At 41.1% G+C, this 72,089-nt stretch overlaps 2 protein-coding genes across 2 annotated transcripts; both read left to right on the top strand.

Moving 5' to 3' along the window:
• The first annotated feature begins 31,373 nt into the window (after window positions 1-31,373).
• On the top strand, window positions 31,374-34,866 carry LOC139200156 (uncharacterized). The gene is made up of 9 exons (XM_070829391.1): window positions 31,374-31,407; window positions 31,489-31,635; window positions 31,908-32,093; window positions 32,257-32,354; window positions 32,437-32,543; window positions 32,638-32,717; window positions 33,666-33,694; window positions 33,771-33,899; window positions 34,306-34,866. The coding sequence occupies exons 1-9, from the start codon at window positions 31,374-31,376 to the stop codon at window positions 34,864-34,866; spliced, it is 1,371 nt and encodes a 456-aa protein (XP_070685492.1).
• Window positions 34,867-40,027: 5,161 nt separating this feature from the next.
• On the top strand, window positions 40,028-47,403 carry scn3b (sodium channel, voltage-gated, type III, beta). The gene is made up of 6 exons (XM_070829390.1): window positions 40,028-40,076; window positions 40,608-40,786; window positions 40,885-41,113; window positions 44,090-44,228; window positions 46,481-46,564; window positions 47,218-47,403. The coding sequence occupies exons 1-5, from the start codon at window positions 40,028-40,030 to the stop codon at window positions 46,542-46,544; spliced, it is 660 nt and encodes a 219-aa protein (XP_070685491.1). The 3' UTR covers window positions 46,545-46,564; window positions 47,218-47,403.
• The last annotated feature ends 24,686 nt before the right edge of the window (window positions 47,404-72,089 follow it).

The following is a 72,089-nucleotide window of genomic DNA, read 5'->3' as shown; positions in this document are numbered from 1 at the left end:
TCCTGGTCAGACGGTGCCTACAGCTCTGCCATGTCCTCAAGGCCACTTCTGCTCACAGGGTAGTGCAGCTCCAGAGCCCTGCCCATCAGGAACCTACCAGGACAGAGAGAAACAGGCAACCTGCAATGTCTGTGAAGCAGGTAGGAGACCTCTTCACTCATTCTAAGAAGCATATATTTCATTTTTAAACACTGTTATTTAGCCTTGTGCTTTTTCTGTCTGCTGAACAGGCTGTAATAATAAAAGCTCTCAAGCAACCCGGCACGTGTTTTATTTATTGAAGTTGATGGCTTGTTCACAGACATGTGCTGCATGGAAATGCACTGAAATAAGCCTTTTACAAATATAGGCTAAGGGCTAAGTGCTTTCCATCGTCATGTCTCCTGTACTTTCCCATACTGCTAGTCTTAATTCAAAAATATGCAATTCTCTTCTGTCAAGGTTATTACTGTGATTTGAGACTGGCCAACACCTCTTTGCCGAGGCCCTGCCCTAAAGGACACTACTGCCCTGAGGGTACTGCCCTGCCCAACCAACATCCCTGCCCTATAGGCTCCTTCGGCCCGAGACAGCACACAGAAAGCCTCGCTGGCTGCATGCCATGTACTGCTGGACATTACTGTCCTTCTGTTGGACTGGCAGAGCCAGCAGGTGAGAAAGAGAGAGATCTCTTCTCTTCTCTCCCTTTGTCCATGAAGAGAGATGATTTTGGGTCAAACAGATATCTGAGATAATTTGTTTCATCAGCTGTTGGGTTCTATCTATCTATCTATCTATCTATCTATCTATCTATCTATCTATCTATCTATCTATCTATCTATCTATCTATCTATCTATCTATCTATCTATCTATCTATCTATCTATCTATCTATCTATCTATCTATCTATCTATCTATCTATCTATCTATCCTCTCCTCTCCTCTTCATAGGTCCATGCCATGCTGGTTACTGGTGCAGAGAGGGAGCATCCTCTCCCAGCCCACTGGATGGACTGATGGGTTCCCTTTGTCCACCTGGTCAATACTGCCCCTCAGGTTACTGGCTTCCCTTAATAAGCAATCAGCCACCACCAGCTGCTCCATGTGCTTTTATATTATTGATGTCTGAAAACTTGTAGGTTGTCCACATTTTCCAAATAATGGTTTATGTAATCCAACGCTGATGCAGCTTGTTTTATAGGCTAATGTAACCAAATTTATACTCTTTTAGGGTATTAACATTCTACCATATTATGTTCAAGGGCTACAATGTTTTATTCATGCTAATTACCATTTGGTAGCCTACAGGAAGTTCTGACAACATTTATCTTGTAACTTTGGGGAAGGTTTTCTTCAAATTAATTTGTACACTTGCTCTCTCTGACTTGGGGCACTGACCCATGCTTTAGAAATACTGCTGCAAGGCAAACTGCCTTGTCCTGAGTTGCTGAACGCTGCACACAGCAGTGAGCACTTTATAGTGTGTCTCACTTATTTAGTTGCACTTAAATTCTGCTTGCAGTGTGTAAAACATTTTTATGGTATATTGTAAGGTCAATAACTGTGGTTGTCCTTGTCATCTTTTAATGGTCTTTTAATAATTTTCTCTATACTCTCTGTTTACTGCAATAGAAATGAGAGATGGTGTTTGTGTCATCTTTACAGGCACTACAGCTCCCGTAGCCTGCCCTGAAGGAAGCTGCTCAAACAGGTCAGGCCTGCAGATCCAGGACGACTGCAAACCCTGTCTGGGAGGATTTTACTGCAACTCTTCTGGCCTCACTAAACCAAGTGGACCCTGTAGTGGAGGGTGAACTTAAGAAATAAATGATTATTTAATACTAATATAAAAAAGTGCCATCTTATCATCATAAGTTTCAAAGCTAACCATTGCCCTTGTGCACATAATATGCACATAATTTCTGTTTTAGAGCTCTCATGTTTCTTATGCAGATATTACTGTATCGAGGGAGCCGTCACATCCAAGCCTACTGATGGAATTACAGGGGGATCTTGTCCTGAGGGTTACTACTGCCCAGAGGGAGCTGTTCAACCTGTGCCCTGTGATCCAGGGACATATGTTGCTGTAACGCACGCTACTCAGTGTGATCTCTGTTTGCCAGGCTGGTACTGTGTGTCTGGCTCTCTGTACTTGTGTCCTGCAGGTTTGTGGTTTGCTGTTTTCTATGCCCACTTTCGAAATACAGTTGCAGTTGTATTCTCATTATATGAAATTAACAATTAACAAGTAAAATAATTGCTATGAACAGAAACAACATCAACAATAATCAGTGCAAAAGCTGATGCAATTATCCAAATATCTAGTACACATTTCTGTATCCTTCATATTTATGCATTTCCTTGTGTTGTGTGCTCCGTGGCTCAGGGTTTTACTGCCCTGAAGGAACTGGGTTTGACTTGAGAGGCTGTCCAGAGGGAACTTACGGTCCTGACGCCGGCTACTGGTCTGTCTCTCAGTGCAGGCAGTGTGACGGCGGCCATTACTGCTCTTCCAGAAATGGCACAGCTGTCACTGGACCATGTCAAGAAGGATATTACTGCTCACATGGAAACACCTCTCCACAACCTCTCTCACAGACTGCGGGTAAACAAACATCTTTACCAGACGTGTGCTGCATATTCACACATACAGGAAATACTATACAGTATAGTCTAATATTACCACATTCTTTCTTGCTAATATCTGAGAAATTTAAGTTGTCAGCCTTTGTGGAAGTGGTTCTGCATCAGTATTCCTATTTTGAGATGGTTGGCAAATGGCAGCTGTTCTCTGTGTCTCTCACCAGGCGAAGGAGGGCCATGTCCTGCCGGTCATTACTGCCCCCTGGCCACTGTCCATCCTTTTCGCTGTCCACGAGGAACATTCTCTAATCTCACCAAATTAGTCTCCCAGGTCACTTTGACTCCATATCGCACTCACATGTCTCCTTGACAGTGACTGAAAGAGAAGTATTTCCTTTCAAAGTTACAGTTGTATGGAATTTCAATTGGAACTTCCAAATTTTGTTGAGTGATTTCTCTTTTTTTTATTTTGTGCAATGTGAAAATTTGACCCACTTTGACACACATGAACCATTTGACCCATAGACGAAAGGACTACATATTCTTTTTATCCCTACATAATTCAAGATCTTTTGTGATACATAAGACATGAAACAGATAATCATATGAATATAAAATCAGATGAAAGTATAAATTCATTCAGAGCAACAGCCTGTCACATAACAGGATCTGGGCTGTTACTCTTGATTGACAAACAAAGACTTGATGGAAATGATAAAAACTGTTGTCAAAGTAAGAAGAAGCAGAATTAAAATTTTTACATTATTTATCTGTTATTTAATTCATGTCATGTCTTATTTGCTTCATTTCTTATTTGTTTTTTTAATATTAGAATTATTAATGTTGAACACTCTGGGTCTCCAGACAGCATCACATAAACACCTACCATGCTGTCTTTTGAAAACATTTTTATGGTCTGCAGTCCTGCTATGCCAGCCCTATACAGTATATACAGTAACTTGCAATGTTTTCTGCCTTGCATTGTGACAGCCAATCAATATCTAATCCCAAATCAATTCTGCAACAAGGCACTCTCTCTTTTCTTATTTTCTTACAGCCTTTGTCTCTCTCTTTGTCTTTCCCTCCCCCTCTTCCCTCCTCCCTCTTTGTCTTTCTCATTTCCTATCTCAGGAGGATTGCCAGACATGTCTCCCTGGTTACTACTGCGATGCTCTGGGGCTCTCAGTGCCTTCAGGAGAATGCTGGGAAGGTTTCTTCTGTGTGGAGGGTGCAAATCGTCCAGACCCTCCTTTGCGAGAGAGTCGAGGAGGTCCATGCCCAAAAGGTGACCACATCACTCCAAATGTATACATCTGTATTTTAAGACATCTATCTATACTATGCATGCCATTGTAGGAAATGCAAAAGAAAATGAGTATTTTGAAGTGCACAATAAAGCTTAAAATGTACATAAGCCCACAGCCGGCTTAGTGAACAGGTAAACAAAGCACTCTTTCAAGTTAATAGGGCTAAACATAAGCAGCTGCTCTGTTGACACTGGAAATCGAACCCTATCCCCTGTGGACTGCATGCGTCTGTGTGTGTGCACTTGAGTGTACATCTCTTTCATGACTCTTGTCTTCACACAACCAGGTTATTACTGTTCTAAGGGCTCTGTGGCTCCTCAGCAGTGCCCACTGGGAACTATCAGTACAGAAGACGGCCTAGCCAGCTGCAGCACCTGTCCCCAGGGGTATACTCGTTTATCAGCCACACACAGTCACTTTGCACTGTAAACACATACACATTGCCATATATAAGTGTGATGGATTGGGAAAGAACTGCAACTTTACATACAGTACACATTTTTGGTGTTAACAAACAAACAAATTTTTCCTCCTGCTTCGCATACCTATAGTATATACACACACACAGACACAAGTACACTCATGCCCCAATGCCGCCAACAGCAGCCAAGAACTAAATTATTCCATTCTTGTTTTGTCTGGATAGTTTTTATTGTCCTGGCAGACAAAACGGCTCTCTGTTGAGAAGTTATGAGTGTCCAGTGGGTCATTACTGCCCTTCCGGGAGCTGGTCCAAATACCAGTACCCGTGTCCAGCTGGAACCATCAACCCCCACACTCGGATGTCCAAACCCCAGGACTGCTTGCCTTGCCCTCCAGGTCACAAAGCATTTACTGCTAATGATTATGATTTTCCTTAAGGTTAAGTTGTTGAGTTAGGGTTTAGGGCGACCTTGACGGTAGAACAGCAAAATAACCGGATAGATAATGTATCTAAACTGGGATTAATACAGTAGATAGTGCTTGTTTTACTTTTTCTATTTTTAAAGATAGTTCAGGGTGCCTCTCCATTCCGCACAATTTCATTATTTTTTCCCATCTAACCAGGCTCGTTCTGTGCATCCCCTGGGAAGGGTGTCGCATCAGGCCAGTGTGGTGCAGGGTACTACTGCCTCTCTGGGGCCTGGTCGGCCACACCAGAGGATGGAGGAATGACAGGTGGCAGATGTCTGGAAGGTCATTACTGTCCCCAGGGCTCCTCAGCACCACTGCCCTGTCCCATAGGGCATTACAGCAACAAAACCAGAAACGGTCATCTCTCAGACTGCCTGCCTTGTCCTCCAGGTTGGAAATAATTTAGCACATGTTACTTTATATTAATGTTTAATTATGTGTCCTTTATCTGCCAGAAAATAAAGCTTCCATTACATAACTTGATTTATGAGGGAATAGTCCCTTCACCCACTGTCTGTAGTACTCTGCAGCTGCTTAACAGTGTTCATTTTCTTTTGTAGGTTTCCTGTGTGTCACCAGAGGGCTCTCTTTCCCTTCTCATATCTGTCCAGCTGGCTCATACTGTCCAGGGAGAGAAAACCACAGTCAGCAGGCCTCTCTACCCTGCTCACCTGGAAACATGTGCCCACCTGGATCTGATAGACAGGTACCCTGCCTGCCGGGAACCTACCAGGATTTACCAGGACAGGTGAGGAAGATGAGGATGCCTAATCTGCTCATTATCTGATTTGTCCCACAGTTCCAAACACAGAATGTATTTACAAAATAAAGCTATTGAAATAACCTACAGTAACTGTTTGTATGTTTTGTCTTACACAGGATATGGCTTCATAAGCTGGACTACAAAATATGTTTTTTTTCTAAAACTGAATATAAAATAATAGGGCTACTTACTGCATGTAATCTATGAAATATGTTTTAACGTATTGTTAGGCACTGTTATTTGCACATTCTAGCAAAAGTTATGGCGCTCTTGAAAGCAAAGAGATAATGTTCCAGTAGGCCCATCTTTTTCACCATCTGTGTGTGCTTTGCACAGTTTCTAGTGTAGCTTTTATCATCTCCAATGCAAGCATCTAAAGTGTTCGTGTCTGTTGATGTTAGTTAACATCTGTAGTCATAATTTTGTATACGTGCTGTGTAGAAAAAATGGTGTGCATTATTTAATCCTCCACAGGCAGAGTGTATTAAATGTCCGACAGGATTTTACTGTCCTGGCTCAGTGGATGATGACACTGGGACTCACACTCCCATGCTGTGTCCTAAAGGACACTACTGCCCACCTGGTAAGATACAACAGTGCAGCTATTCTAACACAATAATGCCAAACAGTGTAATCAGATATACATATATGTGGGACACAAGTGGTGCTGCGGGCTCAGATTGATTTATTAACTATTAATGTGTTGTACTGCATGCAAAATTAATATTGCTTTTGTGTTGTCGTACTTCTGAACCTGTAACAGTAAACGGGTTTTTTAATTATGCAAATGGGATTATAGAGCATAATCAAAATAAGCATGGTCTTCACGAACTGTTCTGTGATGTTTAGTCCTGGACCATCTGTAGGTATTATTCGCTATTTATCTACAGGAACGCAGTCTGGTGTTGCATTCCCATGCCCAGCTGGTGCCTTTAGCAGGCAGATGGGGTTGTCCAATAAGTCGGGCTGTGAGCTCTGCCCTCCAGGGAGATATTGCAGTTCCTCTGGACTGGCTGCTCCCACTGGGGTCTGCTCTCCTGGGTAAACACAGGCAAACTGAACACATACTTCATCATGTTCACTGACTATGAAAGATATGACATCCTGTTTCTGTTTAATTCTGTCTTCTTTGTCTATAATTAAACCTCCCTTATGCTCTGCCTCTCCCTCTGTCTTTCTCATCTGTCACTTCCTACACCCCCCTCCCCATCATCTCTGTCCTCATCATATCTCTGCTCCTAGTTACCTCTGTATCCATGGTTCTGTTTCTGCCCAGCCAGAGGAGGGCCCAACAGGAGGCCGCTGCTCTGCAGGGTCCTACTGCCCCCAGGGTACCGGCTACATGGTCCCCTGCCCTGCAGGCACCTTCAGCTCCATAGATGGTGACATATAACACTGATTAATTACACAAATACACTGTTGGTGACATTTGAACATAATGGGCTTAACTGAAGTTATTGACAGTGTTAAGTGTGAATTTTTGGAATCAATGAAAGAATTTTCCCACCCTCCTTCTTCAGAAAAAACAGAGGTGGAATTATTTCACTTGATCCTGATTCATGACATATTTTACCATTTAGATTGAACATATGAACTGTGTCTTTGGTGTTGCAGGGGCAGTCTCGATAGGTGCATGTCAGTCCTGTTTACCTGGCCATTATTGCGCTGAGGTTGGCCTCTCCTCTCCATCTGGTCGCTGCAGCCCAGGTTTCTACTGCACAGAGGGATCCAGAGTAGCCACACCTTTTGTCAATATCACAGGTAACAAGCTGATTCTCCTTGCCCTTTACACAGTGTCAATAAATGCATGTGAACATGCACAACTGGTTATTTTAGAAATTATATTTGTAATTTTAAAAAAACAGTAATCTGCCACAACCTTGAAGAATACTGTGCTGCACGCCAGTGCTCTTCTGTCTTTGTCTAACATGTTCATGGCCTTTGACTCCAAACTGCTGGAAAGGTCTCCACAGAACATTTACCAGTCCCCATTGCTTTCTCTTGGTAGTATTTCTCTCCATGGGATTTTCAGAAATGGCGCTGGCCTTTCAGTTCATTCACTAACCTAATGAGTAATGACATCCAATAAAGGTCTATTGTCTCACTTACAGGAGATACCACATCTCCATCCCCATTTCCTGGCAATTCAACCCAGGGTCAGTTCCATGGTGATGTGTGTCCTGCAGGCCACTATTGTCCTAAAGGGAGTGCAATGCCCAGCCCCTGTCCCCCAGGTAGAAAACAAACATATCCATGAAGTGGAAAAGATTTCTGTTACCAACATGTTGCTAAACAAAGTATATAAGTCTCCTTTCATTTTAATGGAATTTCAATGAATGAACTATGTGTCTGACCTCTTGTCTTTTATTACACTGCCTCCAAATGTAGTGTACAGTGCCATAAAGCCCCTGAGGTTCAATTTTATGTATCGAGAACTTTAAAGGAGGTTGTAAAATCTAATGGTGGTCCAATAAAACTGCCGTAATGGTCAGCTAGCTATTTAACCAAGTGAATAAATGGAGCCATCTTTGGTGCTCATACATAGCACTATTATACCATGCTACTTTACTCTGTCTCTCTTGTTTCTCACTCTCTCGAAGCAGAGTGTAAGTTATTTTTTAGGATTTATTTTTTTAAGATAATTTGACTGCTCCTTATACCATATAGGCACTTTTTTGGGGAGGTCTGCGGCTGAATCTGAGGCGGACTGTGATGCTTGTTACCCGGGTTCTTATTGCCCCTTGTGGGCTCAGACATCGGTTGACCTTTTCTGTCCCCCGGGGTGGTTCTGTCCACCAGGATCAGTGTCTGGACATCAGCCAGGTACACCACACATCATTAGGGGTCAACTCAGATTTAACCACGCTAAGAGTTTGCTCATCATCTTCTTTTTTTCAAACACAATGTCTGATCACATACAGTAAGTCTGTTTTCCAAATAGTTCTGCTTACATGATGAAGTTGGTTTAGAAGACTAAGCTTTCCTTACTTTGCTGTAAAGTTCCACTATGCTGTACTATAGTGGAGCTTAATGAATGACATTGTGTTACGAACAGAAGCACACCCAAGAAGACTCAAATGCTCAACGCAAGCCAAACAGATGGTAAAAAGGTGCAGTTTATTGTTGTACAAGAACAACAAGGCTCCAAAAAACAAACACGATCATGACTTGACTGTAAAACTCAACAAGATACAAACACTGACAAGGATGCTGGAACACTTGACACTAGGACACAAGACAACCTGGCACTGGACATGGGAAAACGCAGACAATATATACACCAGGGAAGGGAGCACAGGTGGAAACAATCAGGGCGGGGCAGACACACAAAGACAGGTCATGTGAAGTCAAGGGGTCTGAAACGAGAGGGAAAACTTGAACCCACAATAAAACAGAAAATACTTAAAACATGAACTAACTTAAACAAACTTCACAAGACCTAAGACATTGCACATTTTTATTCAAGTAAGGGAAGCAACAAACATGGACATGCATGGCTCTGTATGTGCCATGAAAACTCCCCAAATCTCCAAAATATCAACTTTTTAGGACTAAAGAAAAACTTTTTTCAGGTTTGTTATATTCAAGAAAGTTTTCTTTGGTGTATTTAATAATTTTTGCAGTTTAAGCACTGACGTGAGAGTATAAGACCCACATTCGTAGCAATGACTTGTAATATATAAATGTAATATGTGACTGTATTGTAAATATATGACTGATATGAATAATTGTTTCTGTGGATGCGTAGCCGAGCTTATCGGTTACTTTACAAACCATACTCTTCATGTAGGTGATTTTATTCCCCAAATGAGCTTTCATCCTCCTCTCATGTTGCACGCGCACCTAGAGATTCTTTACAAGCCATCCTCGTCCTCTTTTCGCCTTCCATTGAGAAGACTCCCTGCTAATTTGGGCATGAAATGGCCCAGAACCTATAAAAAGTCTCCAGCTCGTTGCTGTCAGAGTCTGGGCACCTGCTGCTGAGCCTGATTTCCCTTCCCCTTGCCTCCCACTGGATTTTCATACAGGACAAATACTACACAGTGTCCCCCTCTTCTTCATTGCTTTGTTTCCATGGCACCACATTGGGCTTGGAGAAATACAGCAGTCGTGCTTTCTTCCATGGAAAATTGCCACATAGATGCATTTAAAAGGATATATCTCATTAGTACTATATTTTAAATGCACGTACTCTTGTTTTCATTCTAAATAAAGAGTCACCAGATAACAGTTTGAACTTTATCTGACTGTGTGACAGGCTGTCAGTGCCCGCTTGGCCATGCGTGCCCACATGGCAGTGCTGAGCCGGCCATCTGTAGCTCTGGCACTTTTCAGTCTTCATCTGGACAGTCCGCTTGTGATACCTGCCCACCAGGTAATTAAAAACACACCTGTGCTTTGACATGTATATTAAAAACTGTTACTATAAAGATTATTATAAAATGAGACACATCACCTCGCCCAGGTTTCTACTGCTTGGAGGGTTCATCAGTGCCATCTCCGTGTCCGATGGGCAGTGTCAGTTCATCTGCTGGCAGGACGTCCCTGACTGACTGCTCCCCTTGCCCCTCTGGGTCCTTCTGTAACAGCAGTGCTCTGACAGAGCCGTCTGGACCCTGCAGCCCAGGTCTGACAGTCCAGCACCACCATGGGAATGATATCAGAGAATTGAGCTATAAGAGTGTCTTTTCCTCTGCTGTATTTTTGCACTGTTGTAAGCCACAGTTAAATGTTACAGCATTTTCAGTTAGAAGACTAACCACATTATGCTTCACAGGGCATTTTTGTTCCTTGGGGTCCACTGAGCCATCTCCTGTTTCCCAGCCTTATGGAGATGTTTGTCCCATGGGATACTTCTGTCCTCAAGGTAGTGGGGCACCCAGACCCTGTCCTGTTGGCAGCTTCCTTCCTGAGCCTGGTGCTTCCTCCCCTTCTCACTGCCGTTCTTGCCCCCCAGGGAATTACTGCCTCAGTTCTGGAGCCTCACAGCCCACAGGTGGGGGATTTCACCGGTTTCCCATTAGTCAAAGACAGTCAGGCTTATCATTGCTCAATGAGTAAAGAGGGCCAATTGGGTAAAATCCACAACATTTCATATTGCGGCAGTACAGATTCAGGAGTTTTACACATCATGTTAGTATAGTCTCCTGAAACACTGCCCACATCAACATTTTGTGTGGATTCAATTAATAAGCAACCAGGTGAAACTATTCAGGTCTGATTATCAGGCCAAGATCACATATAATGAGATGGATAACCATTCCATGCTTGCTCTTCTCTAATACCACCATGTGTTAGGTCTATGTTTTGCAGGTTTCTTTTGTTCTGGAGGTGCCGGTAGCCCCACGCCTCGAGCCAGCTCCTCTTTATTCAGCTGTCTCTGTGAAATACTGGAAGTTTATACCACAAAGACAGACGCTGCCTTCTGGATGCACAATCTTTCCTGCTTCAATAACTCCAGCAATTCTGGTAAAATATGGGTTTATTCAGTTTGTAATAACACAATAAATGCTCCCTCTGAATGAACAGTACATCAATTTCTTCAAACTATTCAACCAGAGTGCGAAGCCTTACGTGTTGTAATAAATGTCCTGCAAAGCAGCGGCTTTTCAGGTTGACCTTTGCCTAAAGTATTCTACAGTTAATCATTGCATTACAGTGTTACATTGTAAAAATATGTTGTTCCCTAGGCAGTCAAAACTGTTAAATCAGCATCAGCATCAGTGTCTTTGCTTTCCTGTCTGTGAGACAAAGATATTAACTTAGACATTTCTCATGCTTTATTTGCCATGTTCTATTATAGGAGGAGACACTAGCTGGATCGAAGAAGTAACGGTGCCACAGGCAGATTCAGACCATATTGCGACTCAGTCACCCCAATGTCTCAAGAGTCCACAGTATGCATGTTCCACCTACAGAGGAGATATATGCCCTAAGGGTGGGTAACTCCTGACAGTGAACTTGTGCACTTGATGTGATACTTCCTTCCTATTCCTCCAGGCACACATGCTATCTTTGTTGCTCAATACATGGTAGTCCCACTTACTGTAATTGCTTTGACATATTTCCAGTGTGTGCGCTATATTCCACCTTTCATGCTGCTTCATCTTGGTTTTATTTGGATACTCTTTTAGAAAAATTATGGCTGATACAAGAAAAGGTAGTCTGAAGAGTGATAGAAGATGAATACTGTAGATGTATACTGTAGTAGAATTCCTCCTGCAGATGAATGTCTTTTTTGAAGGTTCAAATTCCCCTATTTGAAGATCCAAAAGCCTAAATGCTGGAGTTGGACTTCTCTCTTGAGAAGCTGGAGATAGGTGGGTGGTGAGGTGGATAACACAGCAGCAAGGAACAGGTTTGAATTTTCACAGCAAAGTTATAACTGCCTCCTGAAACATGAAAAAAGAAAAGAATCTGGTGGGTTAACTGTAAATAGAACAAGGGGGAAATAAAAGTGTGGGAATAAAAAGTTCAGAGTTTGAGAAAAATCCTTTGTATATGGACAGTAATCCTCTGAACTTCTGGTCTGGCTGAAGTTGATTTATTTCCTTGATACATGTTTCAGGCTTCTACTGTCCCTTGGGCTCTGCGTACCCCCAACCCTGTGAGGTCGGATCTTACTGTAACCAGACTGGCCTAGATGTCCCGACAGGGCCCTGTTCTGCAGGGTATTACTGCCCCAAAGGCTCTTTATACCCCCATACCACCCCTTGCCCTACCGGACACTACTGCCCCTTTGGAACTCCTCTTCCTCAGCCATGCCCTCTTGGAACCATAAAACGTGAGATAATGCTCTTTTTTAATATAACTGCAAAAAATGATTGTTAAATTTTAGTGAATAATTGAATTATCAAAAGAAAACTGTATGCTACATGTTTTCTCTTCCTTTGTATAGAAAGATGATTCAGGATGAGTCCAACCATTTCTTTAGATCCAACCGTTTTTTTAGTCATGAATTGATGATTAATGAGTAATCAGACACAATGCTAAACTGAGAAAAACACCTAATCCTCTTTGTTGCACACATTGTCAATTTTTCCTGCTGATGTCCTTACATGAACTGGTATATATCTTTGCAGTTCAGTGATGCAGAGAAATATAAAAACTTCCATAGAAGCCTTTTTCTCTCCCTTGAGCACCTATGAATAATTTCAGTCACAAAGTGGTTTAATCGTGTAATTGTATTCTTGTCTCGCGGCAGACAACCAGAATCCTATTAGAATGTGCTGTAGCTCCTTTGTATGATTATGAATTAGAAAGTGATGAGGGAATAGGTATGGGCTTTGCATTGCATTAACATTATCTATTTTGATAATATCAACTCACAAAGTGACTCGGTGCTTTTTTATTTTTTGCAAATCAATGAACACTGTGTATAATGGATATATAGATGGGACACCAAACAAACTTTTTAATCTATATCAATTTATGGAAGTTAATTTCCATTAGATATGTATTATGTGCTGTCCATCAGGTTCCCTGGGTGGATCAACAGTCGATGCTTGTGAGCTGTGTCCCCCCGGTCACTACTGCCACCAGAGAGCAATAGCCGAGCCAAGTGGCCAGTGTGTGGAAGGTTACTACTGTCCTGAAGGACAGAGCTCTGAGAGACCACAACAATATGTCTGCCCAGTGGGACATTATTGTGATGAGGTCAGCCATCTATTATTGGTTTCCAAGCTATTGTCAGTCATCTTTTCTATGCAATGTCTTTGCATGAGTCTTCCACCTCAGCTGTCATTTTCACGTGTATTACTGCATACTATAAGTCACTGTATGTTTTTTTCCTGTTGTTCTTGATCGTTTCAGTTTTCTTCCTGTGTTGGGTCTGTCTCAATCTCTACTGTTATTGTTGCACGATGTTTATGCCATGATGATGCACGTTACTTCCCAGATATTAAGTCTAATAAAAGCTCTTTAATGGTTGCTCCAGGGCAGTGTCCAGCAGACAGCCTGTCTTCCAGGCAGCTACCAGTTCAGACAAGGCCAGGGCCAGTGTGAGACCTGCCCTGCTGGTTTCTATTGTCAAGATCAAGGTAGAGCTGATGGGCTGACAAATTGTTAGATGACAATGCATTTAGCAGCTGGGAGCCTAAACGTATTCTCTACCTGTATCTGTACACAGGAATGACCGTTCCACTTCCATGTGAGAGAGGATTTTACTGCCCCAACGGATCAGCAAATCAACACCCCTGTCCAACAGGGACCTATGGAAACATGTCAAGACTGGATGAGGAATGGCAGTGCTCACTCTGTGACCCTGGGATGTACTGTAAAGGAACAGGTGCAATGCATCATTCCTCTTACCCTACCAGTCACTTGTTAGATATTTCTCACAGCTATCTGTCTCAGTCACAATGTAAATTTACTGTTGTATTCCAAGTCCAATTAGGGGTAATTGGCTGCTCTGTTATTAGAGTGATAAAAACCTTTCTTGAATGATATTTGTTTAAAGGGAGGACTTTCCCCAGTGGGCCATGTTCTGCAGGATTTGTTTGCACTGGAGGAGCCTCTGAACCTTCGCCATTAGACAGTGTAAATGGATTCCCATGCCCCCCTGGCTTTTTCTGCTCTGTGGGGACCTCTATACCACAACCATGCCCAAAAGGAACATTTAGGTGAACGACCTGCGATATCTCTGTGCACTTAATTATCTTATCAATTACATCTGCCTCTAATTAACACAAACCTTAAGATTTATTAGACATAATAGGATTTGAACTATGCTAATACTACAATATTACAGTGGGAGGTGATCATTCCTTATTCTCTATGTAGCAAGTAGTAATATTTGAATTTTTAAGATGTAACCAAATCCACATTTTCCACATTCAAGCAGGTAATAATTCATGTTTAACTTGATGCTTTGGTAGTATAAAATATACTGTGATGAAATGGTAGATGTAATTTGAAATGTCATCCTCTTAAAGTATAAGTATAAGTCATTGACACGGGGTGCACTCTGATGTAAAATCACTTGACTGCTGTGGTTTATAGTTATTGAAATGTTCACATCTTTTGACAGTGAGCAGAGCGGGCTTGGGGATGAGTCTCAGTGTCGTAGCTGCAGTCCTGGCTCCTACTGTTCAGAAATCGGCCTCTCTTCAGTCTCCGGACCCTGCCTGCCAGGTCACAAATAAGAGAATATATTTATATTTGTGTGATACATCATCCTACTTGATAAAAATAAGTCTAGCTTTTCACATAATTTATTGAAGTGTTTCTCCCCAGGTTTCTACTGTCTAGAGGGATCCCAAACTGCCACTCCAATATCAAGTGTATCTGGAGGTGTTTGTCCAGCAGGCCAATACTGTGTAGAGGGCAGCAGTGTACCCTCACCCTGCCCAGCTGGCTCTTACCAGAATGAGACTGGAGGAAAAGGCAAAGAGGACTGCAAACCATGCCCATTTGGTAAACAAGAAGTTATACTGTATGAACTTAAGTCTGCAAAGCTGACTTTTATTTGTACTGTACAAATTCCCTCATTCTCACTGCTTGAATGTCTTGGTCAGGCTGGTTCCAGGATTTATCAGGCCAAACAGAGTGTAATCCCTGTCCTCCTGGGTACCACTGCCAGTCTGTGAGTTCCAGCCCCATCAGGGGGAGCTCCACTGGAGTGTCCAGCCCTCTGCCCTGCCCAGCTGGCTATATCTGTCCCAGAGAGAGTTCAGACAGTCAGCCTCTGCCCTGCCCCAAAGGCACCTACAGTCCCAACCAGGGTCTCACCACCACAGGTAATCAAGGACATTTGCGAAAAAAGACAATAAGTGGAATTATCTTGTACTATTGTCTGGCTTTTCTCTTGTTTCAAAATAATTTGAAGACTGATATATAATGTATATATAATGAATATAAAAGAAAGAAACAAAATCCAAGCAAGGTAATATAACTTGTCTACATGAAAATAAAACTGCTTCAAGATTTTTTTATTGAAATGATTTCCCTCAATTTAGTTTTAGTCAATGCTTAAACACTTCTAGCTGTGTGCATTATTCCAATCCCAGAGGCATGATTGATCTCACCTGGCAGGTAGCTTGTTTTGCTGTTTGGGCTGAGGTCGAAGCTGTCAATCTGTGTTTGCAGGCGAGTGCCTGGTTTGTCCAGCAGGCCAGTTTTGTGGGTCTGAAGGTTTGGTTGAGCCTTCAGGATCCTGTGCTGCTGGGTTTCTTTGTCTGATGGGAGCCACAGTGCCAAACCCGACTGACAACAGAACTGGATCTCTCTGCCCACCTGGGATTTTCTGCCAGCGGGGGCTACGAGCAGGTAGATGGGACAAAATACTCCTTATTTCTGTGCTCTTGAATTTTAAAGATGATATCCTCCGTTTGAATGCGATGTCTTTCCTTCTCTGCTTCCTGCTCTAGGTGATTGCTGGGCAGGTTCTTATTGTGGCTGGGGCTCTACCAGAGCAGATGAAATGTTGTGCCCATCTGGTTTCTTCTGCCCCAGCGGAACACAAGTCCCCATACCTTGTCTTGCAGGAACATTTAGCTCTGCAACAGGCAACACACATCAAGACAACTGCACCACATGCACCCTTGGATACTACTGTCAAGGTGGGAAACATGGATTACATGAAGAGCAAAAGTGCTTTTCTATATTCAGTATTCAATAATCCATGCACTAGAGACTTATTTATTTTCCTGTCACAATAGATTAGCAGTGCAGACACAGGACATGTTTTAATGAGTATCTTTCAATAAGGAACACAGCTATAATTACAAGCATGTTGAAATGACACAAATCTTTGGCTAGCTAGTTGCCAAATATTTACAAACCCATATGTTCACTTTTTAATGAAAGCAACACTCGTCGAGTCTATGGGGATTATCCAAAGTCATTCCAGGAAGCACATTGCTTTGCTAATTGAAGCAGAGCTGACATTTCTTGTGGTGAAATGGGGACAGCTAATGGAAATTACACCTCTCTTTATCTCAGTTAATCTAACTGACACCTGCATTTACAGTGTCAGAGAGTCCATCTTTAATCATGCAGCTGCATCTTTTCAAAGTCAAAGACGAGACATTTTAAAGTTCTGAAATTGCTCTTCGGTTTATTGGTCTGATCAAACCATCATCTGTGTTTTATTATTCTTCTTGGTGTGGTTCAGCTGAAGGTACTGTACAGCCTGCACTATGTCCCGCTGGATACTACTGTCCTCCAGGACTGACTCTAGGATTGGAGTTCCCTTGTCCTCCTGGCACTGTGCAGAACCAGCTTGGAGCCTCCAGTCCTGAGGCCTGCCTGCCCTGCCCTGCCGGTATGGACAGGATTAGTGTTTTGTTGTAAATCATCATAACCTAACCCCGAGCTAAATCAAAAACAAACTATTCCGTTGGTGTTTCCTGCAGGAATGTTCTGCTCTCAACCTGGTGTGTCCCAGCCAACAGGACTCTGTGAGGCAGGATATTATTGTCCTGCTGGATCAACCAGCCCTAACTCTACTGAATATCAGGTGTTGTTCTTGTTCTTTGTTGGGCTGTGACCTGGTGATGTTGGTCAGTCAATAGTTGGTCACTAGGCCCTTGTTCTCTGAGAATGAAACCTCATGTCAAAATTTCTGTGTCCACAAGACATTAAATCAAAATGTGATTAGTAGATGACCAGAGCACATTCATGCTTGTGGCTTTCCTTGTCTTACATCCCATTTTCTTTTTTCTAACAGCACTATTAGGTGAAATGTCAAATTCATACAGAAGATCTAAAAAAATGGCTGCAAATTTGCTTTGGTTGTTGATTAATGAAGAATAATGTGAATATTGCCATATTGCAGAGGACATTCATACTCTGAAGGGAATAAACTGTAATGACCACATGACCCTTCCACATCACATTTTCAGTCCCTCTCTGATTAAGGCTGTTAGATTATTATGTTTTACTTTAATTCAAGCACTTTTGTATTATGGGGTATATTAAACATATCAGCCTCTCTGGAGACCTCAGGACATCATTAAGACCGGTTGCTACATGCAAGCAATGCATGCTTTACAGTAATATGCATTCCTAGGAAATAATTCCACCAAAAGTGCAAATGTCATTCGTTTTATCATGTTTTTATTTTTTCTCTGTTTTCATAGGGGAATTCTACCAGAAGCTATCTTTGTCCTTCTGGCCACTATTGCCCATCTGGTACTGGCTATCCACTTCCCTGCCCCTCAGGTTCTCTTTCCATCTCCCAAGGGCTGAAGGGAGATGACGAATGCCCACCCTGTCCCCCTGGACTGTTTTGTGACAGGCCTGCAATAGCAGAGTTCTCAGATGCTCTCCCATGTCATGCTGGGTAAACACTTCTGTAGTTTCAAATCTCCCAACTCTGAGCATGGACGCACAAACAATTTCATGGGCTTTTATTGCACACAGTTGGTATTATTTATAATGTTCACTTAACCACTGTTCATCTGACCTGAAGAAAAAAAAAGACAAGAAAATGCTTTTGCTTTACAAAAAAGATTAAACTGTCTTTCCTAGTCTTTCTCTCCCTCTGTCAGACTGTCCCTAATATCCAATGCAAAGTGCCGGCAAGATATCTGGTGTTGAAAAATCAATCATGAGCCAGTATACACATAAGCTAATTGAAGGCAGCAGATGCCTTTTTACATGGAAATCTGTTGACTCTCAGCAGGAGAGGAAGCAGGTGTCTTCAGCTGTACAGATCCACGATAATACTTTGCTAAATGTTGTATGTTGTTGCAATATGCTCTTCCATAAAAAGAAATAGAATCCGTTTTGGTGCACCTGTAGCACTTCAGTGTCTCTGCTAAGGGTACAGACTTATTTCTATTCAGTTTATAAACTTAAATAAGAAAATGCGGAAAGAATTTGATCACATGAATATTCAATTATAAGTGTAATTTGAAGACACTGTCCTCACTGACAGAGCATTCAACATCTCTAATGACAGTTTGTGGCAGTATTTGTGACAGGTAGTTTGTTTGCACTGTGTATGCCTACAGGTATGTGTGTTTGGGTGGCAGTTTCAGTGCCACCCCATCTGATGGTTCCCATGGTTACCTCTGCCCCGCCGGCCATAGCTGTCCTGTTGGCTCAGCAAGTGAAGTTCCCTGCGAGCCTGGCACTTACAGTCCTACCCCTGGGGCAGCCCACTGTATAATATGCCCCAAAGGGACCATGTGTTCCTCCTCAGCCACTCAAGAGCCCTCTATCTGCCCAGCTGGTGAGGATGGTGAAAATAAACTTTGAACCTACATCAGAAATATACAAATGTAACATATCGGATACATACAAATTAATTTCTGAACAAATACTAAACAAGTGCTCTCTTCTTAGGTTATTTTTGTCCTGCTGGGACAGCAATGCCTCAGCCCTGCCCTCCAGGGACTTTCAGCACCCAGACAGGAGCCCACTCTGTACTTGTCTGCACACCCTGTCCCTCTGGAGTGTACTGTAGCTCATTTGGAGCTTCAACACCACAAGGTGACCAGAGGCTAAGATATAGGGTGACATTATTTTAGTCTTTCAGAAAACACATCATTGTACTAGTTAATCCATTTAGTAACTACAAACTAATTTGATATAGTCTTTGTATCTTGTCTAGGCTCTTGTTTGCAGGGTTATTTCTGCCAAGGTGGAGCAAAAGAGCCAACACCACAGAACTCTGACGACTTCCCCAGGAATGGCCCTTGTCCCGTGGGCCACTACTGTCCTGCAGGATGCCTCTCCCCAATTCCATGCCCTCTTGGCAGTATCCGCAACACCACCGGTACACCTACTGTTTACACTCATCATGAAATGGCATTCTTGATTTGATTTCCATATGGCATCTTTAGTAGGAGCTTTCATTTGCATTTGAAAGAGGTCCTAATGGGATCGCTCTGCTTCTCTGATCCTCATCACTGTATACCCTCACTGTTATCTGTTGTCCTCTTGTCATAGGAGGTGTGTCCATGGAGAGCTGCTCTACCTGTCCTGCAGGTCACTACTGCTCCACTGAGGGTCTGGCCTACCCCACTGGCCCCTGTGCTGCTGGATTCTACTGCCCTTTTGACTTCTCTTCAGCCACTCCATATGCCTTCCTCTGTCCCAAAGTAAGGTTATATATTGGTCATATATTCTTTCTTTCTTTTTCTCTCTGTTTTCCCTCTCCCCCAGTGGATTCCTCTCCCTCTCCTTCCAATTTCCATTGTTGTATTGTTTTCCTAAAGGCATATCTCCTAGAGATGCTTGTGCCATATTGCTCATCATTAATGTCCTTCTAAATTGAATGCCACACCTCAGATGCACCATGTGTGTCATTTCCATTCGCTCCCAGGGCCACTACTGTCCAGAGGGCTCTGCCCTGGCCCTGCCTTGTCCCACAGGAGAGTACCAGCCGAACCCGGGCTCAGGTATCTGCATCCCATGCCGACCTGGATTCTACTGTGAGGAGGCCATAGTGGGAGAGCCATGGCCCTGCCCACCACACTCATTCTGCCCTGCAGGTACTCTAAAAGGACAATTTTGACTTCAGAGGATAATAACTTAAATTCAGTGTATGAATAACCTTATAAACAATCACAAAGAACACACATTTATTAATAAAATGACTCTCAGTTTTGTGTTTTAGTTGCAGTTTTAGTCCTTCATAGTAATTACCATGGAATAAATCACAATACTGTCAGTCTCTTTTCTACTGCATCTTTTTTCAGGCACTATGGTGCCTCAACCCTGCCCTGATGGGACATACACTGATTCAAACCAGGGAGGGCTACAAGAAGAGAGAGAGTGTTTACCCTGCCCTCCAGGGAAGTTCTGCAGGTACACTGGATGCATCACAGCCACAGTGTATACTTGCAAATGTGCACTTTCCTCACACTCACATACATCGAGATATTCACAGACAGACATTTAATTAGGCACATGTGCTTCCGGTACTCATGCATACACATACAGACACATGCTCAAAGGCAAACACTCATTTCTGCTTTAATTATACTTGCAACTAGCAGAGTGCAGGAGTATATCATGTACAGGAGTCACGGTTCACTGAACAGCCAAATTAACACCTTAATATGCACGAACACAATGAATGTAGATATGAGTATGGGGGGGTGGAAATGTTAGAAATTATGTAATTATCATTCTATTTATCTAGTGAAGCATACATTTTAGTTTCTTCTAAATGTTCTTTTGTGCAGATGTGTGTGTTACTGTGTAAATGCCGTGAGGCTTGGGGGTTTTGTAGATAAACTGTGCATATTTCCTTCAGGGCTGGCAGGATTCAGGGTGCGTGCACTGTTGGGTATCTCTGTGTTTCTGGGAGTGCAGATTTCACCCCTCAGGGGCCAATGCCTAACTTAACCCAGTGTCAGTGGGGCATGCAGTGTGCTGGACCATGCCCACCAGGTACAACACATCAATTCTTAAAAGAAATCTAAGTGTCACTAATAATTGTTATTGACAGGTAAAGCCTGAAAGTATTATTCATTCCAGGTTTCTACTGTCCTGAGGGCACAGAAGAGGCTGAGCTGTGTCCTGCAAACACTATAAGAAGCTCCCCAGGAGGAGGTAGCCCACAGGACTGCTTACCCTGCCCACCTCAGCATTGGTGTAAACCTGGTATGAGCTGATCATGGTCTATGTTTGAATGGTTAAAAGTGTTACTTTAACTACTATAATCAGATTTTCAGGGTAAACATGCAGGATAAAGGTTAAATTATGAAGTGGTCTTTTTTGCAATGTTTTGAAAAGGAATGCTTGGGTTTGAGACACTGATTCAGACAATCAAAACAGGGAGAACTGGGTCTGGAACTGAATTTGTTAACTACAGGCTGATAATTATAAACAGCCAGATGTGCCATGAGAATATTGACCAAGGTCATGCAGGGTCAACAGGTCGGACATGTTGCTAGAGGTCAGAGCTTGATGAGCCTTAAAAGTACAGAAATAGATATGTAAGCAAGACTTTAACAAATGTGTAATCTGAAACACTTTAGTTCTCCCTAAAGCTTTAGTATTTGTTTGGTTGCAGGAGACCCAGTTATTCATCTGTGTCCTGCTGGTCATTACTGTGATGGTCTGCCTGGCAGTGACTTCAAAGACGGGACCGGACCCAGGCCATGTCCTATGTACTCCTATAGAGCTTCCCCTGGAGCAGGCAGCAAGGGTGACTGCCTGCCCTGTCCTCCTGGTTCACACTGTAACAGCACAGGTCTGACACATTGCATCTTACACAACAGACCACTACTAAAAAAGAGGAAGTTAAAATAACAGATACCTTAACTGTCCATTAAAGGTGATTAGTTTTCCTCTTCATTCCTATATCATGTGCCTACTGTGCAATTAGGTGTAAAATACACCACAATTCTCCTCTATCTAGTGAGTTTGAATATACATTTGCAAGAACAGTTCAAAGGAAAGTACATTTCTAGGTTGTCTGCACACTATTATACCAGTGCCTGAGCCTGTGCCAGAGATAAGAGAGAGGGAGGTATAATGTGATTGAAGACACTGCATTTAAAAATGACACCAGTGGCTACAGTAATGATTGAGTGGTGGATTTACAAAGACAAAATGTTCTTTCTAACCTGCCTCAAATTGCTTAAAACGTTTAAAACATGACTCCTCCCTCTAGTTGTTGGTATGCATAAATATAAGTAAAAATAAAGGCCTCTCAAAGGATGCGTAGTAAAGAACTTTAATTATGTTGGGGTCATTTTGGTAAGCATAATACTTCAGCTGTTTTTCATTTAAAGTCTTGGCCAACGTGTAGTTGATGATGCAGCAAAATTATTTATATTTGGGTTACAGTGTGCGAAGTGATGATTAGTTTGTCTTTGGACAACTGTTATTTTTTTCAGGACTTACAGACTACTCCAGCAGTCCGTGTCCACCGGGTTTCTGGTGCAGTGGGTCTGGACCTCCCATCCTTTGCCCTGCAGGCACCAGGAGGCCTCTTCCTGGAGCTGCTGCACCCGGCCAGTGTGAACCCTGTGCAGGGGGAACCTTCTGCCCAGATCCTCGCACTACAGGAAAACCCAATGTGGAGGGGATCCCCTGCAGGACCTCTTATCAATGCCCCATGGGTAAGTTCATCAGCACAGTTTATAATGATGTGTATGTGATGACTTAGAATATTTTACTTTAATAAATGCCTTTTTCCCAAAAGGCAGTAATGAGGTTCTGCTGTAATGAGTTTTCGCTCATAATCCAGGTGCAGTCTCAGAGAGGCTGTGCAGAGCTGGCTCATACTGTGGACCTCAGACTGCTGAGCCTCAGGTCTGTCCTGAAGGTTATTTTTGTCCTGAGGGCTCCCATACCTACCACACTCCTAAACAACTGTGAGTGCATGGAAGGTCCATTATCCTAAAACCAGTAAACACATGTAAACACATGTTTATAAGACTGACATGGAAATGAGTTTTAATTGTTGAAATGATAAAAGCCTAAAGGGTTTGGACACTATTCTATACGGTGTGGGTGAAAGCTGTATAAATAACCCTGTTACTATGCCCCACAGGTGTCCATTTCCCTACTACTGCCCAGCCAACAGCTCTGCCATGAAGTCCTGCGAAGGGGGCACCATGCCTGTCAACACCAGCGGGCTCAGAGGATCCAAAGGCAGCTGCTGTAGTGTGTGTGAGGGGGGCACCTATCGCCTGTACCTCTCCCCCATCACACAATGCCTTCCATGCCCACCAGGATACTTTTGCCCCCCAGGTACTTTCCTCACCAGAAATCATTCCAAATCTCTATGTATGTGTACAATGTTTGTTATTTAATGCCCAACTCCAAGTAAAGTGTGATTTTATTTTCATTCAATAGGCACAGACAACTACAAGAGTAACACATGCCCTCTTGGGTATGTCTGTCCCATTGGATCCACACAAGCAATACCCTGCCCCCCTGGCTCCTTCAGCAAGCACACTTATGCCAAGACAGTGGATGACTGTAACCCGTGTCCAGCTGGCACCTTCAACCATCTGCCTGCTCAGAAGGCCTGCTTTCCCTGTGGCAGTTCTTCCACCTCTTCAGCAGGTTAGATCCCAAAATATGGAAAATATCTCTGTTGATCATATTGGCATGCTGTGTCACACCTGTTTTTTTTTCAGGCTCTTCTTCTTGTACCTGTATTGGTAAAAACCGTGCATTCCAGCACTCAGATGGTTCATGCTTGTGCAGAACTGGTTTTATCTTCTACAATGAACTGGATTTCAAAAGCTCTACCTCAGACAGTGAATTGGACTGCCAGCCTGAGGTCAGTAGCAGCTGTTTTTGTTATCAATAAACATATCAAACTTAAAGTGTTTCAGATCTTTGGACAGTCCACTGTAGAGATGCTTTTCTGTGGTTGTTTGTAATGAAGAGAGGACACCAAGATGCATTCAAGAAGTTTATGTAGTCTTACGAGCTCGGAGTCTAACATCACAGGCATAGGTGAGAGACTGAAGGCTACATAGTACAGCTTCCACATATACACTACTCACAAAAAGTTAGGGATATTCGACTTTCATATTATATCATGAAAGTAGGGCATTTAAGTAGAAGCATGCAATGGTAATTTTATTCATCTTAAACAATTTATTGAAAGAAAATCTAACAACAGTGGTAGGTATACCACAACAAAAAATTTTCAGTGTCTCAATAAATTGGGATGTGGCCAAAGGACGTCCACTCCTCTCCTTTCTGTGACTCTTCCAGTCTCTCTGTATCACTGTTACAACCTGCTGATGACACTCTGTGACCCTCTAAGCTCAGTGAACACCTCCGTCTGAGGACTTCCTGTTTGAAGCCTCCAGTGTTGAGGTGCTGCTGATCAATTGTTAGGTGTCGTCTTGGTCTCGTAATGTCAGAATGTGAACAGCATGATGAGGAGGACTGTTTAAATTCTAACTGAAGCAGGAAATGTATTGGTCGATTCATGGATCAAACCTGTTGTGAATTTTGCTGTTAAGCTTCTTGTTAGAGAACAGCAACTTGTGCAAAAAGTACTGAAACACTGAACAGTTGGACATGTGCATTCAAAGGTTTAGAGAAGGTCACATTAAGTTCACCTGGAAAGGTTAGAATGCATTTTAGGTTCATCCTGAAATTTCACCTGAAAGCCGAATATCCCTAACGTTTTGTGAGTAGTGTATGTGATTCTGCAAGTAACAGCTGGTCTCAGTTATGTGAGGGGTACCCCAAAGATTGACATGTCTTCTCCACGGACCTAACAGTTGTCCAGACAGAGTGGCGACATGAAGACAGATCGTTGACTTAAAGATAACATACACAACAGCTGGAATACATATTCCTGCTTAAGAAAAACATTCCAACAGTCCACCCAAACCTGCTGAGTTTCAATTTGTAATTTCTTCCCTTCAAGTGTTTTCATGAAAATGCCTGAAGGTCTGTCAGACAGCTGTGTTCCAGCATCGTATAGAATGGAAAAATTCCTTACCTTCAAAATTAAATTGTGAACGGAGAAATGTTTAGCAGCCAGCTCTCAAGTGTTTGAAGTTTCACAGAACCACTACAACCCTCAGTATTGATCACCACAAATTATTAATCAACCTGTAAAGAACACAGCCTCCATGTTACCCGTCTGCAATGGTTTTTACGTTATGATTGCTTTTTTCAGAACATTTGGAAATCAATACAACACTGTGAAATGGGGGAAATATTCTCCTACTGGTTCAGTCATGAATGATGTAATGACCAGCAAGGACTGTGTGTTTGAAGTCCTTTTAGACATCTATGCCTGTGTGTGTGTGTGTGTGTGTGTGTGTGTGTGTGTGTGTGTGTGTGTGTGTGTGTGTCAGGCGAACAGACGGTGTGCCACTGGACAGGTACGTCTGGCAGCATCCAGAGAGTGTGTGTCACCTTCCCTCCAGTCCTGTAATATCACCTGTGGACCACATGGAGGAACTCTGGATGTGGAGATGGGCATGTGAATCTCACTTATATTTTTCAATTCAACTTAATCCTCCGAAATACTGTGTAAACTCAAATACTATTTTTAAATTATCCTGTAAAAGAACACTTTATTATCTCCAGGTGGTAAATAGCCTGATATGCTGTCTGTATTTCTGTCTTTCCTGAACCTGATGGCCCAGCTGCCAGTGTGAGCGATATGTGTCTGCTGAAGAGCTTTGCAACACTTCCTGCCTTTCCAGACTGCCTCAGCTCTCTGCCCAGCTTTTGCCAGATGGACACCTGCTGCTCAGCCTCAAAGAAAGAGACAGCATGGTCTGGGCCAGGGTGAGGGAGAGGTGACAAGGCCATTCAGAAACTGATGATTGGTTGTACCTTACAACATAATGGATTTTGTATTTACCTTACACTTACTAATCATGCCAGTATGAGTGAGAGGAGGGATTTTCGGTAGCTGCATCCGTCAGATAAAAATAAGTACAAATCTAACATTTGTATTGTACTGATGCAGGCAAGAGACTTTTCAGACTGTAGGGTCTAGCTAGATCGATTTGTTGGTGGAAAGCTTCATGTAGCATTTATCAGGGTCTTGGCCAGTCTGAGTCTCAGCAGGACACTTAGAAAAATGTTAAGGCTACAGATTTTCTGATATCAACGCATATGGTAAAGGTTATAAATAATGATCTCCTCTCTCCGTGCAAGTAAATGTACAGTTCCACAAAACTACTATTACTTTCATCATCTCAGAATGTGCATATTTATTGTGTACTTGAGTGGGCTTGTCATGTTTAGAGAAATTTAGTAACCATAACTTTTATAATTTTTACACAACTGTTATATCACATGAAATACCATTTTAACAACAACAGTCAAGTAGTTCACAACTACAGCACATTTACCATAGCACTATACTATACCATAGAATACCATGTCATAGCATAGCATAGCATAGCATAGCATAGCATAGCATACCACACAGAACAATATCTTGGCTTTTTCCCCTCCTTGTCCCCCATCAGCCTTCACAGCTTCTCTTGCCACCAAAATGCCCCCCACCCCACCCCTTCTGTTTGATAATCCCCCCGACCCTGTCAACCACTACATCACCTCACTCTCCTCCTATCTAGATTGGCTGGCTCACATCAAAACTAAAACTGTCTCATTCACGCACTCAGCCCCTGGTGCACTCCTGGACTCCACCAGATGAAGTCCTGTAAGCACTAGCTCGAATGACTCTACAAGAAAAGCAGATTAATAGTACACCTCCAATCTTGCACAAGCTACCTTCAACAATACAGAGATGCTTTCACCACAGCCTGGTCCTCCAGTTATCTCATACACTCTAGCTCCAGCAACCCCAAGGCTCTCTTCTCCACCATAAACAAACTTCTCAAACCTAGTGACAACATATCCTTACATTTTTTTCAAAATAAAATCAACACCATTTATAGTTACCTGACCACCTCCCCCATCCTCTCTGCCTCCCCACCTGTGCTCCCACCCTTTACCTCTCAGGCCCTGTCTCAGTTCTCCCCCATGTCCCCATTGTACAATACTATGCAATAGATAGATTACCTGCATAGATTACCGTACAGTACCATAGAATATCCTACATTACTGTACATGGCCATAGTATACCGTACAATACCATTCATTACCATAGAATACGATACGATTCCATACATTACCATCCCATAGCATACATTACCATAGAATACTGTACATTACCATAGGGTGCCATACATTACCATAGAATATCGCTCAATACGATATATTACCGTAAAATACCATACCATACCATACCATATCATACCATACCATACCAATGTTGTCGCTACTAAATATCAATAGCATTAATAGAACAATTATTGAATGTATTTAGTGTGCTGTATACCAGTTCTTATTGAGCTTATTTCTGTTTACATCCAGACAGTAATGAATGTTTTAGGACCAGATATCCACGCAAAAAATATTGGTAAAATCCATTTGGTGCAGTTTGACCCTGAGGGAGTATTTGGTTGGATTCCCACACAGAGAGAGCTTATCCATCGATTTCTGTCAGGTGACTATACTTGTCTATGACTAACATGTCATATTGATTAATTTTATTTTTATTTGTATATCTCTATTCAACCGAATAGATTTATGTATCCAGTAGTCATTTTAAAAGAAAATATTGGAAAATTTTACGTGATGAACGTCTGAAACCAGAGCATGCTGATTTAACACTGGTTTACCCCCATTCAGAACCAATAGAACTTCTAAATACAAGACCCAGACAGAGGAGAGACATAGAGGAGGATGATGATGATGATGCTGCTGCCAAATTAGCTGTCCTTCCTCGTATCCCCAACCCCATCGCCTGTTTGTCCTCTGGTGACATGCTAATTTTCTATCTCACCATCAACCACACTGGTAACACTGACTTTGTTTACTTTCATGTTGGTTTTATCATGATTTCTTTTTGTTTTGAACACTATGATCATCTCTAAATGTATTTCATCCCTAAGACCGGCGTCTCAGTCACTTTCCAGTGTATCAGAAAGACCACCTGTTTAACAGCAACCCTGGCTGGGACTATGGTGCCTTCAGACGTCTGCAGATACTTATGAAGCAGACAAACTTCAACTCTACAAGGTAGTAATGAGTCCATACTGTAGGTAGTGCATGAAGTGTTGATCATCTGAAATACCATTTTGTGATCATGGCCCCTTTCTCCGTTCCTCTCCTTCTGTCAGGTTTGCCCATGTGTTTTCAGAAACAGGGAAGTATGTGTTTGTTGACAGTGCTGTCCCAGAGCGGAGCATGGTGATAGTGGTCAGTAAAGAGGCAACAGAGTGTGACCCTCGGGCCTCTGTCTTCCAGCCCATGACCCCGGCACAGCTGGTCAAGTATGGTATTGTCAAGCAGCACAGACTCAACCTTCTACCTGACTGGGGAGTGATAGCAGGTGTGCATCCTTACTGTTCACCATCAGTGTTTGCTCAACATTTTATCTTACAGGTCCATGTTTGCAATGAGTTAACTTTTGCTGTTTTATCATGACACAATATTAACTGTGTGTAGGGATCCTGAGTCTGCTGCTGGTTTTAGTTGTGGTTTTGACCACGACAGTGCTGGTTCTGCGACCCGGCAAAGCAAAACTTGTCTCCCAGTCAAGGACTAAGCCAAAGTGGCGCAGTCTTGGGGAACCCTTCTGTCCAGTGGATTGTGTTTGCAGTGGAGACAGGTTTGTTGGCTTGACATCAGAACTGATGGTGTGTTTTATCCATGTAGGACACAAATGTTGGGTGTCTTAGTGGCACATACTTTGTTTGTACCCATTATAATATATATGCTAGAAATTGTCCTCCTCTCTGTGTCATTGTTCTTGTCAATCTCTATATGTGAAATGGTGTAACATATATACTTGTGTGTCTTTTGCATTTGTCTTTCAGCATAGCTGGCCCAAGCCTAGGTGGCTTCCTAGGCAGTAGGGGTGTAGGAGAGGGAGCAGAAGCTGAGGAGCCCGCTGTTTCAAGAGGAGGCAAGCTCACTATTTATTACCCTCTGCTGAAGCCTCCTCCAGAAAGATGATCAAATCCCTGTAACAGTTTAGTAACAGTGGTAATGTGAGGGAATCATGGTGTTGCCAGCGGGCGTGGTAGAGTGCACAGTGAGTCTGGCAGTTGAATCCTATTTTTAGAATTTTATTCTGTGCTGAAGCGATCACCATTAGATCTGCTCGTCTATAATCGCCTATCACAAGACTTGTGAGTCTATAGCCACACACACAGGCTGCAGTAAATCACAGCTGAGTGTTGAGCTAAATTCTGGTGTAAGCATGCTAACGTTCACAGTGATTATAAGATAATGTTGAGCAGTTACAATCTTTACCATGTTCACTGTCTTAGTTTAGTGTGTTAGCATGCTAACATTAGCCAGTAATCACAAAGTATAGCCATTAGTTTTGCAGGTATTTAGTCACAAACCAAGTGTTTGACAACCGTGAATTTCCGAATCACATTTAATGGCAATCCATCAAATGGATGGTGAGGTATTTCAGTCTAGCCCAAAGCAGAAAGATTGACAGTCTGACATTGAAATCCATTGAGCCACACTGCTAACATGGCTAAAACAGTATACTACAGTATAGTTAGGGCCTACATAAGACAGCCTTCAGTGTAATTATCCTTCATAGAATAACGTCCATGGTTTGGTTAAATTCAATAAAGAAAACCACCCATTTTTATATATTCTGCACTGCTTCATTAACCTTAAATAAACCATAAATCAATCATTGAAAATGTTTCCAGAAAAGTTTCACTAAACTAGCAACTAATTGGCAACTCTTTTCCATCTGACTGGTTTTCAATATAGATGCTATTGTTTCTTTCTTGTCTGTGATAATGTTTGAAATACCATGAGGCAGAGTTGGCTTAAATGTTTCTCACTTGGTGCTTATTGCATTATTCATGCAGGTTGATAGAGCGTTTAAATGTCCATTGGCCTAGTCATTATGAAACCATCACGCATGACCAGGTAGCATTTAACTGCCTATTCCTCATTTGATTGATGATAAAGAAAATAATGGCTAATATCACACTCTAATGCCTTGTGCTGTTATCTCTAGCTCTCTAGTTAGCCTCTGCAATTTTAATTCAAGTACTTATCATCCATTGCATGCTCCATCCTGGAGCATCTAAAAAGATGGAGAGGCTCTGCTTTATTATTATGGAGCCCAGTGAAGGAAGCTTTTGATCTTGAGGTGCAGCCAGTCATTGAGAATTGAGAGATCTTCTCAATTCTTTAGCATGGCGTGCTTAGACTTCTTCATCCCATTCTAACTTATATTATTGACATATTCTGCTCCTACATAGGTGTGTCAAGGTGCTGTGATTTAGAGGAGTTCAATGTGAAGACTCTATATGACAAACTAGAGGATCAGAACCTCCATATAGCCTCACAACTGTCCCGACACCGCAAAGACACACAGGAGTTTTATAGAAATATTTGTCAACAGACTGACACACTTAAGGTGAGTTTTGTTACAGTGAGGAAATAATTGCCCATTAGATATGTAATATTTAAAACTTGTGGTCTTATCTAGTGCCAAAAGAAAATAACATGAATTTTCTTTCAGAACGTCTTTGAGAATATGGATTGTAAAAAATTGAGTCTCCTTAAGGAACTGCTGGTCCATAATGCAATGAGGGATAAACCATCTGATAGCAGTGCAGGACAGAGAGATACACAAGGTAAAACTGAAGGTAAAACTTTCCAAAGCAGTGGGTAGAGAAAATAGTTTCTCATGATGAAGAAAAATGATGGCCATGTCTAATCATAAAACCAAGATGATTAAAGGAATAGTTTGTCATTTTGGGAAGTATGCTTATTTGTGTTGTTGTCAATAGTTGGATGAGAAGATTGATACCTCTTTTACATCTGAGAGTGTATCTGATTGTCTCGTTTAACTTTCAGCAAATAAGTGAATAAGTATTTCTCAATATGTCTGACTATTCCTAAACAGTATTGGTGCCAGAGTACTTCCTTTTATTTAATGCCCCAAAGACTCATATTTACTTGATTGTTTTGCTGTGTGGCTGTTTGCTGTTGTGCTGTGAGAGGCTAAAAAATATGCCTTTATTATGTCCTTTATTAAATGTTTTTCTCTAAACTGTTTCTTGCACTGGGTTAAACATCCCCTTTACTCTAGCTGAGGCCTCTATAGCATTACTGGGAGCTGTTCTCAGGTCAGTGGAAGCTCTCCTATATAGGCTGACAGGAGAAGCTTGGCCGAGCCAGGATTTGCCTGGTCCCCCATATTGTCATACTAGTTCTCATGATGCCAGGGAATGTGAGCCGCAAGCTGGATACACACAACCTGGTGACACCAACATGTGTTATACACAGGTACTGTACGGGCATTTCTTCTGTTTGTAGCATATCTTGGAATGATTAAGTAGAGAATGATTTCCTCTTTCAAATGATGTCCTCAGTTTTCATCAATGAATATGGCCAAAGCAGAGGCTCTTCTACATGAGCCAGGTAAGGAACAAATCTATACAAAGGTGTGTTGCATGTCCAAGAACATTGGGATGTCATGTCACATGAGTCTGTCTTTCCTAGTCCATCTCCAGAGCACAGCTCCTTGTGTAAGTGACCACGACCTGTCCAAGCTGGTCGGCATATCTCCTCTATTCAGGACCCTGCAGGAGATCCAACAGTCTTTACAGGACCTTACCTCAGTCGACTCTAATCAGCGTCTCCACAATGGTACAGAAACATGATATCCTCAATCCCAAAGACCTCAGGAAAAAAAAAAAAACTAATAATGAATGTGACAACTATTCTAGTAAATATGAAGTCTTAAATGCAGCATTTTCCATCTGTTTCAGCAGCTACAGAACATCCTGTCCAGGACAGCAATGATGGGCAACTTATCCCAACTGCTTTGGACAACCTCTCACCTCAACACTCTGCCGTTTTCTTGTTTGGTTGCCAGGTGATGCAGTTGATTGCAAACTGCCCCCTGTTCCCCTCTGTAGTTCTGCTACTGGCCAAGTCAATCCCTGTTTCTTCATCCTCCTCTAATGAGGCTCTGCTGGCACATTGCTCAAGGGATTTTTATTTTGATGCAACCAATCAAATCCTTTATCTGTCAGAGGCAAAGCTTCAGCATGTGGGACATTTCATCGCTACTCTTCTGCAGTCCATGGCCCACATAGCATCAGGTAATCTGACCGATAATAATAGAGGAGAGTTCTGAGACCTAATCTTGTGTTATGGTTTTGCAACAGTTGTGTAGTGCAGGGTAATAGCTCAGTCAATCCCGTTTAAAGGCATAAAGTATGTAATTTTCTTTGGAAACAATATGATATTCTTTTTTTAATCCAGGATCTAAACCCCAGAGCTTCATGCAAGCTCTCCATGAGGCCATTTCGGCTTTAAGCCTTTGTCTGTTCAACTTTTCTTTCAAATGGAGCACAGCAGAGGTGTGTAAGTGCTACTGAAGTCTCACCCATTATTCTCATAGTGCGCAAGGGGCAAATAACCTTTTATGCTTTCTTTTTACAGTCAAAATTTGATGCTTCAGAGAGACTGAATAGTGCATTAGTTGAGGAGTTTTTCAACACCAGAGTTCCCAATGAAATGCAGTTCACTGAGCACCTATTAGCAAGCAGGTTGGTGAAAATGATAAAAACCTACAGCAGAATATAATACTCCCTCAACAAAATCATGCAAGTAAGTGACTTTTGTGCCTGTCTTCAAATTTAGACTTGAGAAATACAAATATTTCAAGTTAGAGCAGCTCATCATGACCCTCAAACTGAGTTCAGCTGAGGACACAGACACAGGTAAGACATTTCTATTATCTGTTATACAAGCTCAACCAAAACACCACATATGAAAATAAAAGTTCTTCACCAAACTTTAGCAGTTGTGCAGAAATGTTTATACTGAAACTGTTCATCTGCTATAGCAAAGTAATTACGTGAATATGGTAGTGATAACATACAAAACAAAAGTGATCCAAAATCAAAATGTATCATGTATCATCAAATGTATTAGAAGCTAGATACTTTCTAAATAAGTTAATAATAAAAAAAAAAAAGCATGATATTTATGGTAGTTACAGGCAATATGCCAAGACAGAAAAGCTGGTATAAGGAGCACAAACCCTTGACCCTTGATCAATGGAAAACCTATCAAGGCATTACTAGCAGTCTTGTACACTTTCTCTTTATGTGGGAATTGGTTTAATGCTTTGTAACCACAATTTTTCAGCCCTGGAGCTGTAGATCCATGATGGCGCTGGCAAGCTATTTCATGAAGCCCATGATGTTCCTATATTTCTCAACATTAATGCGCCATTATAAACTAATGAACACATTCAATTGTGATTTCAGATTGAAGATTGTGATTTCAGGTTGACATTTTTCCATTTGTCCCCAGTCACAAGATGTAAACATCATTAAACCATTATAGGGAGTCCTGGAGAGAAAAACAGTGAGGTCGATTTTCACCTTCTTTATCACCTAAAGAGCTTTTGTTCCAGAAGAATAGCCCAATATCCAAGTACACACAGTTCATGACTTTAATGACTGTATGCCAATGAGCACTGAAGCTGTTGTGAAGGCAATAGGTGATAATGCTTCTACTGGATACATAATAATCATATATTATTAGGTGTTTCAATTGTTGTGTCTTTTCCATCAATTCAGATTCCATTAGGCCATTTACTCAAAATCAATTAATTCAGAATTTAATTCTGAAGAATAAGAAGTCTTGTTTAATCTCTGCAGGTTTACCACCAAAAGGGACACCGATGCAGGTATCTATCTTGATTTAAAAGAGTACTCAGTGTCCTCCAAGCACCACACATTACTTCCCCTTTTCCTCTTTTACAGATGTCCTGTGTAGAGGAAGAAATTGACCGCATGAATGAGTCTTTCTTGCAGTTGAGCATGCAGCTACAGCAGAGAGCTCAAATCAGCACTTTGCTTAAGGAGAGAGAGAATAGTGGCAACCAAACTGCGGTAATTAGCTGGAGCATTACACATTTTACACATTACATAATGCATGCATGGTAATTTAATTGTGTTGCGAAGGTTTTAGGAATCCTCTCTTTATCTCTAGTCCTTTACAAAATGCTCAGACATTTAGCCTGACTTTCTCACTGCTCATTATCGTAGCATGCCATACATATAAATAACATATTATACTGAAACATTTAGTTGACTGGTGACAAAATAATTGAAATGTCTTTTCCTAATGCTGATGTTCATTTGCGCCTATTCAGCCTTGGCTTAAGAGAAAAATGTGTGATTCGGTATGCGTTAATATGATGTGCATTTGCATCATTGATTGAGACTGTGTATGAGTTCATAAATATCTTTTATCACACAGCATCTACAGTACAGTCTGTGATCTATGCTTTTACAGAGGGCAACACCAGCAAGCATGCCAAGCCTGAGTCGTAATGGAACAATCCTGCTGGAACTGAAGAGACGCTATGTATCACAGCGCCTCAATGAGCTCCAAATCACATTAGGCCAGATCAGACGGTGCCAGCAGCACGACAGCAAGTCAAAAGACGGGACAAGAGGCTGCACACAAACAGACAGCAGCACCACTCAGCAGGCGCAGACGGAGCATTATCCCGCCGTAGATGGCCGCAGTCCCACTGATGGCCAGCGGCAGGACAGTATTCCAGCTAGCCAGAGTCACAGCCAACAAAGTGTAGAGAGTAGAGGTCCTGGTAACTATAAAATGGAGAGTCATATTTCCGACCAGCAGAAGAGTGACACTGTCCAGAGCAACGACCCTGACACATTACTGAACTGTCAGGTGCTAGAGAGCCAAGATCGGCCGCATCTTAATGTTCCAGGAAGCCAGAAATTAAACACTCAGATCACAATAGAGAATACAACTGGACAAACAGATATCAATGACATGTGGGGGCCTAATGATCAGAAAATGAATCTGAATGTAGATAAATGCTGAGAAATGTGTTGTTTTTATGTAGTTCTCTCATTATTATTTCTCACTTTCCTGCCTTTTGGTGCCTTTTCACCTTCAGCCCAAAATAGCTCAGTTATCTTTACAGTGTAATATTGTTTCTTGTTTTACAAGGAATGATCCAAATGACCTCTGTCTTAATTTGCACCAGTTTATAAAACAATTCAGCTGTGTTCTTTTTAATTATCTGGGATCTCGGACAGGAATAATGTCTGGCAACAAGCAGATGCGTGACACAATCTGTCATCTTGTCCAAACAGTTTCTCAGTCAGGAGTTAATACTGGCCTGGTAGACAGGCTCTGTTCATTACCATATTCTAATTAAGACAATAAACTTCAGCTGAGTGAACACAAGGTGACACTTGTGCTTCTGTGTTGGTTCCCGCGAACAACAACCTCTCTCTTGTGTAGAGGTGATGACCCACATGTCTTCATGAATATTTAATTTCAAGAACAATTATTGCCTACCCTTTTCTCTAACTCGGACACATGCAGGTCCTCTAACCTTATTTCTCTACGCCCTTTTCATTGTAGTAAGCTTTCTCTATAGCCAACAGGTTAACCAAGTGAAACCTAAAGGAGCTGCCTTCCTCTGGTTCGATGGTTTATCTGACGCGCAGGGTTCTGGGTCTTTTAATAGAGAGTGAGTATTCCTACAGGGGGCTGTGAGCCAAATCAGAAGGTCAGATGGAACAAGTCTTCACTTAGTATCAGTGTTAGCTTAGAGCTCTGTGCCAAGTCCCCTGTGTTGAATCTGCCATTGCCCTGTGTGTGTGTGTGTGTGTGTGTGGTTGTTTGAGTTTGAGCATACGAGGGGTGTGGCACAGCAGCTCCCTGAGATTATATGACTTATCAATTAGATTAGCTGCTATGTGCCACTGATATGGCCTATGTGTCTGTCTCACTCTGGGGCAAGGCATCGTATAATTCCATGCTGTGCTGCTGTTGAGTGCTGTTGTGTGTGTGTGTGTGTGTGTGTGTGTGATTTGCAGTGGTACAACATTATGCTTGCTCTAGTTGTTTAGATCAACACAAGGGTTATTTTTAGGAAGACTGTCTTTGCAAGATGTTTGTGTGAGTATATGCATACATAGATGTTTAGATACATCTCCCAGCAACTCACTCTTTTAAGACTTAATGCTTTTTGGTTTTTATTGAATATATCTGAACAGTGGCAGACTTCTTGTGATTTGCTTAGCATACAATTCAAATATTTTACAACTGCAAAGCCCAAAGTAATTTCACATTGTATCAGAACAGAAGAGCGCAGGATGTACAGATACGGGTGGATCAAAAATGAATATAGATTATAGATGTTTAGAGGGATGAGAGTAAAGTCCTTTCTACACTCTCCAAATTCCAGCATTAAGAGGTTCTTCCATCAAGCTGCACATGAGATTTACATCTCAATTTCCAACATGTTTGATCCATGGCTGCCTGCTGTAATCATGTTATAATCTTGAAATCCTTCCAAATCCCTCGAAATCTGCTCTCTACTTTACATCCTTGAGGGGCCCTGCACACACACGTGTACATATATAAACTTGAAACATGCACCCCCTCTAATCCACTTATTCATACACTTCCTTAATTAAACTGCTGGTTATAGCTTTGGAGGTGTTGCTGTCTTCAAGATAAATTCTGTGCCGTATTCATCACATGCATGCGCCCCGTTGTGAGAGCCTTTAGGCCTGAACATAGAGCATTTATTTATTCTATTTTAGAAAATTCAAAGTCAAACATTGAATGCCTCTTAAAAGAGAGTGCTTGGTTTTAGGCTTCTTGTCACTAAGCAGGCCTCGTGTAGTCACCATGGCACTGCATTACTGTTGCTATGGTTTCCTTATCTGCAGGATGTGGTTCAACCAGACCTGCCATATTTGGTCTGTTCCTCAGTGTCAGCCTACTGCTGATGCCGACAGCAACACAAGAGAGCACTCAGCTGCCTCTTTGCTGTTCTTTTCACATGAAAGATCTGCACCAACAACTAGGCATTTACAAAAACCTGTTGATTCAGTCTTTCAATAGTTTTCAGTGTTTTACAGCTCTAAAGCTGTGTGACCACAAAGCATACACACTTTGACGTGCAAAGCCCTTGACCCCTATCCTCCTCGGGAGTAATCCCCACATTACTCCAGATACAATGGCTGCAAGATTAAATTCGATATGATGTCAAAGTGAGATTAACGGATGCTGTTTCACGGGTTCATTTAAAGCTGTGTTTTCACAGTGTTGGCAGATAACATCAAACATCACAGTAATCCTGATTTCTTGGTTGATGTCTCTGAAACATTTAGGATGAATAAAAAGAAAGAAAATATTTTTTTCTTGTCTATAGACCAGAGAAAGCAAAAAGTGGTTTCAGCTTGTTAGCCATTTTGTTGCACCCTCAACACATCTTTCAGTCCTTACAAGAGGGTGAAATCACTGCAAAAAAAAAAGTGTTATAATTACACTGTTCAGCAGTCACTCCAGTCCTCTCTGCTGCGCGTTGTGTTGGTGTGATGGACAGAGATATGGTTTGGACCTTTTTCTCCGGGAATCAGTGAATCATTGCAACTGGATGAGTTGAAAAATGTCTCCTTTACCCTTCTCATTTATCATTCTATACTCAACTTAAATAATTACAGGAAAGGATATGAAGGAAAAGAAGTAAAGAGAGGGAACTGTTGCTGGAGCGTAGTCGTATAGCATGGAAGAGTTTGTACCCACATATAGACAGAATATCGTAGAAAAGGTCAGGCCCTTTAAAGGCTAAACTCCAGCGGATAGAAGATCATTAGATTAGTGAGATGCATCCTGCACAGTATTCTATGAGCTTTATTGCTGCAGTGAGCCAAAGATATAGATCAGAGTGTGTGCTTAGCATCCACATGATTAGAATTAAAGATCCAGGATATGAATTCTTGCATGTGTGACGCTGCTTTCATGCTTTTATCTCTGCATACATATAGATATGCATGCATATTGCGAACACTATTGTGAACCTGCACTCTATTCTCGCAGCCAGACTCCTGTCAGGCCTTGTCGCTGCAATATTTTATACTACAAGACTTCAATTGAACCACTGGATCCTCTGATCCTGTTGTCTCTGCATTAAGACTCCTTAAGGAGCAAAGAATGATGCACGGTGCTGATGTGTGACCAACGTCCTGAATGAAACTCTGCAAGCAGCTGCTTCAGAAGATTACATGACGCAGGACAAAGACAGTTTTGTCTCATTGTTCTCATTGTTCCTCTTAAGCTTTAATAATCCAGTTTTGGATCGGTTTTCTATATGTGCATGTGATGTAATGAGAAGCAACTGCAAACAGACTGACACAACGGAGTTGCTCAGGCCCTCTCAAGTGACAATAATATGGTCATGCTTGTAGTGTAGGAGGGAGTGACTCACGCATGCGTATCAAAGCCTCTGCTCTGCCAGTGCTAAGTGACTGTTCGAAAAACAAAGGCAGCGAGCCGCGGCTGGGAGATGTCATCAGTCATCCTTAATGGATGGAGGAAATAGATTTGGAACAATCAATAGTGTTATTCTTTGACGGGTGGGAGGAGTAGCGCTGTTGTTTGTGTTTTTTGCTGTCCGTGTGTGAACAAGACTCCAGATCTCGCAAGCAGTAAGTGACTGAATCGGCTTTTGAGAATCCACAGGTTCCTCCTCTTCGCCTGTTTTCTTTTTTTTTTTTTTTTTTCCTCCCATCTGTGATTCTGGACGGATCTGGACTGAAGGACAGCAGTTGTGGCGAAGGACTGTTGTATCACTCGAGTCCCTTATTTCACCGAGTGGAGGGAATAATGAAGTTTGTTCTCTGTAGGTAGATGATGAATGGCCAGCCAGGGGAGTTAACAGAAGGCTTAAATTCATACATGAGAGTCTCACAGCATCGTCTCTACAACTTCTTTACGTCGCATGTAGGTTAAAATCCTGCCTTTTAGCAGACAGTTTGGATTTTCTGTCGCCAAGAGGGAAGTTACCTGAGGAGAGGCGCTGTCCGTGGTGCTGAAGTCATCTCAACAACTCCACTTATTTTACTTCTGGCCTCGACTTAAGGGTTTCTCCACAAAGAAAAAAAAAAAAAAAAAGCAGCAGTTAGAAGGATACTGTCCACCAACAGCTCCACACAGAGCTTAATATGGTAACTCACACCAGAGTTCACCTGCAAACTTTATTAGTTTTGATTGTTGCCGGTAAGTATAACTGTGCAAGATGTTCTACTGTCTTGTGTGCTTGTAAAATGCTGCATGTCTTTTCCCATCTGGTCTTCGGCTACACAGAGACATTGATGAGTAATCACAGGGCTTGTTATTGGTTTGTGAGCCTTCCAGCTGGCTGTGAACTCAAAACCCACTTTCATCGGCAGTCCCATTGACGTCTGCACAGTGCAACGCCTCTCGCAGTATTTACGTGAAATAAATCGATCCATTCAGCAGAGGACACTGGGGTTAAGCTCCCCCCCCCCCCTTTTTTTTTCTTCCCCTTCTCCAGTTTCCTCCCAGACTCTCCCCGTCTGTCTCCCAGTTTCTCTGCCCTCTTTTCATGCGTTTGTATGAGCTCTCAGTAAAAAAAAAAAAAAGATGAGATGGAATAGATGTTGTCACTGTCTGCCTGGGGGGGGGTTGGTTATATAAGAGCACTGGGCCCAACACACAGCAACAGTCACACAAAGACCTCCATGTGGCAAGATCACTGAGATTACTGCCTCACTTCACTTGACAAGAAATCTCGCCTTTGTGTTTATAATCCCTTCAATTATTTCCCTCCATGTTCGCACCCGCTTCCTGTGTTCCTCTAATCATTCTATCTCTTGTGATGCATTTATTTATCATGTAATCCCTTCTCCTCTTCCTGCTTGCCCACATACTGTAATGTCCTCCTCCTACACTAGCCACAACTCTGCCAGCCTATACTAATGGGCATAGGCCATCATTAGTGCTCACTGGCCTAGATGATCTTGGATTTGCTATCAGTATTGTGACTCAAGTCTTTCCAGTGCTCACGCAGCTGTATAATTGAATTTATGTCTTTTTAACGCTTACTGAGTTTTGCGCCGGGCGCAACGATTCAGTGTAAGTGCATAGCATAAGAGCAGATGAGTGAGCCGTGGGTTTATCACTACAGATAGAAACTGTGCCTGTCACAGCAGTGTGCATGGATGTGTTCTCAGAGTCAGTGACTGAAAATGTCACAGACGATGAAAGTTTGTTTTGTTTGTACATGATGAACTATAGCTTCCTCTGTAAGGACTCAGTAAGCATAGTGGGCCCACTCCGAGGAAACTTAAATGATAAATAATAATACTAAAACACACTAAAAGATTCCTGCCTTTAAAAACTAATAATCTATGCACAATATAGTTTACCCATAAATTCAATTGGCTTTTTAAAAATTCTAAGAAAGTGTTTTCCCTCATTGAGAAATCCATGTATGAAAACAGTGTTTTTATTGCAAAAGTTTCACTCCTGCTCTCCTGCTTCAATGAAAAGTCCATTGGCAGTGTTTGTGCACTGGAGGTCATCTCCATCTTGTTCTTCCATATCTTAAACTCAGATTCTGCAGATGAATGTGAAAGCAGTCCTCTAGTGTTAAACTGCACAAACATCATTCTGCACAGTGAAGACACTAAGCAACATTTTGAGTGGAGGGGGACTTTAAATTTTAACTTTTCGACTGAACGCTCATCAGGCTAGCTGCTGAGTTAAATGCGTGTTACATTTCCATGCTCATCCAGTCCACCTGAGCCAGCCAGTATGTGTCGATGTGCCGTCGGCGACAGAGGCTGTCCTGGGGAGCCCCATGAAGTTGACCTGCATAGCCTGTATGACGAGGGAGGAGATCAAAGCCAAGACACGTGTGGATTGGTACTACACGCCAAACCAGGAAAAAGACATCCCAACCTACAAAATTCATGTAAATCACTCATTTTTGTGATTATTATGATATGACACACTATTGTACACTGTGTAGACATATTTTATGCATGTCTGCTTCCCATTCCTCTCTCCTAGATATACAAGTATGAAGATGAAAATCCAGCAGAAGTGGACGGACCATTTAAGGGCCGTCTGGTCTGGAATGGGAGCCAGGACTTGCAAGATGTCTCAATTCAAATCATCAACGTCACCTATAATGACACCGGTGTCTATGAGTGCAATGTGTTCCGCAAGTTTGAGTTTGACTCCTTCACTCCCTCAGTCTTCCTCACCAAGGACATCAAGCTGAAGGTGAAAGAGAAAGGTGCGGCAAATAGTTTTCCACTGTTTTCCTCGTTGTGTCCACCCCGTTTTCTGCTCGGGTTTAGATGAATTCTTGGTTGCCATATTGGCACAGCTCAGTGTTAAGTCCAGCTGTGATTCTGTGTTGAGATAATCAGTTTTTATGTTATTCCAGAGATACACACAAGGCTGTTTGCTTTAAAGGGAAACTTTGACACATTTTTTGTGGACGTCCAATCAGTGTTGTTGGTAAATGCAGTCAATTGCAGAAATAAATCTCCCAGTGTGTGCTATATTGACTGATAAAACTGAATTGCTGTTGCAAAATCTGTTGTACTTCCTGGTCATGTGCACTGTCATTTGAGTCACTGGTGACCAGAAAGAACTACAGGCTCCATCAGCTTAGCTAATCAGCCTGTTCTGCTGCAATAAATTTCAGCATGGGCAGTTTTTGTTGAGTCTTGTCATTGTCATTTTTGAGCTGTCACTGTCCGATGCTAACCCGGAGACAGCGGAGCACAGAGGATTTGGGGGTTGGGAATTGGAAGCTCTCATGCAATACATTATGGTAAATGCAGGCACTGCCGACACGGTTCCACAAGCAGCGTAACTCAGCTTTCTCATTCAATGTACTGCACAGTTAGGTATTTATGAATTCAATGAACTGCATTTACTGATTCACTGATTGGAGATCCACATAAAAAGCGGCACATTTTCCTTTAAAGTGATTTCAGGCTGTGAAAATCCTCAGATTTAACACTCAAATCGGACTCTTGAGCTGTTTTGTGAAAGCTTTCTTCCCCAATCTATCTAGTTTATTGCACCATAAATTATTTTTTATTTTTCAACACTTCCAAAAGAAAATTATAACAGGGGTGATAGTGCTCTCACAAATCCACCCTGCATTAGTCTCTGTCCAACACCTCTTTACTACGTGCAGAGCTGATTATGTTTCTCAGAACTGCGATAGATATAATCAAAAGAGTTTGCTTTGCAGATGCAGAGCAGCATGAATCCTATTTTCACCACAATATTGCACATTTTAGCCTCGAGTGGCCCAGCTATTATGTTAAATATGATGATGATGACGGTGATGATGATGACAATGGTGCTGATGATAATAGAGCTGCACACAGTATATGCTGAAGAGGTTCAACTCCACTGTGTTAATTTACAGTCCCTCCTGTCTGTGCTGTGTTGACCTCTGTGTCCTGAGTGTTCTCTTTGTGCTGTACCATGCCCCTCCTTCGCTGTTGCATAAAGTGTTTATCAGACCGCTTTAAGTGGCTTTTACATTTTATTATATATTTCCAACTTGTTTTCACTGAGTGATGCATCAGTGTGAGGGCATGCTGCCATTAACAACACCACTTTCCTTCTCTCCCCTTTGTTGTGACTGTACTGAAGAGGAATAATTGTGTGTTTTGTTTTGTCTGCCTTTATTGTTCATCAAAGCTTTCTTCTGTTGTCAGTGAAGGGGTTAATTCAAACCAACTACTTTGCTATCTAATATATGGGGTAATGTATTCTGCTTCCCGAATGCTTGGCTTGTTGAATGTATCACTCTCCACCTTGATCGAATATACAATACATCATGTATATTTGGAACTACTTAATTCTCCCCATTTCTTTAACTTTGCATTGTTTATATCTGCTTGCACGTCGTATATAGTTCACTATCAGAGGCATATAAAGACAGGCTACTTGTATCCCGGTGTTTGGTTTGTACCTTGGAAAAGAAAATTGGATGTGATTATCCTCCGAAGTGCAACTTTCCAAAATATACCACAGTTTGATCTCGTATACATATTTAAAAGCCTCTCCTTCACACATCACACGACAGTGGTATCAAATTTCACAAAGCCAGTGTACTGTCAGTGTACTGTACATTATAGCTTTGGTATCATATTACGGTAATGATGCCCATCGTAGTAGAATGGATTAGCCCCCATATTTGTGCTTTCCCATCTAAGGGATTATATTACACTAATAGCCTCTATTTGCAGAGACTGCAGAATGAAATCAGTGAAAGCTGTCAACTGTCGGCTCAGCGGCTTTTTGGAATATGGTACACAACCGTTGGCACAGTGGTTCACAGTGGCTCTTAATGATAAATAAAAATGTAAGATATCAAAGGACAGACTCATATTTTTCAAGACTGTCTCAAAACAGTAAGGTCAGGTGCCCATGTGCAGCCTGAAACACTTTTTACTTGCTGTAATCCTTCCTCCTCTTCATGCTGACCCTTTCTGGTTCGTGTCCGATGTACGTCATACACAAAATATGAAACAATCACATCTCTAAACTCAAACTCTGTGTCATACCCTGAGAACCACTGTGACTTTGCATATCCATCTTATTTCATATCTAAATGTACCCTGTGGAGTTTTCGATTACTTGTGGCAACACGGAGCAATATTTTTGTGAGTGGGTCCCCATTTTGTTTGTATCGTGCACACGCATGAGGACGGACAGATGGCGTGATTCATAACCTGCAATTGGCTTCACACTACACAACATGTTTGTTAGACCTCAATGATACACACAGTGTGTCCTGGTAAGAAACACCGAATGTGAACAAAACTTTTGTGTGTTTACAAGAAAACTCCGCAGGGCACCTTGAATCCTCTTGGTTCTAATATAATTGTACTGCAAGTATGGCCAAAATGTTCTGTTCTGAGTAGAACGTATCTTTGAACAAGATGCACACCAGAAAACATGACTTTGCTTTGTTTAGAGTTCACCTGCATACTGAGTTGGATTTGTCATTCAGTGGAATGAAAGTCAGCTGTACACCATAGAAATATTTCCTTCTCTATCTTGACCGACAGACTGATTGTGGGTCAGCAGTGTTGCACATACACGAACAAGCTTAGCATGCTTTCTTAAACCTGTGAATAAATAAGTCTCCCCTGCTCTATTCAACACAAAAACATTCAAAGGTAGTGTACTGCTTACTGAATAATACATGTTTTTTGCTGTTGTTTGTGCTCCACAGCCAGTCGAGACACCACAGCGCTCTACTCTGAGATCATGATGTATGTGCTGCTGGTGTTCTTGACCTTCTGGCTGCTGGTAGAAATGGTCTACTGCTACAGGAAGATCTCCAAGTCTGATGAGCAGGTTCAGGACTCAGGGTGAGTCCCACAAAGAGACAAATGTACAGATTCACAATCGGACACAAACACAGATAGGTATGAGTCAGAGTACAGATAATAACACATGTGTGCTAACTCTCTCTTTTCTGTGAATCACAACACGGCAAGGCAAGTGCGTTTATTTTCTGAGACACCAAGACTGTGTGAGCCAAACAAGTGAAAGTGTTACCTGTATATGCCTGAGTTTCCGGCTATTTCGTGATAGTAATTCAAAACCTCAGAAACATGTCAGTCAGAGAGATTTAGAAGCCAATCAAGAAGCAGAGAGAGCAGGACAGAGAAGAAGGAAGGGGCAGACAGGCAATCAGACAGACAGACAGACAGACAGGGAGGTAATTGAGTCTAAACTGCATCAGATAGTAACCCTCCTGCAACAGTAATCTGTCTTTTCACTTAGACTGCCCGACAGACCTGAATAATTCGAAGCACTGCTGACTGCTCTTTTTTTGTAAACAACCTTTTTACATCCACAGTGGATTTGCAGCTCCATCAAAAACTGACTTTTAGCGTCACTTTGTCAGCACCCGTGTAGTCAGCTCCCACTGGACTGTCGTGGTGTCGACGAGGCCAGTCGATCGAGGGTGACAACTTTTGAACAGGCAATTTATGTCCTGGACAGAACAATCACAAATAATGGTCAGCACATATGCTGTTCCAGTTATTGTGCTTTTGATTCCTGCAGTGACGCATAAAGACCAAGTACTGCGCAGTGTATGACTAAAATTAGTAAAAAGTAAATATACATCAAAAATTAGAAAAATGAAAACATTTGGGGAAAAAAAAGTATAGTAAGTAAATACAATAGTAAGGTGTTTCTGTTCACTATATTTGTTTATTTATTTATCAATCAGGTAATTTCTTTTTTGAGCATTATCAGAAAATATGTGAAAGTTGTTGATTTTCAAAAGCATTTAAAAGCATTACTAAACCAAGTTACAAATATGAAATGTACAATATGAATACAAATCAATACAACTGTAGCACCGACTAAAACCATTAAATGCTGTAATTGATTGAATTGATTAAATGATTAATTGATCAACAGAAAATTAATGGTGATAATTGAATAATCATTTCAGCCATTTTTCAGCTAAAAATGCCAAACATTTGCAGGGTCCAGGTGCTCAAATGTTCAGATTTGCTCCTTTTCTTTGTCAAATATTAGAGTTAACTCAGGATTTTTAAGCTTTTGATTGTTGATCAGCCAAAATAAGCAATATGAGGATGCCACCTCTGGCTCTAATTTGTAGTTTTTTTAATTTTATTTCACAGACTAAACAATTAATCAAAAAATAATCACTAATTTAATCAATAATAATCATTAGTTGCAGCCCTGCGTACCACTTGAGGTAATCTACTGTTAGATGCAACATTTAGTGACATATTTAAGCCATCAGAGGTCTGTTGTCTAACCTTTTTTTGAATAGAAATTATAACCCACTTTGCCCTCAGCATTTAGGTAAAGTTTATTGATCTGTGGAGAGAACAGGAGTGCGCATTAAGTTAAGCATTGAGTGATCGCATGTGTATAGCTCTGTAAACTTCACCAGTTCCTGCAGCTGAAAGAGTTAATGGGTTGTGGCCACCTCACAGCCATTATTGACCTGCACGACAGCACATCCCACAGTGAGACGCTACACCCACTGATGGAGGCTGTTATGGTGTTGGCTTAATGGATATGTACCACGGCTGGAGCATTTTCAGGTTACATTTTGTGTTGCATTAGTGAATCAGACCCTATTAGTCATGACTGGGGGAAAAGATGGACCAGCAGCAAAAGAGATAATCTGTCAAAAGGATACAGAATGAGTCTATGTTTGAAATTTGCTGAGTCACGAAACTCTTTCCACTATTATGATTTTTGCTTCATCTTCACAGTTTTTATGCAGCTCTTTTGAACTAAGTGCATATTTAGTAAAGGTGTTGTGTTTTTTCATGAAATGAAATTTTGCTGTTAAATACTGTATGAGGGTGTCATGTCTTCCTGAAGTGCAGCCTGCACAGCATCTCTCCACTGCTCAAACTGATGGTTTTCATCTGGGGGTGTACATTATGCAACATATTAATGCACAAAATGGTCACAGTCCTAAAATGTAGACATCCAGTCATATTCCACTGTAGTGAGTGCTGTTCAAACCTGAACCACTACTAGTCTGCGGTATATGGTGGTAGAGAGGGTCCTACCACCAATTCTGAGACACTCCTCTGTTTTTCTACCAATCTGCCTGCAGGACAAACTACCTAGCCATTCCCTCTGAGCAGAAAGTCAATCCAGACGCTCCTGTTACCGAATAAAAGTGGTTTTCAGTGACACGGTATTTTACATAACTGTCTCAACTTGATCCAGATCAATGAAATCACCCCTTCTTTCAGTTCATTGTTTGTACCTTTGTTGCTCACAACTGTGTAGTTCTTTAGTGGAGCCCTGTTGCTTCAACACCCTTTTGTGTCTCCTCTTGCTCGTTCCCTTCAAAAGGACTTTCATTCCTGCCATTTTCTGGAAATCCTCCATTCATTCTCACCCTCCATTCAATGTACAGCTTCTTTTGCTATCAAGAAGTTGCCATGAGGAATGTTAGAGTATATTTAATGTAGGGTAATTAGTGTAATTAAATTTATTGTATTGTAAGAAAGACCTATCTGTGAAAACTGATATCATTCTAAAGCATTTCATTCAACAGTTCAGTCCTTGCACAACCATTTCAAATATATGCAATTCAAACATAGTCCCCTGGCATTGAACTGCATAGTGAAGACAGTAAATTATACCAATCTCAAATGTATGACATTTGCATGTATATGACTCATGTCTCCTGAGTTATAATAATCCTAAAGGACACAGTTGTTTATGTGGATTAGCTGATATTGAATTCATATATCGTTCGATATTGCTGATATGACGCTGGTTGTTTAGCATATAAATACTTCCATGTTGAATAAGAGAGAACATGATCTCTGCTCTTTTCAGGTACTAACCAATCATGATGGGACGTCATTGTCATGTGACAGAAGCAGGCATAGATTTCACCACCTTATCTATGTCACTATGAAGGTATCATCACTCCCAGACAGCCATGGGAATCCTGCCAACCGACCTCCCCTGTGTATCGACTGTATCTTGTGAAGAGCCAGTCAAAAATGTTCAAGAGCTCAATTTTTCTCCTCCTTTCCCTTTCATTTTTTACCTTTAGTGCCAGGTACCTGAAATCAAGTGCTTTCACCAGCACAGCAGGATAAAGAGAAAAACATCAGTGTTCTGCACTTATAAGATAAAAACCAGCCATGCTTCATTTGGACTTGCCACTTAATATTGAACAACATCTTAGTAGTTAGTAGTGCCTCTGTGATTTATAACCTATAAACAAGACACCGTCTTACTGCAGTACACGCTGTTATATACAACTTCTATACTGAGTCTGTTGTGCTTGTTTAGTTCATTCTGTTTTATTACACTTTTATAGACCACACTGAGATTTTGAGTCGCGGTTTATTTGTATCGGCCAATATCTTTTTAATGTCTTTTTATCTAAAAATGGATTGCATAGCTTTTATACTGTATGGATGTGCATTTCTCCCCGTTTTGCTGTACGCATCAGTTAGTGAAACCACAGTGTAATGGAAACATGCAAAAACAGCTAGTGTTGTATCACGTCACTCTGTTTCAGTTGATCTGAATTAATCTATACGTCTTTCCTACACTCTCCTTTGTAAAAATCTTTAATCCATGTTCAGCACTGATGTCCATGTACATTCAGTGGGTTAAGTCTTACTGGAAACAGTTACTCTAAAATCTACTCTTACGCTTTGACTGTTGCTGGTGTTCTACAGTAGCATTGCTATTGAGACTAAATGTGTGCCTATTTCTATAGTAAGACACTGTAGAAATGTATATATTATATGATTCAATCATACAGTACCACACTGTTCTTTGTCTATTACAGATATATCTCCTATATATCTCCTGTGTGAGTGAGCTGCTTTTACACCATTAAATACAATGCATTCCACGTACTGTCTTAAAGCTCCTGTACTTACTGAAAAGTTCTGACTTTGGTGTAGTTTTACACATGCCATCGAATTTGCACAGTGAGTCCACTTTTAGACTTTTACCAGGATATTTAGTGGAAAATCAGCACTGAGTCTCAGCAGCTTCTCTATTATGTCCTCCTTATCTGTAACTGTGGTGGTGTTGCAAGGAAAAATGTGGGCTCCAAATGAACCACAACGAGCATCTCTGTTGTCTCCAGCTCTCATTAACGCAGCTGAAAAGCAGCTAACAAAAAGGACTTTTAATTTGTTTTTGCTTGAAGCAAACTGTGTATTTTGATTGTCAGTCTTATGGAGCCGAGATGCAGTGGTGTATAGCACAGAGATTTATTCACTGGGAGCAGAGCTGGTTCAGATAAGCATGACCAGAAAGGTTGTGGAAGACAAAGAAAGATGACAAAAGGTGAAGGCACTGGAAGAGAAGAGGGGAAAAAAAGACTGGCAGTTAGAGAGAGATGTGATGTACATTGCTCTTTTAGCTGGCGTGACCCACAGCAGTGACAGATATAGCAGCAGCAGTTGTTATAGCAACCCAGGCATGCCTGTAGCAAAGCAGATTGCCTAGCGAAGATATTACCCTGCGATAGTTGAGACACATTCATTTAGTACTCAGCCATAAAAGATATAGAAGTTTATTACTTACTATGCACAAAATGTGAAGAGGCCACCAGTCCCTCAGCAAGCTGTGCTACAAGAGGAATGGAAGGAGGCTTGATAGACTATAAGAAGAAATGCCTCCTTAAAACCCACCAAGGTCAGGTATATAGTCTGAATGGCAAATAGGTAATCTAACAAGTGGACCCTTTATCCTTCCATCAACTTCACATAAATTGGTTATTGATTGTGCAACACATCCCATAAACTCTCCAACAATATGGCATTATGGCTTCGAGATCTATTGTGAAAGTGCAATTCTGTAACCCTCCCCCTCTTCTCGCTCTCGCTCTCTCTCTCTCCCTACCTCTCTCCTCCTTCCCTCTGCATTGTTACAATGTGCCTCCCTGAGGATACAACCCAGTAATATGGCCCACATTCTGCAAATATACGTTTCAATTAAACCACCAAGCCCCAACTGCCTCGGTGCTCTGGTAAGCATTTTAACTCGCATCAGATCGAGAACGTAGACTAGCCGTGACTATAAACACTCTCCTTTGTGCCACTTCCTAATTTCCTTTGATCCTAAATGTAAATAGCGAATCACATAAAGTGTTGATAATGACTGAAAAGGATTTAGTAACTCAATATCCCACTGACAAAGTAGTCTGCACATAAACACAAAAAAACCAACCAACCATCCAAAAAAGAAGAACGTGGGCCTGTAGTCGCTGTACGTAACATGTAGCCAACACTTTCCCACTTTTTGCCTAAGAGTGACCCAAAGAGTTGCAGTTATTCCTCATTCTTACATCATAAAATATGACCCCCAGTCATTAATCATGTAATCTGCAGTACACTGCTTGTCCATCTATGAAGGGTCTTTGTCTCCCCCTAGTGTGAAGCATATTATGTCATCAGATGTCGACATCAAATCAAAGACAACTTAAGAATGTGAAGCTCTCTGCCAGGCAAGTCTCTCGCACCAAAACAATTGGTTGACGAGAGCGATTTCTGATTTCTGAAGTTGCTGATGGTAACAAAATTTTACAATTACTCCAGATATTTATGTTGATTTATCGATCCCGTCTTTTTAGATGGCAAGCTGATCAGAAATGCTTGGCTGCGGCCCAAGCGTTGATGATGCAGCATGCTGTATGCTGCCAGACATTGCAGTCACCCAGAAACACAGGTTATTGATTGTTGTTGATCAATAGTCACTTTGCTAGAGCTGAGTTCTATCTGCTTTAACATTTAAGTTATGATAGATGAGAACATATTGATAAAAGACAAAGTGAGTAATTATTATGCTTTGGTTTTCCACTTTCTAACTTGGATAGCATGTAACCTGTTAACCATTAAACCTGTTTTTTCCTAATTATCCTCTCTTCTCCTCTGATCTCCTCCTGAGGGGGTTTAGCCTCTATGTGCTACAGTTTCTAAAGGGATTTTCAAAGTATTGTACCAGACCAGGCTGGAGCTAAGAGGGTGTTTCCACTGTAATTCTCTTGCCTGCTGATTTCCATTTCTTGAAGCGGCTGAAGACTAAGGTACACATTTCAAATGGAGGCCCTGAAATGTAACCAATTCTTCCAAGCAAACTTTTCTGATATAACCATGGACAACCCATTCATATTTCATACCTTATATATATATAGACAGGGCATGGATGTTGACTTGCCACACAAATAATCCATCACATGATTAATTTCTGGAATGCGCAAGTTCCATCTTGAATGTAGACTTCTAGCCAAGGGGAGATGAAAGATATTTTTGGATCGCAAACAATCTTTCTTTTAGTAAACATTAATTAAACTGGAATTCAGAGTCTCAGACCAAAGATAGAGTTAAAGCCTGACTATATTTCTTCTGATCAGGCTGGGTGGATAATAAATCAGCAGTAATTAGACTCACCTTTTGAAAGCGAATGATGTGATAGAGAAAACAATATGGCTTATTTGAAAGGTAAGCCAATTTAGAAACGTTACACATCATCGCACAGGGATGTCATATGTTGATTAAAGATAAATATCTCTGCAGATACACCACATTAAACATCAATAATTGATTTGGCACTAATTTACAGGCTAATTAGGATTTTTTTCTTTTCATCCAACAAAATGTGTTCTGCATCACATTCAAAGGAATACGCCTACATCCTTTCTTGACTCCAATAAGATGGATACCGCACACATTGGTTTCACATCAGTTTGGTAAATATAAGGCTAAAGCCAGCAGCTGTTTAGCTTATCATCGCAAAAAGACTGGAAACAGGGGGAAACCACTAAACTAAACTAAATATACCTATCAGACCGAAAAACAAACAAATAAAAGATAGAATGAGATGTAATGTGTTAATCAGTGAATTTTAGGCAGATTTATAATTTCTTCTTATTATTTCATTTGGACTGATTCCAGTTTTTATGTTATGCCAGGCTAATTGGCTGCTGGCTCTAGTCTTATATGCAGTCTTAGTCTTACAAACAGACATGACAGTGGAACTGGTCTTCTAATATAACTCAAGAAAGCAAATAAGCAGATTTCCAACTATTAAGATACCAAACTATTCTTTCAATTTATATAGAACCCTACAAACCAGCCAAAAGGGAACAAAAGGACAAAATGCTCATTCACATCTGTGTTTTAGTGCAAAAAAAATGTGATCTATTCCTATGAGGTCACACTGAGACAAGATTTAAGTGCGAATTCTCTGTGGCTGACATGTATCACATTTCTTCACAAACCAGCTCTAGACAGCTCTGTAAGAATGAAAAAAGAACATCATGTAATCACAATTTTTGCTTTTCAACAAGATGCGGTGTCAGCACAGTTCAAGTAAGTAGCCTGGCTGTGCTTCTAATTGGCAATAGTATTTGATTAGAGATTTACCTTTCCCCTCTGACTCACATATTCTTCAAAGTTAATGCTTATTATAGAAACAGAAACCTGCTGGCACAACACATCATTCAAGTGTGTATAGCGTATTTGTCACCTGTACAACTTTGAAGCACCTTTGGAGAACCTTTTCACTTATGTTTAGCATAACATGGCTGTAGACAATGTCCACAACGTATACAAATTATTCCTGAGTGTCTGTATAATTATATCAACCTTGCTGTTAGAGAGTTGTTATCATTCCCCTGTGGTGTCATTTGCATCAAAAAGAGCAAAGAGGCAGAACAGAGAGATTCTCCTGACTCCTGAATGAGAAGCCTATCTTCTCAGGAATATTCATTTACTGTCATGTAATCCATCAAAGCTTCTTTTTAACAGAAGTGGTCTGTTGGGTATTTCAGTTTCCTCACCTCCTGTCTCCAGCAGGATCTAAATATTTCACTTTAGTCTTCTTGCCACAGATGTGGTGTGATATTTGCAGAGCAATATTCCTCAAACCTGTCATGCCTTTTTAATCTGGTGTGTCGTTTTCTTTTTCTTCTCACACGCCACAAAGCTCTTGTGGTTTATTTGATTCTTCTGGTTCAAACTCAGATGCAGCAACAGATGCAGTAGATATGTAAGTAGATATAGAATCAACAATAAACCATACGGAAGACTGTTGCTGTGAGCCACAGTGTCATCATTATCATTTCATTCACGTGCCATACCTTTGCTCACCTACTGTGTGCTTTAGAGAAAATGCAGCGACGTGATCATTTTCTCAATAGCTTTAGTCAAATGTTGTAGTCAACATTGGATGTTGCCTTTATCTACATAAACGTTTCCAAATAAATCACTGAACTCAAGCCTTTTCATTGTCCTTGTTGTCTTGGTTATCAGGTTTGCCACCGACGGCTGATACTGAAAAAAAAAAGATAACATATCCAAAACCTCAGCTGTTTAAGCCCCCTAATCAAAACTGAATCCATGAATTAAACAGCAACCCTTTCACTGTATTCCTTAACCTTTCCTCTCTCCCATCCATCTCTCCTATCCATCATCCCATCCTCCGTTCCATTCACCTGCATTTCAAACAAGAGGCATCTTTGATTAGCGAGACAAAGAGGATGCCTTAAATAAAAAGACCATTTACAAGTCAGACTCGGAAGCGAGGCAGTGACTGGGCCCTGCTTTCTAATTTGTGATGAGAGGATGGAGCTGGCCCACAGCACAATGACGTCGCTGCTCTATTGTTAGTGAAATGAACACCTGGCTGCCAGAGAAGTGCTAAATCACTGCTGTGTGTTTAGCCACACCTGAGGCTCTCCACACAAAGTGACACAAAGCAGAACATTACATCGCAGGCTGGCTGGATTCAAAGGTAACTGTGCCTGAGATGCAGGGTTTTCATCTAATCAATCAACAACTGGCCTGTTGATTGGATGAAAATCTATTACGCGTTGCTATATTAACTCCAACATTGTTTCCAGGGAGAGGAGACAGAAAATGAAACATCTCCAAACCTGAATGAACAAAAGTGGTGGAGAGGGAAATTAGCCCTGTAGATTTTCCAAAGATTTTTAATTATGCCATGTAGCCAGAAGTTGAGAAGGGGAGAACGAAATGTTTTAAAACACTGTCAGACCTTTGACAAGCTTGGTGCTTTATAACTTTACTTTTGCTCAGCAGCAGCGGAAGCAGTTGGCTGATATCCTTCTTCACTCTAATAGTCGTAGAGAGCCCCGGCAAATGTTAACTACATCTTATTTATATATACTCCACTCAGTTAATAATACACACACACTCATACACTTCACCCAAGCATGCTCACATGCATGCATGCCTCAATCAAAGGCAATCATTAGAAACGATAACTCGTGCCTCACAACCAGAGACTTATATCTCTACTGCTGTGGATCAAAGCCCCAATTAATTAAACCCTTCCATTTTCTCTCACACCAGGAGGTTAAATCTGTGGAGGATAAAGTTATAGATGGGAAGTGAGAAATAACAGCTGCTCTTCTCTGCTGCTATCTCATGCAGTGTGGGAGACCCTTATTTCAACAATAAAGCTCAAATCTGTAAAGACACTCAAGTCAAAACTCCTTTCAACAAATCCCCTGGGATAAATTAACACTGAGTGCATAGGACACAGAAAGTTATATCCACAATGTTACTCTCTTAAAAGGCCAGATTATTTCTTTTGTGCATTTTATTAACATAATTCGCAGCTTGGCCTCTGTGCTTTAATTAAGCCTTCAAGCTTATCTGGCAGAGATGAATGTGAGCATCCTCTGTGACTTAACTAATAATTTGGAGCAGCAACTAATGAACACACTGGATCGATAGCAAAACCACACACTATAGCCAGTTACTGGAGTACTCCTTTCACCATTCTGCAGCGGTTGACTACCAGCGGGAACAGCTGACCTTACCTGCCTCGACTCCGTCAAAGGGCTGGAAACGGGAGGAACTGTCTGTGAGATGCCAGGCGCTGCATCAGTGGGGAGAAGGAAACGTTGAACCAAAGGTCCATCAACATTGCGTTTTATGGAGACAACGTACAAAATACAAAATTCAGCAGGTAAGCTAACTGTTTATTGCACTAAGATGTAGCTTTCCCCTTGAACCATGACCCAAGCCCATTTAATAATTTAGTAACAATGTAAGGAAATCGCTGTGCTAGTGTTGGAGCATGGTATGGTGCATTGTGAGTTTGTATCAGACCGTAAAGATCATTCTGTGGATTGGATTCTGTTATATATGCTGAATTGACCACAATTGGATCTGTGTGTCTACAATTAGATATCTCCTATCACAACATGTCCAAGAATCTATAGCCAGGCTTGAGGCTCTGTGAGGCACAGGCAAAGTAGAACATACATCTATATATGAGACAAATAAGCCTGATTCAATATAAGAGGCAGAGAGGAGTCGGAGAGAAAAAGTCGACCGACAGCATCATTACCGCAGTCTACCCTCCAAACACACTACATTTTCCTAAACAACACCTTTCTGTTCCACCTCTCAGTAGTGTAGATCAAATTTACCTCCCCTAGTGAATTTGACCTACACTGCACCATAAAAATCACTTAACCAAGCGAATTTGATCTGGGTTGAATTGGATCGGATTACGTGTTGTGCAACTGTGGAAACCAGCAAAGAAAAGGTGTGATTGAATGCTAGAACAGACCTTGACTGAGGCGAGGCTTTTCCGATAGTTGTAGACAAATTGCTTCTCAGCAGCTGTCTCGAACCAATTAACCTGCAGACACATGTGGCCTGTGCGTGTAACTACTTACCTGCAAAGGTTGATGGTAAGAAATAATAATATAATTACATCTTTGGAAAAGTGTGATTACTAACTAATTCAGGGACTTTCAATTATGAATAATTGGACATATGGCAGCAGCAGTTTTGGGTCTCCTGTGCTTCTCCTGATTTTGAGGTCTGTTTTTGACAAATAAAAAATAAAGAATATGATCCATATTGACAATATCATCATATATAGCTAGGTGATGAATACGAAAAAAAATTGGGCTGATCATCCATTCAATCTTGACACACTCTCTCTCCTGAAATAGCATGTCTTAGGCTTTATTTTGATCCCAAAAGAGCAACCCAGAGGAAAAGTAAATTCAAAATAAGATTTCTTCTTTGCCCAGCCAGAACTCAGTTTAACATCAACATGAGATTTTGACCATTTTCTCATTAAATTCAGTTCCTGAGAAATTGTCTTCCTCTTGTCCAAGCCCAATTCTAATTTAATATCTTAAAATGCTGGGGGGGGGGGTTCTCTCACTGCACTGACCTTTATTTGTCTGAAATAATCAATTCTTTAAAAAACAGTAAGATCCAAAACAGAATGACACTGCATAATATCAGAAATTTCACTCAGTAATGAAATTCAAATCTAAACTTTTCTCAAGTATAAAACAGGACAGGATCATATGTTTTACTCCTTATTTTTTCTAAGGGGGGGGGGGGGGGGGGGGGGGGGGGGGACTTGGAGAAATGGGTCAGAATTAAGTAAATTTCAAATTAGAGGATGATTTATTTCTGATGAGACAAAGAAACGATCACTGTGAGTTGCAAAATTTTACCTCTGGGAATTCATCTCCTAAAGGTCTCCTAATGGCTCAGATAAGTCTCTGTCTCTGTTCGGTGACTGTGACTGATCTACACACAGGGAGAGAATAGGAGCATACAGTATAAACAGGGGACTTAAAACAGTTGAGTATTCTAGAAATTGTGGTTGTATTTCTGCTTTCTAGTTCATTTTTCTTCAAACTAAATGGTCTTCTTGTAAAAGGCTACCTTAATTGAACGTGATGGAAGCACACATGTACATGCACAGACGCACACACACACACACACACACACATACACACACACTGCATGACACATATTTGTCCTGCGGTAAATTAATTTTCTGGGGGAAAAAAACGAGTCATGTAGGAGCTTTTCTTGTTTCAATCTTATTGTAACAGGCACACGGCATATATTGGTCTCCCCCGTCACATAATGAATTATACTGTGCACTTTTTCTCCCTTCACTGGGAAAGCCAGAGGATAAAAAAAAAATATTTCAAAGCAAAAATAAAGAAGCAGATATGTGTCAGTGAGCTGAATACCTTTCAGTAAATGAACTGTGGCAACAACAGAGTCAGTGATTTCTTGCTTATCAGGAGTAAAGTGATAGACAACACAAACGTACTTCCCACTCATGTTGTGTGTGTTTGTGTGTGTGTGCTCACACGTTACCACTGATTTCAGAGTAGATTTCCAATTGGTCTCTTGGCATTTTACTCCTATTTATAGTCATGCGGTGAAAATAAACTGATGGTGAACTAAGGTGGCTGAACCTCATGCTGTGACTGCTGACAATTATGTTTCAATGCACACACTTGAAACATTTTCTCTTCCCCCAAATGTGGTGTTTAAATATCATTAGCATGAAAAATGAACTGCTTCCAGGGATATTTATCTTCTAAAAGTACACACTAATGCCAAATTGAAAAATGAAACAGTAGGACGCTTGAAATTATCAAATGCCACAAACCATAAGATGAATATAAATAGGCCTGAGATTTTCCGAGATACAACAGATACAGGTGGAAATAAAGCAGGCAAAGCTTGGTGAGAAAGCCCAAGGCTGGTGAACCACATCCTTATTAGACCTGTCTGATTGCTAACAGCTCTGCAGAATCAACAGCGGGGGTTCGTGGTTCCACTTATTGGAGAACAAGATTGAGCAGCAAAGGAGCTGTGCATAGGTTCAAAATCAGTGATGCTGGAGAGGAATCAGAGGGGAGGGGGTATGGTGAGTCTCAACAGTCTCCTGTCGCCAAGCAACAAATGTCCATGTGCCCATGAGCAAAGCAGCTTTCACCCAACTCCAGCTGCTCAAGTGGAGCCATTCAACAGTCGTCATTATGGGGCCAAAGTTGTCTCACAAACAGCAGCAAGAGACCCCCAAAAGGGCAGAACAAAAGATGCTGATTTTGTAATGTGAGTTTGAGGTAAGCTAGTTTGTCCTGCAGTCATTTCATATCTTATTCTGATAGACATGGGTTGTAGCAGGAATTTGGTCCTCATTCGCAGCCTCATTGTAGTACACTTCTTGAAGTCCTACGTATATCATCGTTCCCACTCACACAGATTTTTTAGCATAATTTTCCAGTGGGATTTAGAAAGAGGGAGATATCATTAACAAACATTCACTCTAGTAGAATGTAACTTTAAACTTAGCCCCCTACCAATAACATCTGAACTCATTAGCTATAGAACTTGTGGTTTGGTATGTTTGGTATTTTGGCGTGAGGAGAGACAGATGGCGTACTAATGAACATTGATTATGGAAGGTAGATACCTGCAGTATATACTACTGATTCAATGTCCTTAAATGATCCTCGAGTTTCTGCATCTGAAATAGGTTACTGTTCTTTGTTTTTCTCTGAGTCTGTCCCATCTGATAACACATGTTTTGCATATAAAGTACCAGATGTCCAAACTAATTATCTCTGCTGCTCAGGTAGGCCACTGCATTTGAAAAGATGATTGTCCAGTGGTCTTTAGCAGGATTTATTTTGTTCCACCTTTGTCTTATTTGTCTTATTTCCTCAGTGTGCTGATTAGTCACAGTACACAGTGTGTGTGGATGCCCTTGAAATCCCTTGAAATCAGCCCACACAGATACACATTAATTGATTGTGATGGCTGTGGAGGTCCCACTGAGTGACAGTCAATAACACATTACGTAGTGAGGACTTCTGTCACCAGTCATTCCAGCAGATGCAGGCCAGCGCACACACACACATACAGCACTCACTTAAATACACAAACATATATAAACATGGCCACAAACACACATGCCAATCAAATGGCACTTTCAGGCGAAAACAGGCGACGCCACAATTGCTCCAGATGTGCCCTGCAGACCTGCAGTACTCCGTACTGTACATCTCCCTTTAAAGGCTGCATCACTAAATATTTCAAAGGCACTGGTTGCCCAGATCCACTCATTAAACCTGCTGCAAAGACACAAAACACAAAGTTGTTGAAAGAATGGTGTTTGTTTGGAGCTACAATGCGAAATGCCTGTCAAGTGTCATGCTACTTTATTACAACTGAACACATTCCTGAAAAAAAATGCATGGTTAAATTCAAAGCAAAATATATTCTATAAACTATATTCCCTGTAGCTCTGAGACAGCAGGATACTTCAGATCTTGCCTTTGTGGTGTCATTTCATATTATTCATGGCCTCCCCCTAGCCTCCATGTGTTTTTTTCATTCCTCCCTTGCCCCCTTGCTCATCCCATCTTCTTATTTCTCCCTTCCTCTTTTCTTCCCATTTTCTAGATTCCACTTTCTGCATCCTCTCCTGCCTCACAGCATTTGTATGGCAGCGGCAGAGCTGTGGCTGTTCAGTGCTATTGTGCTCAAATCAAACAGGACACTTAGACTCATTAATACACACACACACACAAACACACGCGTGCGCGCGCACACACACAGGTTTGCAGTGTAAATGAATTTTGTGACACAAGCAAACGACAAGTAGAATAGCTCTTGATGGGCTCCTACGCTGAGTTCTCCGAGAGGACGTGTACTTCAGAGCAACATACAATACTGACTGATATCTGAGAAGACCTTATACACTCAACACATAGAGATAGTGCAGAGATGGCACAAAAAAGGAGGGAGAGAGCAAAAGGCAAGACACAAAAAGATGACTTTGTAGTTGCACATGGTAAAGTGAGAGATGAGAAAGAGAGATCAAAAGAGAGAAAAGAAAGACATGTGGAGTGAGAAAGAGAGAGACAGCATGACAGTTTTGAAGTTGACAGGCTCCATGGACGAATACAAGCAGTACATAGGTTGCCTGAGGATGCGTGTCGAGAGTCAGAGGAGACAGCACTCGGGAACACCAACACACCCTGGGCAAGGAGACCTTTTGCCTGGTCCAGACTCCTTATGTAAATACAGATCACAGCTTCCCAGTGTTTTGGATAATCCTAAAAATGCAGATGAGAGTGTTTGCACAGTAAATTTTTCCTGCTGTGAGGCGGCGAATAAGCGCAGTCCGAGCCTGGACAGGAAAGGACTGAGGCTGAAAAGAGCAATGTTGTAATGTAAGCAGGTAAGTCTAAACCGGCGTGTACAACCATTACACTGTCAGGAAAATCAATGCGTGGCCTTTGACTTGGACTATGCATGCTTCAGTTACACACCCTGTGATGTAGGTGGAACGTGCTGGCTGAACTGTCTATGTGGGGCCGTGTTTAAGACATGGTTCATTTCTCCGTCTTTCATGCGTTTGCTGTTTGCTGACACATTCACAGAGGTCTGTGCTCTTGGGCCTTTCTCTTAATTTTTTTCCCTCCAGCAATGCAAAATGAGGCCTATTTTGGTCACAGTGCCCGGCTTTGATAATTGCAGGCATAAATTAAAACATTTCCCAAATAACATCCCATACAGAGCTCCACTGTGACCTTCACTACCAAATAAAATATTTAGCTGGAGCAGTGGCTCCACTTTTAACTAATTAGAGAAGGGCACTGTGGTCAGGTGGCAAGATTTGACTGTCTATGGCTCTGCCAAACAGTAAAGGGCAAAGACACCTCATGCGGGAGATGGATGGCAATGAATCAAAAGGAATAAGAATAAGAACTTTTCTCTTTTCAATTTCATGGTTGTGTTTAAGTGTCTCATATTTAGCGTTGGGGGAGTTGCTTGAAAATTATAATCAATTGCTCATTATACACAGTAATGACTACATGGTGACTGCACACAGCAGCAGCCCTCACGGTGAAGCTGTGTGGTTCACATATCGTCCAACCCTGAACAAGAAAAGGTTCAGGTTTAAAGATTCCTAAATATAGACTTACCTGTGGCCTCCCCACACCTCCCCTGTGCTAAGATAGCAAGTTCCACAGCACTCTGGCAGGCAGTAAACTGGTGTCATCACTGTGTTACGATATATATTTTGCAGCAATACTTTAAAAGAATAAGGTACTTCATTGTCTTTAAAAGTTCAGTGGTTGTATGCAGTACATGTTTTGTTGTAAATAAAAATGTAAATCATGTTCACTACTATACTAGCCCTCCCTGACATCATCACAGTGTTTTTCCTACCATTATAGGTGAAGCCTGCCCTGTCTGACCTTTTATTGTTGTAATTATTGATTTTATTATTTAATTATTTTAGAATAGATAAGTATGTAGATATTACACCCGATCCAGGTGTTATCAGTGTGAGGATGGGACCTCAGGGAAAAACTGGTTTGGGTCGGACAACTTTGGAAGAATTATTCTGGCCAGAGAACTGGTTCACACAGGATACTTTATTTTGACTTTATGGGAAGTTGCTACAGTGAATATGTTTGGCTTTGGAAATTAACCAGGGTAAATATCTTTTGATTCAATCATTTCAAATACTGTATATGAATGTGCTGTATGAAGCTTAAATCTGACATACAAGTCTTGTGAAACTCATTCGCTATTAAGCTAATGTAGTAAACTACCTAAAAATAAAAATGTACATGAAGTACATAAAGTACACAAAGATACGAATGCTACGAGCAAAAACATTTATACTACAGTTGAAGAAACATGAACAGACTCTCACTGTATTTACTTGGGCACACAAATCACAAGGGAGAAGGTAAAATGGGTTAATTGTCCCTGCTGAGCTTAATCAAACTGTCTGTCATGTGACTGTTCTGAAATTTATGATGAAAAGGTCAGCGTGCTCCCCACAGTCATGCCAGTCATCTGCAAAGGGGCTTTTGTACAATCAGCATTTTAAACAGTTGTTACCACCAAACATTTGTCCCAAAAAATAAGGGATAGCAGGGGCTTGATAAACCTACTACCTACCTCCTAAAGGTAACCGACCATTACTGGGATTAGTACCTGTTATGAAATTGCTGATTTAAACTCTGTAATCCCTTATGCCACTCGTTTGAAAAGGTAATGGGTTAATGGCCAACACGTATCAATGGTAAGGACAGTAGAAACTCCCAGCAGACAAAGTGGTGTTAGTGAATAATATACATCACACACTACAGCACCTTTCTCTGTATCCACTCTCAGGCCCATTGCTGTGCTGTCAGGACCTGAGGCCAACTTCCAATACGCACATTTTCAACCAGTAATTACTCTGTTTCAAACGTCTGCCTGAATGTGCCACACAGCATGTCGATTCCACAGGAGAAAAGGCACTTAATGAAACAAGCGCTACCGAGACATTTAATGCGATTGGCAGTGGTTTCAATGTTTTGTTGTGGTGTTAAAGCCAATACCACTCATCCAATAAATGAAGCTGGCACAGGGAAAAAGCACATCCCTTTGATTTGCACTCAAGCATCCATCCCTCAAATAGTATCCAACTACTGCCTTCACCAAGGTGGCCAGGTACAGTAACCAAGCACCAATGGCTCCATTTCTCATGCTGCCATACAATCCATCCCAAGAAGCACCATATGCTCCCCACAGCTCTTTCTGACATAGATAAATTGTTGCACTCTACCTTTACTCCTCACAGCTTAGTGGATGGAATGTCCTAGATGAAGCCTTATTCCTACGTATTTCCCACCTCCATCAAGACTGACCGACTGACCGTTACCTTCCTTCAACCTCCATCCATTCATCTTGTGATTTTGCACTCTGGTACCTTAAGCTGGTCCATAATAAATCTTTCCCTCTTGGGCTTTCTTGTTTCGCCATCTCTGCTCATTGTCCATTCTCCTTCTCTCTCCCTTCTCTCACTCAGGAGGAAACCTCCACACTTGGGCTAATGATCACATCATAGACTCGCTTCTTGGCACTCACTAGCTCCCAATTATAGTCAAGAGTTGGCTTCTTTAAAATAAAGATCCTTGTCCTCCTGCTACTAATGGCACTTCAAATCCTGCCGCCCTCATTACCAGAGGTTCTCTATTTTTCTGTCCACCCAACGGTCTTTTGGTCCCATCTGCCATCCACCCATCTTTTATTTCACGTCTTCTTCTTTAGCTCCTTTGCTGATTGTTTGTTTCTTCCTTCCTTTAATGGACCAAACTTTTCCTGAAAACTGAAAAAGTCTCGATCCAAACTTTGCCCTCTTCATCAAGTGATGTCGAGCATAGAAACCAACTCACTTAACTTTTGCTGAAGTTGTCAGCTACAAGGAAAGTAATTCCTCATGCTGAACAGGGGAAAAATTACTTCTTTTTAATATTGCTGTGTTCTGTACCACCAAGGATGATGGCTCATCAAATGGAACAGGATTTACTGATGTGATGTCCCAAAAAAGTGTGCACATCCGAATGCCAATAAGCATGGCCACAGCTGGGAGCGGAGTAATTCAGAAGAATTAACAAGCTTTTTAGTTTGAGACTTTGTAGCTTAATCATTGCTGTCAGGCCTCCATGTTGAAGTGCATCATATTGTGTAGACTGATATGCATATTTTTCTTTGCCACTGCAGCTATAAAAGAAAATGAGGCTCTTTCAGGCAGAGGTTGAAAATAATGAGCCAATCTGGGCATTAGCATGGAGATAGAGGACACTACTGGGGTTGAAAAAGTTCAAATTAAATATTCAGGAGAAATGCCTTATGTGTGCACTTTTTCCCGCAAAATGACAGAACTTGACATGAAAGAAAAATGAAGACACATAGATGACTACATTCTGGACGATACTCACTTAAACTCAGCCATTTTATCTTTGTGCATTATCCTCCAAGAGACCTCAGCGATAGGCATGGTACATTTGAGATTTGAAAAGTGATGCACGTGTGTTCCTTGAATACTCAACTAGCTTTCACTTGACATTTGTGAAAGCTGAATGCAGACGCCATGTTTTTGCAGCCACAGTGATGCAATGAACCTTAGAGAAAAAGACAAATACAGAATTTCAAAAATGTCCCAATTCTTAACTTCTGTTATGCCTTTCTCTTTTCACACTGTCCATTCAGCTGCTTTCGCCTTTGTCCCACACTGTCCTTTTGATTGTAGAGTAGGTCACACATCTATGTGTGTGTGTGTGTGTGTGTGTGTGAGAGAGTGCATGTGCATGTGTGGCTAAAGACCAGACTCTGTGACTCTGGGAAAACTGTTGGTTGTTCTCTGATTTCAACAGTTGCTCAAAACAAAATCTCAGTGGGAAGGTGAGACAGTAGACTCACTACCCATATATTCATTTATGTGAATATGTGGGTAGCAGGAGAAGTATCATCACCTGTTGTTGTAGTATAATGGATGAAAAAGCTCAAACATAAGCCTACAGTGACTATTAATAGGGTCAAAGTAGTAAGTTTGTGTAATGTGTTTGTGGTAAAACCTTGATTCTTTTCTAATCTTTATACCACGTGTTAACAAAGATGTGTTGGTTAACATGTTGCATATGTATGCTGGCATATAAATTACAATTTGACTACATTACAGGCAATCAGCTGAGACTCTAGGAACACACAACCACTGCTAAATCCCACATTTTACACTTTGGCTTTTTTGCGGATTAAACAAATGAAATGTTTTAATTACAGAGCTTTAGAGGTGCTAGAAGGCAGGTTTTGTTACCTTTGAACAGAGCCAAGCTTGCTGTTTGTACTCGGTTCCAGTCTTTATACTAAGCGACTTTATGCTAGGCTAACCAGCTACTGGCTGTAGCTGTAGAGTGTTATTGATCTTCTAACTTTCAGCAAGACAGCAAATGATCAAATTTACTAAGATTGTATATTTATTTAGCATATGAAAAGATCCACAATATCCAATCATGGTTAAAACCATCAGCTTATGTGGAATATTAAAGCAGTAGTTGGTAACTTTCATAAAAAATATCTTTCTGCCATATTTGCTGAAACTGTCACTGCATCCTGACAGAAGTACAGGAGACAGCTCATCTGTGAAAAAAGCAGCTTCCTTTGGCTCCTCCTAGTGCTCCTGATGTCATTTGCAAGAATCCACTCCACCTGAATGAAAACAACCAATCAGAGCAGGACCAATTTCTAATGCAGCATGCACACACTGCACAGTCCTACCTCCCCCTCTCATGCTCTTCAGAGGCAGCTTCAGGAGGAGCCTTGCAAACACAATGGCTGATAAACAACCAGCAATGGAATAACATGTTATTTAGTTAGTGTTAGTATAGTTAGTGTTTTCTTTTTATTTATAGGCCGAAACTGCAGGAGAACAGCAGGGAGATCACCAGCCAGCAGCAGGCAGGAGCTTCAAGGCTCCCGGGAGATTGTGAGCCAGCAACAGGCAGCCCCTTGGTCCGGCCCACATCCCAGGGCCTCCACAGCGAGCTGGCTCACGATCTCCCCACAGCTCCAAGTGGCTCCTGCCCACAACCCGGGGCCCTGCAGTGTTACTGTTGTGGACTGTTTTGGACACCATTGCATTCATGGCCTCTTCAGTTGCCATGGTTAGCCTGTGCATGCATAACAGCCTCTTCTGCGTGGAGGCGCATTGGATGCAGAACTGAAGTGCAGTGGAAAGGGAGGGGGAGGGACCTGAAGTTGTACTCAAATTCTGAGGCTAGGGTCCACTCTCTTCTCAATCCTACTACCTGCTGCTTTAATGACAGAGTTCAAACAGGGATTTTAACTAAAAGTCCTGTAATGCAACATGACGTGTCCCTCAGCGTTATTGGGCCCACATAGAGCTGATTAAAAATCCAGTGATCTGCAGCACATCTATCTATCTATCTATCTATCTATCTATCTATCTATCTATCTATCTATCTATCTATCTATCTATCTATCTATCTATCTATCAATCTATCTACCTATCCATCTATCTACCTATCTATCTATCTATCTATCTATCTATCTATCTATCTATCTATCTATCTATCTATCTATCTATCAATCCATCCATCCATCCATCTATCTATCTATCTATCTATCTATCTATCTATCTATCTATCTATCTATCTATCTATCTATCTATCTATCTATCTATGTATCTATCTATCTATCTATCTATCTATCTATCTATCTACCTATCCATCTGTCCATCCATCCATCCATCCATCTATAAAAATTAAGATCGATTGTGGATTCAATCAAACAGTACAGTTACTTTTCCATTTGGCCTCTGGATTGTGCCTAATCGCTCCAGACTCACTGAGGGAAAAGCTTTTTCAATTTCAAATCAGTTTGCAATCAGTTCCAAGCAGAGGGAACAGGATACATGAATGCATCTTAACAAATTCTTTATAGGCAAACACTCTTTGCACTCAGTGATGGGCCACCATAAGGCGAACAGGCTTGTTTGTGAATGCAAAGACAACTCCACAATGGCCCATCATACTGTCAACATGCCGTTCATTTTCAGCAACGAGTGACCTTGAGCTTCACAATTGCCGGACTGTTTTCTTTTCGTCTTCGCTCTCCTCTGTCTCCCTGTTCTAACAAAGCCACAATTTGCATTTGATTCTCTTCATGGACAAAGATTCAGTTCTTGGCCATCATAAAGCGTTGAGACTAGGACCGTCAGGACTTTTAAGTTTCCAGCATCAATTATTTACCTTACAGTTCCTCCTCCTCCAACACATATTTCATTCAGGACATCTCTCTCTCTCGCCTCCTCCTACTTCCCCCTACCTGTCACTCTGTAGCATCTGATAAAGTGTAACAATGAAACAAAATGGAAAATTGCCATGAACACTGCAAAGCTCCATTTCACTGTAATGAGCAAAGTTCAATCACACATAGCATGGTACAATTAAACAGGCTTATGAAATAAACATAAATCCTGGCTGCAGAAAGCAGCTTCTTCCTTGTGTTGACATTGGTTACGTCTTTCCTCCAACATTCCTCTAAAAAGCATAATTACCCTGCCTGAGCATATAAGCCCTGTATTTGTTAAAGGGAGAAAAAGTTAAGCAGCTCTGCAGTCAGTCTCTGGGGTGTGCAGTTCCTTCTAATTAATTTAGACTTTTTAATCTAAATTCTCTTTCACGATTTTACAGTTTAGTCTAATTTTCCTCTATTACCCTCTTTCTCGCTCCTTTTTTCTCTATATAACTGGGTTTTACATTGTTAAGCAGCAATGCACTTAATTTTCTGTGTTTGCAGTGCTTTTCTCACTAGTATATTTACATTTCATAATTTATATTCTCTTAAAGTATCTATCATTATACATTTTATAAATTAGTTTAAGTATTTTCTGTCCCTCTCTGTTTGGGGGCTCTCTCTTTGTACCTTAGTATTTTACAAGTTGCCTAACCTGTCTGTAGCACTGCAAAACCCATTTGTTCTACTTAAGAAATAATCTTTAAACGTTGATCACAAATATATAGTTTCATTTTTAAACAAGACTAAGAGTCTACAGTAATGTCAATGGTGCTGTGAGGCTCAGACACAGTGATGTTTTCAGCTAAAAGCAAATAGCAGCATGCTCACAACAATATTAAAATGCTGATTTACAGTGATTACTATTTTCACCATAACAATTTACCGCATCATGCTGATATTTTCTCATTAGCACAAGCATAAAGTAGAGATGAGTCTAATGAGTCAAATTGGGATTGTAGTTTTGGAGGTATTTGGTTGTAAACCAAAGTTTTGGATAAATTAAAACTGACCTGATGTTGATGCTAGATGAAACGTCAGGGGATCACACTTGTTATTTCAGTTATTCCTGTGGGGATCATTAATGTCTGTACCAAATTTCATGGCAATTTTTCCATAACTTGTCTACACATTGTATTTTGAACCAAAAATGTTGAATGATGAAGGAAAACTCATTGTCTAGGAACAGAATGTATATTATAAATTTGGCCCCAGTCCATTTAGTTATTGTCAATACACACTGGATAAGTGAAATGTTTTGTCATCCTCTCGTCCTCCTCTGGGAACCACGAATATCTTACCAAACTCCATGGCAATCCATCCAGTAGTTGTTAAGACATTCAGCCTGGACCAAATTTGTGGAAACACTAACCAACTGACTGACATTGCCACTCCTGGATCCATGCCACTAGCACAGCTAAAAAGGCAACACAATTGTCTAAAACAGCTTGCTTCTGTAATTTTTTGCAAATGTTTTTCCAGTGCTTTAATTGGGGACTATTTCAAGCTGTAGCTTAATACACATTTGGTGCACTAGTTAGCGGGAGAGATTCAAAGTAAACTACAGTGCCCATGAACATGATAATGAAGGAATATGTCACCCAGTACAGCAGTGTGGCTAATTGTGTTTTAAAGACATTTTGGGGAACAATTGAGTCATATAGCACAGAGAAATGAGCTTTACCATGCTTGTTAGGAGCTATTCATTACTGGTTTATGGCATTTTTTTTTATGAGGATGTGCTTACAAAAAGAGCCTATAGAATATCCCCAGCCTTATCCTTCAAATACTCCTCTCTCCCTGTAGGAAAGGGAGCTAATATTACAGTACAACTCTCATTTTTGGATATCTCTTCCTAGCCTTCATCTCTCTCCTTCTCTTGCTCATCTCTTCTTAACCCCTCTCTGTGCCACCTCTGCTGTCACCATCATCTTCCAAACTGGCATTCATGTCAAATTTCTCTGTCTCTCTGTCTCATTCAACAAAGTATGTCAGGTTATACTGCGCATGCCGGCAAGGAAATGACCCTCAGTGTCAAGCATAGGATGTCACACATTTTTATTTGGTGCTAGCAAGTGGAAACATTATAAATTAATGATAATGTGAGGTCATCTTTAAAGGGATGACTGCTGGTGCATAAAATATGATTCACTTTCAGGACCTTATTTAATGGCGGAGGTGGAGGAAGTATTGGTGGAGTTCCTTGGTGGAGTGAAAGGATTATTACCACCCTGTAAAAACACTAACCAAGAAACTTGATGCATAAAAATGTCCCATGTGACTTTTATACAATTATATACTATATCATTTCCTTATTAATACTCTGGCTTTAATAGAAATGCAGGATTTCACTGTTGTAGTCAGTCGAGGTGTTGACTGTTTTGTACTGGACTACATTTGGTTTGTAAAAGTTCAGAAATAGTGAGAGATGCCTTCAATTTTGTCCAGCAAATAGTCCTAACCTACAAATCATTAAAGGTAGATTCATGTACTTGAGATGAAAAGCAACAAATCCTCATGTTTGAGAAGCTGTAACCGTGAAATGTTTGACATCTTTGCATCAAAAAAGACTTAAACAACTATCAAAATAGTTGTTAATTAGTTTTCTGTCAGTCGAATAAGTGATTTATCATCTAAATGTTAAATCTGTTCTTTCATATACTGTTGGGTAATTTAGAGCTTAGCATCAGATTTTATAAGCTTTTCATGTGTTTTGCATGTGCGTGCCATAGGTGTTAATGTGAGTGAAAGCCGGAGTGAGACCCTTTGGTGTCACAGTAGTGTCCTCCTTCCAGCCAGGCCTGTGCCTTTCGACAGCTTACCTCAAGTCGGCATCCGCTCATTGGAGGTGGATCTGTCTCTTGGCCAGACTGAGAGAGGAGCCTATGTGGTTAGAATCCACATTCTGTCGCCCCAAGTCCTGTTCAACATATGGCTAAAAATGAATACCAATTACCCCCTACCGTCTCACATTAAGATTATACGCAATATTGTGGATCTCTTGGCTTAAAGAAATCCTTTGTGGGTTATGGAATGTTTCATTAGCATGACATGAGGCTGAAGCCGGTGTGTAAAACAGCATGAACTGAGTACCATCATCTAAGTTGCTGTGATTTATTTAGCATTCAGCCAACATCCACTCATCAACTCAATTTAACAGAAGCCATATCAGGCAGCACCAGGCTGCAATGTTGCCTTATGGCAGTGAGCAGTTAGATGTGTTATGCCTCCCACAACAAGCCTGGGGACTGTGGATATTTGTGTGTGTGCTGTAAGGCCATATGCATCTGCGTGTATGCATGTTTATGTGTGAATGAGTGAGAAAGTGTAAACTGTGATTTGGCTCTCTGCTTGTGTACAGATGTCCCCACTAGAGCACAGAAGTGAGAGAACCCGGTCCATGTAAGGCCTCCTTCCCACAGAGGAAAATTCCACAAGGTTGTATCACTCATTTCTGATATCATAGCCATTGTGAGTAATTGAAGTGTTGTAATTTGGCTGGTTGCTTTGTCTGTGTTCCTTCTAACTGCATTGCTTACTCTCTCATTATTCTCCCACATATCCCACTACATATCACCCAACATTTCCAGACTTGTTGCAATTGGATTTTATGTGGAAACAAATACAGCAATAACATCAGGTAATATCAATGGCTTAAGAATGAAAATCAATACTCAGAACAAATCTGGCAGCTGTGCGGCATTACACAGGGTTTAGGGCTCATTGAATATAAATTAAAAAAATTAAAAAGATCCTTTGTTGTTTAATATTCAGTGGGGCTGATCTTAAAGCTTGTCATCAAACATTTGAGATTCATCTATTTAACTTCTAGTCTTAGTGCACCAGAAATATCTTTGCATCATGTTGTGTTTTGCTAATTATCACCAGGAATTACCAAAATGCACAAGAAATGGACCCTGTAATAAGTGGTGGAAGAAATATTCTGATCCTTTAATTACATAACAGTGTTATAATAATTCAATACTCAATTTTAAGTAACAGTCCTGCATTCAGCATTTTATATAAAAACAGGGAGGCATTAACATTTAAATTACATATAAAGTACTTATTTTGAAATGTATGCATTAACAGTGTTTTAATGCTGTAATAAATCTATAATACACTTAATACAGCACTGCAGTACTTTTTATCAGTTGAATCTATCTTATCAAATTTCATGAGATTTTTTAGAGAAAAAATCTTAAATTTTAATTACAGCCATCGGCCTATCTAGGGGAGTAGAAACTCAATTTTTCACTTTGGTGTGTAGTTGAGAAGAAATATATAAACCCAACATGAAATAATCAAATACAGTACTTGTCAGTAATCCTAGATACATTAATATCATTAGAAATCAGGAAACACTGTTGGCCTTAATGTCATCATTTCCTAAAGTGATGTTGTTTCTGTTTTATTTCAATGTTTGAAGCTAAAAAGCTGTTAGGTTAATCTTACTAAAAGACCCCGACAGTACAGAACTGTTTACTGCTCACCCTCTTTTTACATTCTGGTAATGAGAACAAAGTGCTCTATTGATTATTCTGTGTTGTGTTACCATATATTAGTCAGGCTGTGCTTTCACAAAAATCCTTATTGAAGTCTCACCTGTGTGAGGTAGAATAGACCGAGGTGGTGTAAAACCGTTGGACATTTTAACAAATGCTGATCGCATGGCAAGAACTTATATCATAAAATCACCCATGAGTTCCTTAGAGGTACAGTCAACATACATGACTCTCGATCTAAAATAATGAGGTTTGAAACACGGATCACTATTGTGACCAAACACTGCTTACAGAGCACTACAACATGTGAAAGACTGGTGCGGCACTTGAACATGTTTCATTTCAGACCCAACAAACACACAAAAGTCAACATTTTGTTGACATGTATCCCATCAGAAACACCTGGGGTGTAATTGAGAGCAATCGAATTTACACTACCTATTTTACGGCGACAAGGTCAGAAGTGGGTGCTGATACAAGACAATTGAGTTCAGTAATCAAACTCTCCGCCTGGTTATATGACTGATGCAGGTGGCTTGTGAGTGATTTGTGTTGGAGGCATCTGAAGTCAACAGGTCGAAATAAATCTCAGTGATGTGATGTGAAATTCATGGTACATTATGTCTTGATACTTGTCCTCAGGGGACAGAATACCACTGGTCCTCTATTCTTCCAGCTGGTTAATTGCATTCACAAATCATCCCATGTGTAAACTGGTTCCTGATAGCATGGCAAAAATGAAAGCCAGCAGAACTCTGAGGACTGGGATGACAGTTATTAAATAACAACAGGGTTTATTAATTGTGAGAAAACATAATTATAGCTTTTCCAAGAAAAGGGAGAGAGAGAGGGAGGGAGAGACAGAGAGAGAGAGAGAGAGAGACAGAGAGCTCTCTTTTCACCACAGCACCTACCTATTTCTTTAATTTCCCACTACATTACCATTTTCCATGTCTTGCACTAATGCACTGAGTCCATCAGAGGTCCGAACATGAATGTGCGCTCATTTATTATCAAACCAATTCTCTTTCAAATGTCGTGCTTACTGCCATCAGAGGAAGAAATACTTAGTATCCAAATTTGTATCGTCTCTCCATCACTTAAAAAAATTTAAATACTGAAAAAGCACAACCCGTGGCGAAAAGTAGGGCGTGCAGTATGGAAAATGTGAGGTAAACATAAGGTCTTTCAAGGTTTCACCTATGTCTGTCACAGTAAAGGAAACATACGTCCCTACCAGGGTTTAAATAGATGTAACCCCGCCTTAATATACGACAGTTCTTTACAGTCGCCGCGTATCCTGCCTCCGTCAGTGCTGAAGGTAACTCCGTGCGTAAAGCTCATGGACACCAAACGAGCACCGTGCAGTTTCACCCTCTGCTTCACTTCCTTTAAGACCGAAACTGAAGAAGACCATTTCTCGAGGTTTTCGTCAAACATCGGGGGATCAGTCTATGATTTAAAGCAGTTTTAATTATTTTTATTTTTGGCTGTCAGCAGTGCAGTATTTTATTTTTTTTTTTATTTTCCTAACAGCCTGTAGGCTACTAATGCTTCGCACCCGAGCCGCTGCACCGACTCGGCTTATTTATAAAGAGTAAACAATGTGTAAAGCAACTGAAGGATACAGTGGGAGCTAACTGTGGATGCTCTTGGATATAACAGTCGGTGCCTATAAAAAACAAAGATTCAGTCAAACTTATGGCGTGAAGGTAAGACAAATCTTTTTTTTCTGTGTGATGTACCAAAC

This window comes from Pempheris klunzingeri, chromosome 4, assembly GCF_042242105.1.
Source record: "Pempheris klunzingeri isolate RE-2024b chromosome 4, fPemKlu1.hap1, whole genome shotgun sequence".
Taxonomy (NCBI): Eukaryota; Metazoa; Chordata; class Actinopteri; order Acropomatiformes; family Pempheridae; genus Pempheris; species Pempheris klunzingeri.
The sequence above is the reverse complement of the archived record's forward strand: the minus strand, read 5'-3'. Positions and strand labels throughout refer to the sequence as shown.

Excerpts from the sequence above, each read along its gene's own strand:
- LOC139200156 (XM_070829391.1), top strand. The coding sequence starts at position 31,374 with ATGGCCAAAGCAGAGGCTCTTCTACATGAGCCAG. Across the intron at positions 31,408-31,488 it reads GGCTCTTCTACATGAGCCAG|TCCATCTCCAGAGCACAGCT; the intron begins GTAAGGAACAAA and ends TGTCTTTCCTAG. Across the intron at positions 32,355-32,436 it reads TCAAATGGAGCACAGCAGAG|TCAAAATTTGATGCTTCAGA; the intron begins GTGTGTAAGTGC and ends TTCTTTTTACAG.
- scn3b (XM_070829390.1), top strand. The coding sequence starts at position 40,028 with ATGGATGTGTTCTCAGAGTCAGTGACTGAAAATGTCACAGACGATGAA. Across the intron at positions 40,787-40,884 it reads TCCCAACCTACAAAATTCAT|ATATACAAGTATGAAGATGA; the intron begins GTAAATCACTCA and ends CCTCTCTCCTAG. Across the intron at positions 44,229-46,480 it reads GAGCAGGTTCAGGACTCAGG|GACAAACTACCTAGCCATTC; the intron begins GTGAGTCCCACA and ends ATCTGCCTGCAG.